The sequence below is a fragment of the Eleutherodactylus coqui genome, chromosome 13 (assembly GCF_035609145.1).
Source record: "Eleutherodactylus coqui strain aEleCoq1 chromosome 13, aEleCoq1.hap1, whole genome shotgun sequence".
Classification (NCBI taxonomy): domain Eukaryota; kingdom Metazoa; phylum Chordata; class Amphibia; order Anura; family Eleutherodactylidae; genus Eleutherodactylus; species Eleutherodactylus coqui.
In genome coordinates, this window is record NC_089849.1 from 20,428,678 (window position 1) to 20,500,766 (window position 72,089).

Below are 72,089 nucleotides of genomic sequence, written 5' to 3' on the forward strand. Positions count from 1 at the left end.
CAAAAAAATGCAATGGTTTGTGCTTCTTAATACATTTGCCTCTTGTAGCTAGGAACAAAACTTACTTAGATTGGAATACGAAACGCTGATCTAAGTCAATATGCCCCACTGACCTTACCCATATATGATGGACCACTCAACCAAGCCTGACTCCTCCAGCTGACATTACAAACACTACGCCCTGGACCAACAGTGCATATCTTGGCATTTGGTCAATGCCTGAAGAGGGTCAAGTACGGGTAACATTCCACTCGGGGTGCTGAAGTCTCTTCCCACTGAATTATTTCAGCCGTTCTGTATCTGAGCGCAGATTAAGATAATATTAAACAGGCCGGATGGACATGATCCTGTCCACCAAGAAAGTTGTCTGTGAACTATTCCACTACCTTATGCAAAATAATAGTCTGGAAAACCTCATTTGTTCCATCCATCTCTCATCACTGGGATAACCGATTGGATTATATGCACAGAAAATGGAATAAATGAATGCCACTGACTGTAGTAGTTTATAATTTTAAGGGTGTGGATACTTATGCAATCTTGTTATCATTGCTATTGTAGACAGAGAGCACCACTGGTTATTAAAGGGACTCACCATTGCCCAAAGACTTTGTTGTGATTTAAACTATTACTCCATTTCCCCATGGATTATTACACTGATTCTCTTCATATTCGCTGTAGCTCATTTGTCTGCTTTTCTGCATAGACTAGGACACAGTACGCAGAGTCATCTCATTATCATTAGACGGAAGCAAGATAAAGGTGGCTCTCTTGTACTACTGAAGGTCTAGATAAAACAGGATATTATCAGTATACATCCAAATATGATGGGCTACACTACAATACTTCCAGGAGACTGTAATAACTATGACATCTCACTGTCAATTGACTCCAGTTCATTGCAGCTTTTATAAAGTGTACATACCCTTCTGCCAGGGGCGTAACTAAAGGCTCAGGAGCCCTGATGCAAAAGGTGAGCAGGGGCCCCCCTCTATCTGTATCTGTACCCGTACCCATACCTAAACCATGCTACACAGAGGCATAACTTGAAGCTTCAGGGCCCCAATGCAAAACCTGTAACAGGGCCCCCAACTATAATGCTTTATTCATAGTATTGGGCTCCCTATATGGAGAAGAGAGGCCTTATGGCCCCCTAAGGCTCCTGGGCCCGGGTGCAACCGCATCCCCTGCACCCTCTATAGTTACGCCCCTGCCTCCTCCACTGTCTATACCAGCGATGCACAACCTGCAGAATAGAGGCCACATGTGGCTCAAATTGCCCTTCTGTGTAGTAAGTAGGTGGAGGATATATCCACCCCTCCACACTCCACCACAGGGACAGCAGCTATTCCAGCCACAGGGACTAAGCCCCGCCCCCTCTGGCCAAATCACACAGCTAGGGAGGAGAGAGTGCAGAGGCACTGTGAGCGCCAAAGAAAGGAGTCTCCGCCCCTGGATGTCTAGTCCCACGTAGGGTAATAGAAGGCCTAAGCCCTGCCCCCTTTCAGAACAGATGGGAACTTTCTGAAGGTGCAGCAGGCGCCATGTAAACACTGAGAACTGTACCACACCCTGGAAGTTGTGATGCAGCAACAACAGCAGCAGAGCAAAAGTGGCTCTTAAAGTGACGGAGGCCACGTGAAGTGTAGCAGCAGTTTCCCAATGCTTGGAAGCTGTCAGTATCTGAGAAAGTGACCAAGGATCATGCATGTTGATGAAAATGGAGGAGTTGCCAAGACTACTGGGGCTCAGGACCCCACGGTGCATAGGAGGAGAGGGAATCTCCCTGCCTGCCATTACAGATGCGCCATATGTTGCACCATTCCGTGCAAAAAAGAACACATTTAGAATTCATTAGGCTTAATAGCTATTTAAATCAGGGCGTGTTTGTCTACTGCACGCAAACTAACACGCCCTGCGTGTGCAAAAAATACAGAAAAATGCAACGGTATGAGTTTCAAACAGCCTCATACATAGCGCAAATACATTGCATTGAGGCGTGCGCTATAACTAACTAATACACTCATCTGATGGAGCCCTCAATCTGCGTACTTTACTGTTCTTTTTGCGCATGCAGGGCATGTTCTTTTGTGCACAGCTGATGAACACGTGCCGACTTAGAGCTCATTCACACAAGCATGCAAATTGCATTAATGGATGATTTCCTGCTGTCAAGTTGGGAACTTAATTAGCAGTGAAATTGCCCATTCACACTATTGGGAGCTGTGTGTCGCTGAAAACAAGTGCTGCTGCTCCGGGAGGGGAGAGAGAGATAAAGGAAAGCCCCACAGGGCTTTCCTTCCTTGCTGGGGACTCCCTTCGTAAAAGCGGGGCTGGAGGGATAGCCCTGCTGCGGGTAGAGAGAGGTTCCCCTGCAGGGGAAAAGAAAGAATTCCCGAGCAGCGAGATGCCAGGGTTCCCTTGCAGGGGAGAAGAAGGAAATCCCCACCACCACCAACACAAACACCTGCTGGGGATTCCCTTCTTCTCTCCTGCAGGGAAATTCCTTCTCTCTCCGATATGTGGAGAATTCCCTGGTAACGGGGAAAGAGAGGTCTGGGCTAGAGGGGTTATCCCAGGGATTACCCCATAGCAAGGAGAGAGGGCCTTGCTAGAGGTGGGGCTAGAGGGTTGCCCCACCCTCTCTCACCCCCCTCTCTCACCCCCCTCTCTCACCCCCCTCTCTCTCCTCACTACAGGAATTCCCTCGTTCTCCCCTGCGGGGGAATTTCTTCTCTCCCTGCTATGGCGAATTCCTCGTTATCCGCAGCGGAAGAATGTGCCGGTGTTCGGGGACAGCTGCACAGTAAGTTTAAAATGTCCTGCAGTAAACTCCTGTTAGTCCCCACTGGGAAGAGGGGAAACATCGGGCGATGAAGGGAACTCCCAGGGAGTCCCTTCATTCCCTCTGGGATTCACAGGAGTTTACAGCGGGACATTTAAAATATGCTTCTGGGTTCAGTGGCGAGACAGCAATCCTTCCCCCACTTATCTCCCTTCTTCTCCTATTTCCATTGTTTAGAAGTTTAAACTAAACAATCAGAATGTTCACCCAGTCAACCTCTTCCCTCTCTTGTTACCCAGCTCCCAAAAGAGCCTATGGACACTCCTGCGCAGCTCACACCAAAGATAGCTCCGGTCCTATCTTTTTGTGCAGCAGGGAATTTTAGTGGCGCATGGCCTATTATGTGGGCTGGATTCACACGAATGTATATCGGCTCGGTTTTCACGCCGAGCCGATATACGTCATCCTCATCTGCAAGGGGGGGGGGGGAGGATGGAAGAGCCAGGAGCAGGAACTGAGCTCCCGCCCCCTATCTGCCTCCTCTCCGCCCCTCTGCACTATTTGCAATGGGGAGAGGCGGGACGGGGGCGGGGCTAATTTGCAGAAAGATAGAGCATGTCCTATTCTTTTGCATGCAAGCAAAACACACAAACAAAGAATGTACATGGGAATGAACGCATTGACATCAATGTGTTCTATCCTCTACATACACGTGTGAATACACCAGTGTGAAGGAGGCCCGGGGGTCCGTTATCACCAAATCATATTACGTCAGAGTTCGCTTGTTAGCTTGTGCAGCCTGTTTTTACAAGCAGATACATCGTTTAGTCATTCACATTCTCTGTACCAGTCAGGGGCGTAACTATAGGGGATGCAGGGGATGCGGTCGCACCCGGGCCCAGGAGCCTTGGGGGGCCCATAAGGCCTCTCTTCTCCATATAGGGAGCCCAGTACTATGAGTAAAGCATTATAGTTGGGGGCCCTGTTACAGGTTTTGCATCGGAGCCCGGGAGCTTCAAGTTATGCCTCTGGTACCAGTGAATAAGAACGAATGAACAATCTGTATTTAAACCGAATGATTAGTGAACGAGCCAACAATGATGTTTATGCCGGTATGAGGCTCCATTTGCTCCACGAACGAGGCACTTTTGCGCACATGTCTATGCATTGTGCTGTCCTTTTTTGCGCACATAGGCCCTGTTCATATGTATGCACAGCAGCCGAACACACTCTGATTTAACCCCTTAAGGACACGGTCTATTTTGGGCATAAAGACGCAACGATTTTTGGTAGATTTTCATTGCATGTTCAGTCGCGCTCCCCTTATAGACTTCTATGCTGCCGTTTGGAGCGCAAAGGTGCACAAAATAGAGCGTGCCCTCGTTTTTTGCATGCAGTCGAAATGCGCTTGCAAAAAAGGAAATGAGGAGCGGGTTCTGTTCTCTGTGCTTTATGCTCCAAATTTTGCGTATGCAAATAATTGAGCATAGGATCCCTAAAATAAAAGGAAAGCAAAAGATTGATCTTCTATCCTTGCCTGCGTTTACACTGGACGATTATCGCTCATTTTAGCTCGTTTGAACAATATAATCATTCCGTGTAAAAGGGCCTTTATCTTAAGTATATTAAACAGCACCAGCGAAAAATACAACTTGTGCTGCAAAAAACAACCCCGGGCGGCTATGTGGCAGAGGTATTGTTCCATCTTCCTTATTTGCATAAATTACCCAGAGGAGCGTGCATGGCCTTATAAGTCTCCTCACTCACCTTCTAGGTGCTCGCCTCAAGGAGAGAATACCCCTCCGACATAAAATATGCGCGTAATACAGTCCGTCCGTGTGAATGAGGCTTAAAACCGGTCTGGATGTATCCTCCAGAGCGACAGATGCTCTTTGTAACCTCCTGAACCGAGGTCCCTCTCTTGAACTCTATAAACTCAGAATTTCCTAATATCATATGGAAAAAATGTGTTTTCATTACAGTTATTATATAATTAGACTATTTTATGATTATTAATATCATTTTTTATGTTTTTTACAGTTTTCCAGGCTCTTTCTTTTAAATAGACTTCCTGATAAATTGTAACCTATAATCCATCTGGATTACATTTCAATCTGATACATTTTTGCAGAGCGCCCCTCTCTAATAGAACTATAAACTTTTGTTGGATGGAATACAACCTACTTTTTGGAATGACATGGCAGATGTTTTCAATCACATGTATGGTATCTATTAGCTGGGATACTCGGGACTTCATGTTTTTTAGTAACTTGGAGTACCGTACCTAAAACATATTACATGGCAGATACAGAATAGTTCTTTCTCCACGGTAAACATCACCATCCCTCCCTGTACATTTATACAGCGAGGCGCTCACACGGGACGACTGCGCCGACAGCCATTGCACAGACTGCTGACCGACTATCACTCTGGCGCTTTACACAGGAGCAGTAGTCATTCCCGTGAATGGAGGTGAGCGGTTGGGCATCGTTCCGTCCACCCGTCTTAATTCACAGTAAAGAGGAGTCGCTCAAACATCGCTGCTAAAAGCCAAGAGCCTCCGACAGGTGAGCAATTTCTCGTTCAGTGCTCTGTTGGCGGTCGCATGTGCTTGGGACGATTATCGCCCAAATTAGCTGATTCCAGCAAGAATTCAGGCAATAATCGCTCCGTGTGCAGGTAGGTTTATTGACCACAACCTCCCAAACTTAATGTGTGCCTCCTATAGCTTCACTTACTACATACTGTGCTTGGACCTCTCATGGTCCCTTCTGAAGGCTGTGTTATAACATCGTATCCACAGAGCTGTGAGCTATGACTTCAAGAACCTTCCACTGCCAACTTACAAGGAGCCTGCAGACTGTTAGCAGACATTCAATTTCAATATACCATAACTTTTGACCATACCTCCAAACTTTCAAAGTATGAAGAGATGGACATTTCCAGCATTTCTTTACACTAAGCCACACCTATAGCTCCGCCCCTCTGTGGCCCCTCAAAGTAATAGTGCCAATCTGTGTCCTTTCGAAGTAATAATGGCCATCTGTGCTATAGTGCTACCCTGTACTGCCTCCAATTAATCGTCTGGGGTCCACCGGTCAAGACCCTGACTGATCAGCAGATCGGCGCCCACTGTCATAGATGCCAGGTAAGGAGCAGAAGCCACTGCTCTGACCTCTGTGTAGTGGCCAACGCTTGTAACTGCAGGTTGAGGTCTCATTAAAATCAATGGGAGCTGCACCTGTAGTTACAAGTACCGGCCACTATACAGGGGTCAGAGCAGCAGCATCCACTCCATACCTCTGTGTGTAGCAGCACTAATAGCAAGCAACTGATCAGATGATCGTTCAGGGTCCTGAGCAGCGGATTCCAGACGATCAACTATTAACGACCTATCTTGATGATAGGTCATCAATAGTATTTCCTTGGAAAATTCTTTTTAATAATGCCCCCTGCAACCCCTCACAGTAATAATGTCTTTCTGTACCCCCTTAAAGTAATAGCACCACTCTGTGTCCTCTTAAAATAATAGTGCTACTCTTTGCCCCCTAGAAGTAAAAATGCTCCTCTGTACCAGCCTGTACCCCCTTAAAGTAATAATGCCTCTCCATGCCCCCCTCAAATTAATAATGCCACTCTCTGCCCTCTCAAAGCAAAATTAGTACTTTGTGCCCCTTCAAAGTAATAATGCCTCTCTCTGCTCCCCCCCCCCTTCCCCACAAAGTAATAGTGTCACTCTGGACCCCCCTTAGAGTAATATTTCTCTCTGTGCCCCCATAAAGTGATAGTGCCATTCTGTACTCCCTCACAGTAATAGTGCCACTTTGTGCCACCTGAAAGCAATAACGCCTCTCTGTGCTATAGGATCACTCTGGGTCTACTCAAAGTAATAGAGATGAGCGAACTTTTGAGAAGTTCAGTTTGGTTTGGTCCAAATTTCAGAAAAACCAAACTTTCAGAAAAAGTTTGGTTTGGTCCAAACCAGAACTTTATCAATACCCCTAAAATAATGATTTCAGCCTAATGTGGTGGTGCCTCCTCTTCTCCTGTTGCTCAGTGGTTAGAACTGTAGCTTTGTAGTGCTGGGATCCTAGGTTCAAATCTGACCTCTGCATGGAGTTTGTATGTTCTTCCTATGTTTCATACTAATCACTTTTATTTATATAGCACATGCAAACAAGGCAACAGCTCTAACCACTGAGCCACCTTGCTTCTTCTTCCTCCAAATCCTCCTGTTCCATAAATATATGTACTATATAAATAAAGGTGATTATTATGAAGAAGAAACCCACTAAAACACATGGAGAACATGCAAACTCCATGCAGATGTTGTCCTTGGTCAGATTTAAACCTAGGATTCCAGCACTGTAAGGCAACAATGCTAACCACTGAGCCACCATTATTATTTCTCCTACTCCTCCGTTTGGGTTTGCCACAAACGAAACTTTTAGCAACGTTCGACCCAAAAACAGGGTTTGACTGGTTCGGGTCAACACTAGTAATAGTACCACTCTGTGTCCCCTGCAGTCCACAGCTTCCCCTTTCCCGAAATTCCAGCTGGATGAGGACAACTCTCTTACACTGCTGCTGACCATGGAGCTACAAGGTGTCGTGCAACGGTGTGAGTTAAAGTTTGTCCTCAGCCGTTGTGTACGTCCCTGATTGAATTCAACAACATCTAATCCTGAGGATGGCACACCCTGCATACCTCCTGGGATAGTGGGACAGCACCCGAAAATCAGGACTGGCCCAATAGAATCAGGACAGCTGGGAGGCATGCTTTGTCCTTGTGTACCAATGCAATAGTGTAGAAGCTAAGAATGCTCCAGTTGACATGGCAGTGTGGGGTTCAAACCCTGTCTTAGTGATATAGTGTATATACATATAACTATATCCTGCATTGAGCAGGGGGTTTGACTAGATGATCCTGGAGGTCACTTCCAACTCTACCATTCTATGAAATAAGGAGGGAGACCAGAGTGAAAAATATGGGGTAGCAGAAGAAGATGGACTTAAGAAAAGAGAGAAGTGCCTGTGCAATGTGTCCGCTTGTACAGAGTATAGCCAAGGGAACTGGTGGGGACGGTCGGATGCTCAATGCTGGAGGAACAGTAGCAAGAAATCCCTCCACCTTGACAAGGGTATTTAAACACACTCCAGGGCAAACAAAAACTACAGCTTTACCTTAGGTGACTGTGTGACCAAAGACTGTTCTCCACAGCTTCTAAAATGGCCTTTCTGTTTCAGCTGACAGTAGGAAGAGCAGCTCTGAAGCACAAACGTCTGTACAAACAAGTGGGATACTGCACACAAATCAATCAGAAAGCATTGTTATTTGATGTTTGGCAGTAATATACTTTGAAGTAGGTACTTTCAGGTCATTTCGTACCTCCAAACTGTCCACTTTTTCACTCCCTAAAACGGCTGCATCGATGATCAATGACTGTATCCCAGTCACGTTGTCTATTGGAGTTTGCTGTAGTCTAAGTTCACATCCTGTTTCTTTACAAACTCAGATTCCTGCTCTGATTATCCCCCATGCTTTACACTGAAGGTCAGTTTGTTCAGATTTCCTTCTACATGTAAAAACAGGCTGATTTCCATTAGACTACAATGATTAACATGAGGAGGGTCACAGAGATTCACTTTAATAGGAATATATCAATTTTGATACTCAAACACACAAAATTACAAAACTGAGCATCAAGAGATTGTCTGAAATCTGTGCAAAATCCAGTTAAATTAACAAACAGCAACTTTAATGCTTTCTCTATACACGTGGTGTGCGTATCATACACTGATTGTCAAGCATCAACAGATCGGGAATACAAGACGGCCGTAACGACAATGTAAAATAAAGCATTGAACGCCAGAACCACGAGATGCAGCGTAATGTCATGCAGCCAGTGGGGTCCCGGATACAGAATGTAACACAAAGCTCCAGAAAACAAAGCAGTAAAAGCTTTGAATTAAATACACTTAAAGGGGATTCCTAGCTTTACGCAAATAGAACTTATAATACACTGTGCTGAGATCCCGGCCGATCTCAAGAATGGAGGATCCATGCCCCACATCCTCCTCACTGTAGGGTTACTGCACCCCGCAAAGTGAGGAGGAGAATGAATGAAGCGCTAGTCACACAAGCACACCAGAGCTTCATTCACTTTCGATGGGACTGACGAGATACTGAGCAGCACCCATGCGGGTATTTTCTTCAATCATATTGAGATGAATGGAGTGACGTCACTGCAAAGGTACAAGCAACCCTCATAGTGAGAGAAGAGAGCAGAATATTGGAGTTCTGCTCTCAAAATCGGCAGGGGTCTTAGCAGCGAGACCCCCACCAATCAGCAAGTTAAGGCCCATTTACATGCGAAGATAATCTTTCAAAGGAATGAAAGTTTTAGCGAACATTTTGCATGAAGTATTAATGGACACTAATGTCCATTAACACATTATCATCTTCATTTGCATGAAAAAGGGCCTCCGGGAGCTGTTTGCAGAGCACAGCATGTGGGCTGGGCTCTGCACACAGCTGAATTGTTCTCGCATGGGCTACTGTCAGAATACAATGTAATCCTCTGACTCCCAGCATGCAGCCTGTTGACAGATACTTTAGCTCTCTGCAGCTGAACAATGGATTTTAAGTTCACCTTAAAATCATCATTCAGACGAAAAGTGCACGATAGTAGCGTTTACACGCAATAATTATCGCTCATTTGCGGTCATTTGAACAAATTCTGAGCGATAATCATTGAGTGTAAGTTATCCTCTATCCTGTGGATATTCTGTGGGTAGAGGATAACTTTTAATTCTGGTACAATCCCTTTAAAACAACAAAACAAACAGGTACTTACCCCATCTCAACCCCAGCGATCCAGCAATGCAGCCCTGCTGTTCTTCTGGTCTGCATTGACAGCGGAGGTCAGGTGACTGCTGCCTACCAATCAGAGGCTGCAGCATCACCGCCTGTTCTCCTGGCATCAGCATTCACATCTCGGGCACCATGATGCCAGGAGTTACAAACAGTGAGCTGTGGCCTCTGATTCGCAAGCAGCAGTCACCTGACTTTCGCTGTCAGAGACCAGGAGAATTGTGGAGCTGCAATGCTGGATCAACGGGGCTGCGAAGGGCAAAACCTGTTTGTTTTGTTGTTTTAAATGATTTGGCCCTAAATTTAAAAAGTGATTTTCTAACTGGACAACCCCTACAAGCATCACAGTAAGCAAGGATGAACCCACTCCCACCATGGGCACTGTATATATGAAAGCAAACTGAACACATGATCTATCTTGCAAAATATAGTGAATCCTGGTGAAGTGATCATTGGTGACTTAATTATGTTGGTCTTCACTGCATGCAGACAAGAACTGTAAAACATGACTCTACAATGTTTGGGATGGCTTCAGTCCAGGTTTAGTGATAAGGTTAGGCCCTTCTTCTTCAAAAAAAAGCAAAACTTCACATCTGTATTGTCTAGAACGAACCACCCGACCCATAAAACCTGGTCCACCATACAAGTCTATCATAGCAATCCAACATCATTATCATGTCCATAGGTAACCTGCAAGGAACTACTCAAGAATTTCTATGTACAGTCGGTCCTCGTCGTCACTGCTGGAGTCACTATATTCTACATGGGTTTGTTTCCTCATCACCTCCAGGTTAATCTTTTTCTGCATTTTAGGACTTTGATGTTCAAGGTCTAAAGGTTCTCTGTGGTCTTCTGATTGAAGTTTCCGGCTTAAGAATAAAGTCCCAGGTCCCAGAGTTGACCCGGAACTGCTTGTATTTGGTACCGTATAGGAATGAAGTGAATGTATGTTTTCTAAGGATGACCTTCGGGTCCCGTCCTTTGCTTCTACAAGGACTCTTGGTTGGGAGTCAGAAGATAAGAACCTGGATGTTGACCCAACAGCATCGTCTCCTGAACTATGCCCTATCTTCTTAGATCTGTGGAGTATCTTTCGGACATGTTTTTGGGCTGGACAACCTCTTTGATGTTGCTGTTGTTGGATTTCTTTGCCTGTCGGAAGAACATTCGAGCAGGACTTTTGCCAAATTAATGTTGCCAATTGGGGAGTTTCTAGATGGACCGTTTCTTCTACAGGCCGAGGACTTTGATTATCTTCCCCAATTACCAAATGCTCCGACACTACAGTTGTTGTTGATATTGCACCCTCATTCATTTGACTGTTACCTTCATCCTGGTAAAAGCAAGAAAGATTTTTAGAAGATGTTTTCGAGAATCATCTCAACAAATCAAGAAAAAATGCATTAAAGGGTTATTCCCAACTGAGACGTTTATGACATATCCACAGGATATGCCATAGAAGTGTGATAGGTACAAGTCCCACTTCTATCTTAACTTAGAGCTAGCCCCCATTGCCCCCTGGCCACCCTGTATGTGGTGACCAAGTGTGATCGTAAGAGCAGAAATAGCCAAGTGCCTTGCACTACTCCATTTCTATAACTCCTACAGAAGTCATTGGGTGTTATGCAAACAGTGTAGCACAGTGAGTTACACTGTTTCCATAACCCAGGAGCTATGGAAACAGCATAACTCCCATTGATTGTTATGGAAGTTACTGAAGGAAACAACATAGCTCATGTGAGCTCGGCTATTTCCATCATCTCGGTTACTTTGTAATCAGCGGCTTTTCCATCTCTGCCATGTTTGGCTAAGATAGGAACATCCCTTTATTCGGCGATAAAAGGGGCTATATCTCTACCTAATGTGACAGTTGCACCAACATTCAATCCCCGTATGGGGAGGTATCCTAAAGAAAATCTCATTGGATTGTCCATTTTTTATGGACTATACCTGTTGCAGAATGTAAGCACAGCAAAAGATTGTTGACACAAAGTGTAGCTTTTTAAAACTTGGTATCTTGCCGTTAGTACCACCAAAATCTGCTGCAATCAGCAGGGGAATCCACCAGCAAGGGTTCAATTTCCCTGCAGTGCTTCCACAGGACAAATTAGGTACTACACATTTTCCATTGGAATCAATGAGCTGTCAATATAACGCACAGACATGCTGGCTCCTCCAGACTCCCTTTGCAGCCACCCTCTGCTCTGGCTAATTGATGAAGATCCTGAACGATGGTTTTCTCTCTATTATTTCAGTATAGTGAATGGGTTTACTAAACAAGACATTTTCGAAGAGAAGCTTCTATTTTCTTAGAGCCATGAGAGTGATGGATGATGCATCATAAAAACTGTTTCCAATTTCCTGATAGTTCAATAGATTCCTGGAAGGTCTGAATGTGCTTTTTGGAACATTTTGAATGCACTTGATTATCTTTTGTAGTTAAAGACCTGTGGGTTGCGGAAGGTGCACAGCATGTGTGAGGAATAGGGGCCCAAGCCTTCCTGTTATTCAGTATTGTAGGATTATTCATAGTATGGACCTACATGTGGAAGGGCTTAAAAATTCTCATAAATCTTTAAAAGTTTGTTAGGTTTATAGAACCCAGTTTCAAATCCCATAGTATAGCATTCTGAGTTAATAGAGGGGATCCCTCATTTGAAACATACATGAGTAAGGCCATTTTCACACGGCCTAGAAAATTGCATGGGATTTGTGCGTTCCGAATATGAACCTATTGTTTTGAATGGCACCCTACACATGAGCAATTTTTTTTCCACTTAGCTCTCGATAGGTTAGAGTGACTCTGCCTGCTACTCTGATCCCTATAAGCTACATTTATGGGCTCAAAAGTAGCTGACCCTTTGAGTCCGGGGATGTAAGTTTTATACATCCCTGCCATTCCTCCAATGGTTAGCTCTAAAACCTGCTGCTGAAAGTATTGAGTGGGCTACATAGGTGTGTGCTAAGTAGTCCACTCACTCTAGGCACACAACTAAAACCCCATTTACACAATTATAATTTGCTCAAAATTTCCTCAAACGATGTCTTTTGAGCAATAATCGTTGTAAATGTAAATGCTACCATCGTTTGCTTTTCGTCCAAACGATGATTTTTAGTTGAGTTTAAAATCCATCGTTTGCCTGGACGGCTGATCGCAGGGACTGCACGCTGTGTCCTGCACTGGAGCAGTAGTGACATTGTATTCAGCTGCAGTCCCGCTGCAGAACAAAGGGGCTGTATGCAGATAACAGACCACCTGCTGTTCTCAGCATACAGCTCAGGGATGTCATTTCCATGCAAATGAAGGTAATAAGCTGCTAATGGGTATTAGTGCCCATTAGCAGCTTATGCAAAATGATGGGTCAAACTGTCATTCTCCCTATCTTTTGAACAAATTTTGAACGCTCATCATTGCATGTAAATGGGGCTTTGGTATTCGGCAGAAGCGTTCAGTAGTAGATCTGATAGCTGCCGTCGAGGGAACAGCAGGCAAATTAGGTACCATATAAAACTTACATCCCCACACTCAGGATATCCGCTACTTTGAGCCTATAAGCTTAGCTTATACGGCTTATATCAGCTGACAGATTCCATTTAAATGTTACATTGCAATCTCTTTACCATCTTGTGGATTTATCTTCTAACGAACGTTTTTTGCCATTTTCTTTTTAACTGGGATTCCTGGGAATAATAAAACATTCCCAAACAGGGTAGTGATGGGGTCTAGAACTCATGGGTGACCCTGAACTCCAATACTGCTTTACAGAGCCCTTCCTGATCCTCTAGAATACTACACAACACTGTGGGGCAGTAAACAATGCGAATCCATATATCTTCTATGACTCATAAACCAAGATATTCCGTGGCCCAATCTACGAATTTCTATCTTAAAGGGATTTTCTGGGCCAGAAAAAATTCTATGGGCAGGCAACAATTGAACATTAAGAAATAAAGCATACTTGTTGTGAGATGTCTGCTCGGTCTACTGCAGGAGTCCTGGTCCCCACCACTCTATATCGGAAGAGGTTGCAGAAGTCATGTGTCGTTTATTGCACACATGACCGCTCAGCCAACCACAGTCTTCATGGCTGCTGTGGCTTCTTCTAGGATCAGAACAGTGGGGATCGGGCCCTTGTGCTGGAGGCCGGACGTCTGACAGGTAAGTTGGTCTTATTTCTTAATATTCAATTATTGCCTGACAAGAAAATTGTTTTTCAGTCCTGAAAAAACCCTTTAACGAAGTATTTCATCTTGTTTGTTAAAAATATACAATATTAAATAGGTTGTCCGAGATTAAAGAATAATAAGGCTGCTTTTTTTCCAAAAACAGAACCCTATCTGTCCATGGGTTGTATTCCGACTCGACTAATGAGTAAATGGAGCTGAGCTGCAGTACCACCCATGCCCTGTGCACTGGTGTGTTTGTGGCTTTTGGAATGAATCAGCCTTGTTTTTCTAATTCTGCACAACCCCTCCAGTTTCCATAAAGGGGTTGTCTGGGCTAAACCTGTCCCCTGGATAGGTCACCAGTAGTTGATGAACAGGAGACCCCTGTCTGATCGTCCAGACTGTTACACTGGATGGTAGGCCAGACGTTGTCATCAGCGGACAGGGGAGGAAGTGCAGGAGCCAGCTTCACGATCATTGGGATTCACGCTTGTTTTCCTCTATTATGAGCGTTGAACAAATTCTTACCCCCTGGCCCAGGTCTCCTGGTTGAAATGCTGGTTGAGGAGTGCTGGTGCTGCTGCCTTCCTTATCACTAAGCTCAAAGTTAGTAGTTCTCAGTAATATATCCCCTGCAAGAGAGAAAGATGACAGATTAGTAAATAATAAGACAAAGGACTTTGGTTACAAAACCACCAGCAGATAATGTGAGTGGTAGAAAGAGGTAGAGGATGCTGACGTCATCGGTGCTGAGCTGGTGGAACCAGATGGACCATTTGCAATTTGTATGTGGTTGTACCTACAAGTGAAGATTAGCTAAGGTGGTGGCATTATAAAAGGGGTCTAGTTTGTTATGGTTTTGATGTTAAAGCCCGTCTTGTCTTTTGTTATGGTACGGAAAAGCGGGAGCGGAAAGTTTTTGGAATTCGGTGGTAGGTAGAGCAGCTACGCTGTGGGTGGAGGAAGAAAAGGGTCTCTCCTGTGTTTGTATTACAGGGCTGTATCCGGTGTCCTACGGATGGTTTGCCTTCGGTGTACATGATAAGAGTTATGGAGTAGTGGATCCAATGTCTATCGATACCTTCGTTCCCATCCAATGATGCGGACAGGACTTCATGCCCGGTCAGCAGGGTACAGAACTGATGTAGGTATCCCATGCTAGTGGACCTAAAGACTGTTTACTGCTGATGTTGGTTAACCAGGCCAAGACTTGCACCCCTTACATGGACTTATGTAATTTTATTGACATAGTGTAGTAGCCAGGTCTTGTGGTAAGGTGGTGGGCTAGGTGTAGCATTCACACCAGGAAGCCACAAGGATTACCATAGATTATGTAAATCTATTATGTGATTCCCACAAACCCCTCATGTAATAAACATAACCACCATATCGTCTCTCCCGTCCGCTTACGTTGATGTTTTTATGCATATTTGACTTTAACTACAATTTAATTTTAATATTCCATTCCTCAGATGATGGCATGTTTTTTCCATTCTCTTTACAGGCCTCCGAGCCTATTTCATCCTCCTGCCAATACTTTAATTGTGTTTTCATGTGAAGAAGCATCTTCTTCTAGTACTTTTTATTTTCACGTCCAGCCTTGGTGTTTACGTCTAGTTTAGGGTTTTCTCCCCATGTGGACCTCCGTGCAGACTGGAACGTCCCCCACAGAGATAAAAGCTTCTTACAAGTTATAAAACTCTTTGCACTCGTCCCGACATCTGTAATACAAAGACGTCTGTTGCCTGCAGCGTTATTTTGGGATAACCCCATTGCCAAGATGGTGTCCTTTTATTATTACTGCCTGTGATTCTTGAGACTTGGCTTCTAGTCGCGAAAACAGAAACCTACATATCTTACTACCCCAAGGTTCTGCTCACTCTAACCTATAGCACGGTTCATCCGGAACCTCCTCCTGTACATGAGTGTTTGTTACCAAGAGCACAGGGGTACATGGAGTGTTGGGCCCCTACTCTGGTGCTGATGTATACCACTAAACATTCCTCATTTGTGTTATGGAGGGCCCAATGCTTGCTTGCCTCTATTCCCTTATTAAAGGGGATGTCCAGTTGTAAACTGATAATGGCCTATCCTTAGAATAGTCCATCAATAGTAGGTCAACAGGTGTCCACTGCATGGGTCCCTCACTGATTGCTGGACCAATGCGCTCATGCATGAAGGGGATTTCTGCAGGAAGCATACAGCTCTGTTCCCACTGCAGTGGTCAGACTTTGTATTACACCCATTCACTTCAATAGGAACCTTGCCTGTAATACCAACTCTAGCCACTGTAGCGGAAATAGAGCTGTCTGCTTCCTGCAGACATCAGTCCAGTGATACTAGCCCAGAGAACAGGTGATTGGCAGGGATCCTGGGCAGCAGAACCCTGATGATCTACTACTGATGGCCTATCTTGCAAATAAGCCCATCAATAGTTTGTAACTAGGCAACCCCTTTAACACATGGGTAACGTGACCTGACAAATTTTATGCCCCCTTTATTTCTAACAATTTGAGTTCCTTTGGAGATCAGCATCCTTGCTTGGTGTCTTGGTCCATATTTGGAAATGACAAAAGGGCCAACCTGAGCTTGGGTCTTCCTTCTCTACAAGTCCTATTGCACAGGCTACATCTATAGTACATATCAAAGCTAACTCAAGTGAAAAGTGGTGCAGTTGCTCATAGCAACCTATCAGATTACAGTGATTAATTTTGAAAAACCCATTACAAAATTAAAAAAGCAATCCAATTGATTGCTATGGGCAATGGCTCCACTTTTCTCTGGCACTAATTTTAATAAATCCCCCCATAGCTTTGAATAGAAGGGAAGTAGAAATTGCCCTGAACACAACTGGATTTTTCAGCCCACATGGGCAGAACCCATAGGGCCTCACCTGAATGTCATTCACAATAATCCTTTAATTGCTGATGATACAAAACTTTGTAGGATACCTAAAGAGGTTGTACCAAGATCTAAAGTTATCCCCTATCCACAAGATAGGGGATAACTTAATGATCAGTAGGGATCCAATCGCTCATCCTGAGAAGGGGGATCCCATCAGTCTCCGCATGAATGGAGCGGAGGATGTGCTTGTGTGCCACCATTCCATTCATTTCAATGAGAACGCCAGAGATTGCTAAATCCTCGTACTCAGGTATTTCCAGCACTGAATGAACAGTGGTGCGTATGTGTGATTTCCATGCAGGGACCACTAAGTCCCTACTGATCATAAAATTATTCCCTTCCCTGTGAATAGGAGACTACTTTAGATCTTGGTAAGCCCCTTTAACTATTAAAGGGGTTGTCCCGCGGCAGCAAGTGGGTCTATACACTTCTGTATGGCCATATTAATGCACTTTGTAATGTACATTGTGCATTAATTATGAGCCATACAGAAGTTATCAAAAGTTTTATACTTACCTGCTCCGTTGCTGGCGTCCTCGTCTCCATGGTGCCGACTAATTTTCGCCCTCCGATGGCCAAATTAGCCGCGCTTGCGCAGTCCTGGTCTTCTGCTCTCTTCAATGGAGCCGCTCGTGCAGAATGCAGGCTCCGTGTAGCTCCGCCCCGTCACGTGCCGATTCCAGCCAATCAGGAGGCTGGAATCGGCAATGGACCGCACAGAAGAGCTGCGGTCCACGGAGGAAGAGGATTCCGGCGGCCATCTTCACAGGTAAGTATAGAAGTCACCGGAGCGCGGGGATTAAGGTAAGCGCTCCGGTAAGCTTTCTGTACGTCCCTGCATCGGGGTTGTCTCGCGCCGAACGGGGGGGGGGTTGAAAAAAAAAAAACCCGTTTCGGCGCGGGACAACCCCTTTAATATAAAAAACTGCTCATTTCCATTTATAAGAATAGGTTCCTCATTAGACAACAAGAAACAGATCTGAAAACATGCACCATGAAATGCTCAACTATCATTGAGAGTGATTCATGTTACTCTTTGTTTTTTACCAAAAGTGGCTCATAGCAAAGAAGATCCATCTACTTGGCTACCAAATGCCCCAGAACAGAGGCCCCTGTGTCCAACAGACTCACATCAGATGAACTTGTCCCCTCTGTCTCAGTGCACTTGGCTCTGGAGATCTGCCATCCATGCAGATGTTTCATGGTGTGGACCAGATCCCACCCTCTTGAACTGTCTAAGTAGCTTAGCATCACACTCTTGCATGTGTTTCTCCAGCAATCTCTTAATTAGTTCAGCTATTCGTCAGTACTACTGACCTTCACTCATAGCTGTAAGCATCTGCTCAATGACCTGCGTGTTGGTGTTGAGTTGGGTGCACTCAGTTACGGTAGACACAGACATGACAGATTTTCGTTATGCCTAGAGGTGACTGAAGACTAAGGCATAAGAGTATCTCTAGTCTTGGAACACATGGTGGAAGCTTTTTCTAGTCCAAAATCTTGCACAACTGTTGTTGACTGCAAGTTTTGGTGAACACCATGACTTATTGCATTCTGATGGAAGAAGATCATCGTACAAATATAACCTAGTGTTGGACCCAGATTACTTAGGTCCACCTGATGAAATCATGAACTCATCAACACTTATTTGCATTGTAATCTTCGTTTTTATCATTGCACATGTAATAAGATCTAATAGCTTATTTATGAATCATCCATAGACCCTAGTGGTACCTGAATGGTTGCAAAGTCACCTAGAAATGTCTTCTGCTAGACATTTGGGGCACATTATCATACCAGGAGCTTGGCCCAGTGGAGAATGCTCTGGTGGACCAATCCTACCCTTCTGTAGCCTGTTACATACACTGATTTTGACGTGTACTACGGTTCCTAAAACGACGCAAAATTTTTGCAACTGGCCCAAAAATATTCCCAGGTAGTAGAAAATATCCTACAGCACCATCAGTGTGAAATAAGTTGTACACAAGTGGCCAAATACGCCACTGCACCAGACTTCAGATGAGAGGCGTCAATACAAAATCAACCTGGGTTATTTACATTATAGACCATATGTAGAGTATCCCCAAAATTCATCCGATGTTAGGAGCATTTTGCAAACCATGATCCTTCCACTTTATAAAGAATGTGACATTGTATCGTTGAGATTCTGTTTTGGGGTTAGCTGTATTGCTATAATGTTGTCATGTCACTATAGCTGCATGATATAATGCACAATGCCTCCTGCTTACAATTACTTACACAGTATCATAGGAGACCGCATAGTGAAGGCTGTGTAAAGGCTTAGACTACATGCTGACTTGGAGTTATGTGCAAATTGCTGAAAAATCTGTCTCGTAATGCAACTTTACACTCCAAGTAATCTTGGGACTATTGCAAACCTTCCTAGACAGTTTTTGTAGCCTTTTCATTAGGCATTGTAAAGTAGTTTCATGAGATACACTTGCTGATTGTTTCCATTGATACACTTGCTGATTGTTTCCAGAGGTAACCAACAAAATGATGTACATTATATCTGCATATGAACTGCTAAATGGGAAACATGCTTTAGAGCCTGAGTGTAGCTGGGAGGGGGCAGGAGGGGCATGTGCCTCGGGTGCAAGAGGAGGGGGGGGGGCAGACCAGCTAACAGTAAAAGGAGGCAATCCTCTACTTGCTACAGGAGAGCAGAGGAGATTGGGATAGCTCATTAGCAGGGTCCTTGTCTACCACTGATCAGCTGTTCTCTGGGCTGGTACCCATGCATGATCTGATTTTTGCAGGAAGCAGACAGCCCTATTCCCATTGCACCGGTGATGCTTGATATTTCAGACCAAGCTCCCTTTTAAATAAATGGGAAATTTCACTGCAATACCAGCCCAGACCACTGCAGAGAGAATGGAGCTGTCAGATCACTGCAGAAATCAGATAATCACATGAGCATTCCAGCCAGCAAACAGCTGATTGACGGAGGTGCTGTTCGACGGTCCCCCAGCAACTTACTTTCGATGACCTATCCTGAGATAGGCCATCAATAGTTTACAGTTGGACAACGCCTTTAACTTACTCTTTAATATAAATCTTTTAGAAAAACTCCTCCTGTGCCAAAATAACTTACTTTGAAGTAAATGAGAGCCAGCAACAGAGTAGGGCTATTACGTAATAAGAAAGCAATATAAAATTTATGAAAAATTGGGTTTATAACTTATCATTATCACTACACGTCTGTATTTTTATTATTTTTTTTGTTAGGTTCTTCCCGGAATAGCTCTTTAAGTCATTTTTACATATATCATTCTGTCTCGGTTACATTTTCTGTTGTACTCTTTGATCCCCCAAGGCTTTTGACTAAGCTTTTACCTAATTTAGCCACAACTGCAGCACATATGTTTCCCCGGGAATGAGCAGATCCTATACTGGAAATGGATAGGAATCTTCAAAGAATGGCTATAGAACAATTCTAAGGGGTATAATACATGGGATGATACAAATCTTCATATATTCCACTTGCCATAGACTTCCTCATGGTTCAGACATATGAATACTATTTAGAAAGCAGTTTAAATGTGTGGCCTCATAGGTCAAAGTAGATAGCTGATCTGGAGGCCATTGTTAGACCTTCAGCAACTTATTGGAACCTCACAACTTCATGACGTGGGACCAATGGTGACAGAGGAAGCTCCTTCCGGAAGCCTTTTTAGATGCTGCACTTACACTGACCATGTCATCTAAAGGGTTAAACAACGGAACTTGCTGACTTCTGACAGCTGAGCTCCTGCTATAGGTGATGGGCTTTCATCAGAAGGTAGCCCATTTAAAAGGCGTATAGGCTGTCTCTAACGGGTTCAGAGCACGGCTGCAGTCTTTTAAAAGGCAGACATCAGCTACATATATCCTAACCCCGTACATGACAAGCTTAGCTTGGGAGGCCAATGATAAAGAAACTCATTACATAAACCCAATGACTCAATTAAGAAGAAGCAAATGTTTCCCCCTTAATGTGTTTATCTACTTAAACAGAGCATGATGTCTCGGCACATGTTCCTTCTTAAGTCAACCACTAACAGCTGCTGGCCATCTAAATGTGAACCCTCATAAGATACGAATGATCCAAGCAATGACACGGACTGTAAATAATCAGATACTATATTACAGGTGTCCACAGTCGTAGATTACGGCCAAAACCACATGTCAGGTTACATGGTCAGGCTACTGGGCTGGAAGCGGATATCCTATGGTAAGACTACAGGTAACATCTTTGTGCTAACTGAAGGCAGACGCTTCTCTAATGACTTCAAGATGAAAGGAGACGTGAAGGAAGTTTCCTGCGAACGCTGTAATTTTATATCTAACAAATTGTACAGAGAAAGCGGTAATGAATCGGTCGAGGGGAAAAGGACCAGAAGATATATATATATATATATATATATATATATATATACACACACTGATATAAATACTGGATAAAAAGTAAATGTTTCTCTCCTCACACAAGGTGTTAAATATTAAAAAAATAAAAAGAACAACCTGTAGTATGAAATCATTATTTATCCAGCACTGTAAATATCATTAAAAGAAGATTCCAAAATAGCTGTTTTCTATCTATCTTGCTTTGGCAAAACAGAAATAAAAAATAATAAAACAGTCATATACACTTCAAAAAGGTACCACTAAAAACTTGCAATAAGCAGGCCCTCATACAATTCTGTCGATGGAAAATTAAAAACGCTCTGGTCCTGGAATGTAGTCCTACACAAAAAGTCTTTAAAAAAAAAAGGATTTATATTAAGTAGTAAAATATATTAAAACCTCTATAATTTGGTGTTTTCATAATCGTGGAAGCTAGTGGGCCACGTCACGGCTCCTGGCTATACCGCACCGGGGAAGACAGCTTTTATGTGTACAGAGCTAGAGTGATTGGCTGACTGGAGACACATATGGAAGCTAGAGGGCCACGTCATGGCTCCTAGCTATAAAGCTAGCCCCTACACTAACCAGGAGGTCAGAGACATAACCAAACAAACACAAAACACAAACCCTTCTTGCAGCCACCACACATAGAACCTGCTCACACCACACAGAGAGAGAGAATGAGAACAGAGAAAGCTGAACACACCCACACCTGGGAAGACAGCTTTATGTGTACTGACACAGAGTGATTGGCTAACTGGAGACACACACATGTCGACCCAGCACAATCCCCACCACCCGAACTAGATGGACATTGTCTTCATTTAGCCTAACATACTATGTTGGTATAAGTAGGAAAGCTGCAGATAATCTGTAGTACCACAGATTCCAGGAGACAGAGGTGACAGGTGTCATATAGCTACAATGATGAAAAAATATATAAACACAAGAGAAATTATTTCCTGGCTCTTAAACTGAGGGGTTAAAAATGCACTTAAGGCGATGGAGTTCTGTGCAAAATATAACTGCATACATTCAAAATCTACAATAAAAAAGTGACATTTTTGGGAGGATTTTTTCCAAAATTAATGTAAATTTGTTCCAGAATATACCAGAAAAATTAGAAGCAGCATGGGATGTTAATCCTTAGCACTGAGCCCTTGTTTCCCTTTTGACCCCTGCTTGACTGAGAGCTTTCCTGCCAAATTTGTCTTTACTTCACCTCTTGCCCTGCTCTGGGTGATTTGGGGAGCCAGCTGGTAACAGCAGCTGAGTGGTTCAAACTCCTGACAAATGGAACCTTGTTGCTCGGGCAGATGGTCACTTCTGCCCGGCAGTATCTGTGTCATATTACCTCCACTTAAAATTGTGTTACTTATGTTATTTATTTTACCTATTTTACCTAACTTTGCTACCTATTTACAAATATATACACACATGTAATTCATATGTAACTTGTTACTTTCAAATTTTAAAAAGCTTAATGCTCAAAAAGAAATCGGTCTACATGTTTTATTGAAATATGATTTATAATCCCATGTAATTTAAGTCATGCATTTCGTACGGTGTTTCCATATTTTTGTCCAGCCCCTGTATATGACCCACACTTCAAGATGTGTTGAATAGACAGAGTCTCTACCAGTTTTATAGCTTTGTGCTTATTTACAGATGGCGCAGTCTGTGGGATCCACTGATGGTAAAGCATAAAATAAGTTCCATATCTTTTCCATTTGAGAAATTCCATTCTCATGGAATGGCAGATCATAAGAAGACAGCGAGGAGTCTGCCCTTGTGCCAGGGGAAGATGTCTTCAAGAGAGCAAACTTCAGGGCGAGCTAAATGTTGCCCAAAGGAATGAGTCCATTCTGGCACAGACATTGGCTAAGAATAGTTAATAGAAACCATCCCATCCACTACGAGACACTGATCCTCCCTCACGTAATCTGCTTCCTCCTGCTATCAATTTGCCGTTTCCACAACAGAATAACAAAATCGGAAATTCCACTTTTAATGCCATAAAGCTACAGAATTTGGGCTTCTCTTACGAGTATAGTGACTGTTTAAGTTGCTGTAATTTGGAGGGTCAGTGTGCTAAAAAGTTATGTTTATTAGAATATACAGTCTGGTCATTCATGCGGGGGCGGTCAATATACGCGATGGGACAACGTCCTTAAGTGGGATCATCTATCTGCTATTTCACCATCATCTCTAGTGCTCATTAAAGGAGTTGTGCAAGGTTATAAAGTTATTCCCTAGCCTTCAGACAGAGGATAACTTTATGATCATGGTTGTCCAACCACTGGAAACTCCATCGATCGCAAAGTCCCGAAGGTCTCCAGGTCTCCACATGAAGGAAGAGGTCATTCATTTCAGTGGAAGCACCAGAGATTGCTGAGAATTTACACTTGACAATTTCCACCATTCCCATTGATAAGAATGAATTGGTTGCGCTCCATTCATGCAGGGACCATTCGAGATTAATGGGGGTCACAGTGGTTAGACCCTCACTTATCATGATGTTATCCCCTATGCTGTGGTTGAAAATACCTTTATAACTTGGCAAAACCCCTTTAATACTGGAAGTAACCCCCTCAACTGATATGCATGCCTACATGGTAGTGGCACCCATGGCTGAAGAGCATCAATTGATTGGAGCAGCAGAGTCAAGGTCCTTTTAACCCCTTAAGGATGTGGCCTTTTTTTTCCATTTTCATTTTTCCCTCCCCACTTGCATAAGAATCATAACTCTTTTAACGATGTCGCTGTCTGAGGGTTGTTTTTTGCGGGACGAGTAGTATTTTTCAATGGTACCATTTAATGTACTATATAATCTACTAATAAACTTTTTTTAAATTCTAAGTGAAGTGAGATGGAAAAAAATGCAATTCGGCCATTTTTTTGGTGGGGTCTTGCTTCTACGTCCTTTAGTTTCTATTGGTATCATTCTGAGTTACATAAGACTTTTTCATCACTTTTTATTACATTTTTTTGAAGATGAGGCGACCAAAATAATGCAATTCTCCTTTGCTCCCCCGCCCTCTCCATTGAGATAACACTGCGGACGTTCACTACTGAACGGCCACTGTTTAAGCTGAGCGATGAGGTGATTGTCCTTCGTTTATGCTGCATAAACGGTGGCCGATGAGCTCATCGCTCAGTTCAAACTGAACGGCCGCTCTGTTATCTCAATGGAGAGGGGCGGGGAAGCGAGACGAGAGAAATCTCCTGCACTGCCCCGCCCCCTGCTGGCCGCTCCATGAGCGAGCCAGGACTACTACCTCCCTTGTGACAGCACGGGAGGGCAGACACATAGGGACGACTGTCTGGCATCGTTTGCCTGACAGTCATCCCGTGTAAATGGACCCTTAGACATGAATGATCCCCCAAATGTTCTTTCACCAACAGACTGATGAACAATAATAGTGTGTAAAGGCAGCACCCCAACAGCGGGATAATATAGTCAACAGACTTTTATTTTCATGAGCCCAGCAGCGACGTTTCGACCCAAGGGGTCTTTGTCAACAGACTGATGAACAAATGGAAACTTGTACAGCTGGCTCTACAAGGACAATTGTTCGTCCCCATCTTAGCAATTCTCAGCCTGTGCAAAAAGTAATATATAAAGATTGCCAATTTGCATGCTTTGTGGCCCAATTACATGAGGCGGAGAATCAGCCATGTAAAATGACACTAACTCAGTGATTAGCACTAGTGCCTTATAGCATTGAGGTTCTTGTTTCAAATGACCATGAGCCACATTGTATGGAGATAATATGTTCTCATACACTCATAACTCAGGACTCACATTGATAGGATAATTGGGCAGACACTTCTAAAATTGGACTGGTCTGAATGGATGACGAACCCCAACAATGTCCATATACCCCATTAAGACATATGGAAAGTGGTTTCTATCAGCATTGTTTCCTTGTCTATCATCAGCCCACTCTTGAGTTGCATATCCTACTGGCACCATTAGGCAATATCATAGAACAGACCTCAAAGTAAGTATTTGGGCAGTACCTGACTCAAGACTTGAAGGACAATTAATTTTCTTATACTGTTGGTCTTGGACAAGAGCTCCTGGAGCCCTGTGCTGGGATATTTTGCTATGGGGACGTCCACGGGTGCCATCTTTGCTCCTGCATTAGATAACCAACAAAAGAGATATTACATCATTTAATAGACTTGCCATTGCTCGAGGACATCTTCATAAATCACATATTGTCCTAATCTAATACATTACGAAGGCAAAGAAGGCCAAATCCTAATCACAAAAGAGAAACACTAATAAGAAATGAGTTCACATTATGCTTCACCTGCAGATCATTTTCTGTACCAGACATGAAATTAGCAACTGGAAACAAAAGCATGACAAAAATTGTTCACGAACTGTCTCCATTGCCAACAATACGACAGACATGAGACATAACCCTAGGCGAGGTCGTAGTGGCGCCCAGAGTTGTGCTCATGGTTGACATCAACAGACAAACAGAGACGGCAGGAGAGAAGAACAGAGACAAGGCACACCTTTTTACATGCCGGGACTTTCCCATCTTGCTAGATCTCTTGACCAACGGATGGTAATTGCCATTGTCAGTCTCTTCTTCCAAACAATCCTGTAAAGAGGAATAACGATATCTAAGAAAGGATGATAGAGAAGAGTTATGTCCATAAAACTGACAATAATTTGTTATTATGGGACGGTTCACCTTGAAACATCTCATTGGGACATGTCAGAAGAGGTCATTAGTGGGGATCAGTGCTCCTAGGATCGTCTGAGCAAACACAAATCCATGCCACTAGAATAAATTAGAGATTCAAAGAACAGACTTACAAATCCGAAGATCTTCGAGTCAGAAAGCAAAGGTGGAACAGACCACCACCAATGATATCTTCTGACATTTCAGAGGATGTTATATTATGGCACACTTCCGCTGTGGCTCACTTGCTCCTGCAGCCTTGGGCAGCCGCGGCTGATCTTGCTCTCCTGTATGTTAGGTCCTACCTTCAGCTCCTTCCTTCACTGCTTGCTTGATGACCTCTGCCTTTAGGGCCCATGTCACACTCCTGCCCAGTGTGCACTCCCCAAACTTGTCCTCCTCCAATCCTGCCACAGTATCTACTATATTAGGCATCCACACCCTAGGGTGGATGCCTAAGCAATTTGGTCTCCTACTACCATTTGTAATAAAGCCCCTAGTTGTGTTTGTTCTAGTTTTGACCCTTAAAGGGGTTGTCTCGCGAAATCAAGTTGGGGTATACACTTCTGTATGGCCATATTAATGCACTTTGTAATATACATCGTGCATTAAATATGAGCCATACAGAAGTTATTCACTTACCTGCTCCGTTGCTAGCGTCCTCGTCTCCATGGTTCCGTCTAAATTCACTGGCAGCTTGCTTTTTTAGACGCGCTTGCGCAGTCCGTTCTTCTCCTTTCAGCACGAGCCGCTTCAGTGTGCTCCCCGCTACAGCTCTTCTGCGCATGTGCAGACGAGCTGTCACTGCTCGGGAGCGCGCTGGAGCGGCCATTCTGTACCATCCTCTGTTAGAGGAAGGTGCAGAGCTGCCGAGCTGTCCGGAGAAGCCGCCCAGCTGTCCCGCCGTCCTGGTAAGTGATGGGCCGGGGGGGCTGCGCCGGGGGGGCTGCTGCTGCGCCGGGGGGGCTGTCGCTGCGATGGGGGGGCTGTCGCTGTGCCGGGGGGGGGCTGCCGCTGTGATGGGGGGGCTGTCGCTGTGCCGGGGGGGGCTGTCGCTGCGATGGGGGGGGCTGTCACTGCGATGGGGGGCTGTCGCTGCGATGGGGGGGCTGCCACTGTGCCGGGGGGGGGAGGCTGCGCCGGTTACCTGCTGCCTGGCGGTGGGTGACTGGTCGGCCGTGTTCACTCCAAGGGTCCGGTCGGCGGCTGCGGGGCGTCTGGTTGTCAGGGAGACACAGCTGGTAGCGTCTCGGGAGCGCGCACGTCGGGCTGCAGCAAGCGAAGGGAAAAGAGCTGGCGGCCATCTTGGGAAAATTTTTATAAGTTGCTGAAACGCTGGAACGGTAAGTACAAACCAGCTAGAAAAGTCATTTACAGGGGGGCTTAGTAATGTATGCTTAATTAGGGGGACTGGGCAAAAAAAAAAATCCACTCCTGCCTCGAGACATCTCCTTTAACTGACTTTGGCTATCCTGATTTCTGTGCTCGCTGACTTGGGCTATGTACTTTGAACTTTACTTTTGCCTGATGCCTGCCCTGAGCTTCAGCTTGGATCTTGTTATTTTACCTGTGTCTCCATCCCTGACTACGGCCTCTTTCTCTACTACGTTCCTGTTCAGACCTTCAGGTACCGCGCCTCTGCCCAGTCCAGCATCAGCAGCCACCAAACCAAGATTATTTGTGCATGTAATGGCTTGGGCGTCCCGCAGCAAAGACCATGCCCTGCTTTGAGGGTTCAAAGGGGAAAACCTGAGTACCCAGGTGGTGCCTCCACAAATAGCCGAAGGCCAAACCGGTGTGTGGCAAGGTAGATCCATATCCATCTGCCTGATATGCTTAATGGCGCAACCTCCCTTTAAATAATATACATAAATGTATCAGTGAATGGCATTCCTTGTCATTGCTGAAGAATGAAGAGGGACAAAATAATAGAGAAATCAATTATGATAAGAAGACCGTTATTTTCAAGATGGATGGATCGACCACAGAAGCTATGAAAATGCTACTGACAAGTCTAGAGAACCAGTGCTTGGTTTAGAAAGTTCATTTCCCTATTTGGGAAATCTTAGCTAATTGAGGAGATAAATAATTCTTGCATAAATTGTCAAAAAAAAATAAAAAAATTCTTATTGCTAACCCTGTAAAAGACCTTTATCCATTAGCCTGAATGGAGCATGGCTATAAAGTGCCAGAGGACCCAACAGATCCATGCATTATACAGCACGCTCGGTTAAGGCAGTTACTCGAGAAGAGCGATGCTCGCTCATCTCTACATGTAATACTTCATCTCCCCTGCGGTGGTGCTATAGGGAAGTTAAGCACTTGCTTCTAGGCTTTCAGACAGTTTACAGCTGTGATCAGTTTATAGTCATTGGTAAAAAATAGAGCCTATAGTGTGCTTGTCAATAAGGTTATGAAGTTATGGTAAGCTAATAAAGGGGTTCTCCACTTTAGACAGTCCCTACTTGTAAGAAGAGTCCCTTCAGAATATTCTGATCACAACATCTCCCCCTGCTGGGACGTAATGAGAAGTGAGCAAGTCGCCAATGATTTTCATGCTGGCTGAAATTAACGACAAATGAAAAACAAACAAAAACTGCATGATGGCTCGCGTTTAGATGTAACGATAATCGCGCACGTTCTTCGTTTGAGCGATTTTTGAGCACCAATCGTTACGTGTAAATAGACCTATAGTGTTAAGGTAAACAATAGAAAAATGATATACTTTGCAGAGGTAACACTCACTACCGGGATCTAGAGCCTTAGGGGGCCCAAGTCCTCTATCAGCTAAGAAGACATCAGTATTATAAAGGGCACATGGTAACTAGGGGGCGCTGTTACAGATTTTACATTGGAGCCCAAGAGCTTCTAGTTACACCTCTGATAACAAATATGCAAATTGTAAAATTAGTTGCCAAAAAGCTAATTACATTTATTTTTGCTCTTTGTGACTGCTTTCCATTCTGGCTACTAGATGAGGATCCTGAACAGGGAAGCCCCTCTATTAACTCAGAATTCACTAAGAAGGTATATGGGTTTTCTAAACCTGATAACCCCTTTAATGTAAATATCAATGTGTCCTTGAATTTGAGGATAGATCACTCATAGCGTGAACCTTGCGGTAAGACATATCTTAACATGTGAAATTTATAGGGTGTTAGACGTAAGTTGAGATGTGTGTATAATTGGATTTAAGGGATATCATCACACATTATGCTAATTGTACAACTACGCTGTAATTTGTTAATGGGTGTGTTGCACAAGAATATGTGAATATGTTGTATCCTACATGAAGACTTAGGAATGATGTACCCTGATGAAATATGTAATGATCAAAGACTTCAAAAAGTTTCTTGACGTCTTGTTAGAACTTGCTTGTGATCCAACTCCATATTTAATGACAATTACAAGTCTATATTGGGATTCGCCAAGTCTATTAATGTATATTTATATATATTACGTTGTATCGTCTTCTGCATATGTCATACATTATGATGGTTAATGACTAGAGATGAGCGAGCACGCTCGGATAAGTCAGTTACTCGAGCGAGCCTCGCTCTTCTCCAGTAACTGCATTCTTGTCCGAGCGTACTTGGGGGGCGAGGAGGGGATAGCGAGGAGTAGCGGGAGAGAGAGTGAGAGAGCTCTCTCACCCACCCGCTCCCCTCGCCACCCCCCGCTCACCTTCACCACCACCCCGAGCACGCTCGGACAAGAATGCAGTTACTCGAGAAGAGCGAGGCTCGCTCGAGTAACTGACTTATCCGAGCGTGCTCGCTCATCTCAATTAATGATGTTTTTAGCTATCATACCAAAAATGTTGGTTTTGCTATGTATTCCTATAGGAATGCCTCAGTAACGACATTAAAGGGGTTGTCTGCTTCATCAAAATCCATTTTCTATTAGATTTAATGGAGGGAGGTTCTCTGCCCAGGCTCCTTTTCGCTTGGCTTGAGATGGGAAAGTTTATTAACCCCTTAAGGAATGAGTGTGATAAATATACAGTGCTTGGTCCTGGGGTTTAATCCCTGCCCCTAGCAGATGTAAGGCGCGGCATTAAAGCCTCGCTCCTGCAATCAAGCAGGCCGGGTCCATAGCTGTTAGTCACCCAGAAGAGAAGGGTGAAGCGGTTTTAAGGCCTCTCTCACATGGGCTACAAAATTGTGCGGTCTTGTAGCGATGCATGTATGTGAAGCTCATGGTTTCCAATGGCTTCTTTCAGATGAGAGCTGTTTTATAGCCTGAAAGAACCCATTGGAAACCATGGACCTCACATACATGCGTTTTGTAAAAAACAAACAAAACATAATGTGAATGACCCCCAGAGGTCTTATGTGGTATTATGGGGGAAATAAATGGTAAAAAAAATTGTTACAAATATATGTAAAAAATACTAAATAAAATAAGAAAATGACCCACCACAACGCCAATAAAAACCGTCGCCGTTGTGCGCCCTGTAAGCCAAAACTACACATATTATATATCAAAACATCACAAACAAAATGAGAAACCCATCCCTTGCTTTATTTTACTATAAGTATACTAATGTAAAAAATACAACCATAAAGTTTAAAACAAAATTTTTCTTTTAGCTTTTTACCCCCAAGAAAACTAAAAAAATGGGAAAAAAATCTGTGAAAAAAAGATTTTAAAAAATAGCCCTATATGTCCGGAAAAAAAAAACGCAGAAAAAATAATTTTGGTAGCTGAAGGAAAAAAACAGGGCAGTAAAACCGCCACATGGGTAAAATCCCTAAAAAGTGTCAGGTCCTTTAAGATCAAAACAGCCTGGTCCTTAAGGGGTTAAAGGGCCACTCTGGTGATTTGTTTATTCACTCATTATGCAGCTATCCCCCAGTATATATGTAGTTGAGGTAGTGTTACTTTGGTTAGTGTGAAAGTATTGATTATGTATTCATTTTATAGTCAATTTTTCAGTCTATGTGATTTTATTATATGGATCTACCACTGAAACTGTGTTGAAGGGGACACAGAATCTCCTGTTACAATTACTGATGATGATCACACAGCTATAATAGAGGAGATGGGAGCTCATCCTCCCATTTGCACAATTATTCTCTGTAGCTTATTTAGGTAATGATAATTAAACTGCCTTCCCTTTTAGGCAAAACTGATATATCCTCAGCTAAGGCTGTGCTGATGTATCATGGGAATGATTGAAAGAGAAAGTGAAAAATCTCACTCTCAAGATGGTGCCTAATACGCATCAGACAGGCATGGAAGTAGCTAGAATACATAGAGAAGACCTCCATAGTGTAACAGGTAATTGGGTAAGGGGGCAGGCATAGAAAGCTGCATTTCCCCCGGAGTGGCCCTTTAAGACGGTCTCTCACTGTGAAGGAAATTCCTGTCCTGTACTACACAGACAACCCATTGATTTAAATGGACAATGTATAATGCTTAATTTCTCCTATGGTGGCGCTGTATGGAAATCAAACACTTCTTGCCAGGTTTCACCATAAATTACAGATGATTGCTGGAAGTCCCAGTTGGGGACATGTTGTGTTCACTTTATTGTCAAGCGACTCTTCTAACTAGTAGGGATTATCCAAAGTGGGTAATATCCTTAATAGTAAACCTTAAATGGATTGTCAAGGATTGTAAACATGTCTGCTGTCTTCTAGAAAAAGCGTCAACCTGTTCATGGGTCGTGTTTATAATTGCAGCTCACCTCCATTGACGTGATTGAGGCTGAGCTGCAATACCACATGCAACCTGTGGACAGGTGTGGCGCTGTTTCTAGAGTATGGTAGCCATGTTTTTCAAATCCTGGACAACCTCTTAACAATATGCCATCAATTTTCTAAGAAAAAATAAAGTTTAAGGAAAAAGAGAGAAACAGAATCATAGAAACCATTATATCGTTACTTAGAAGCTTGAAGACCCAAGCAGAAGATTATAGAAAAAAAGTACATAACAGCAATAGTAAATTAAAATAGGAGTTCTATATTATCATTATGCAGTTTCATTGGCTTTGATGTGCCTAGAGATGCAAATATGCCTAAAATACCTTTTTGCTTGCTGACGTAAGAAGTGATGACATCACAGGTGGCCCATTAATGGTTGTCCTGTGGTTCATGTCATTCTCAACACTTCTTTCATGTGGTTCAGATCTTCCTTCTTTAAAAGCATCACTTGACAAAGAAGCATAGACTGAATATGACTTTTCCTTTTGCTCGGCTGGAAGGGGTACGCATCTGTCCAGCCAGCACCATGTAGATTTTGGTTCCGTGTTCATTGTTGAATAGGTGATCTGCGTGACACTACAAATACCGGACGGTGAATAAGTGCATATTGTGGAGAACAATGAGTTTTCCTGGTGCTGAAATCCAGTTGCATTGAGTGGTTTCCAACAAGTTTGCCCAGCTTGAGTTCTATCTAGAAGCAATGGATCCTGAGACGCTTTGTGAAATTCATTGCTTAACATGGCATCACTGCTTACTGATGCTAAAGAAGACTTCAAATCCATTTGGTTAGATATTAAGTCTTTCGCCACTGTATGGTCCTCCGATGCATTATGTTTCTTTGCACATGTGTCATCTAACTGAACTTTTCGATACCGACTTCCTTGAGTGTCTAAGCTTTTGTTCTGTACTAGATATTGGGAAATCTTAGAAGAGCAACATATAGGAACACATTCTTCATTGAGACATATCCTCCCAAAGGGGGCAATTACAGAGTCGTGTTTCTGTGTCAGTTTTGGCTGATTTTCGAGTAAGGTTGGTTGACATAGTTTAGTTGGAAGTAGAAGACATTTTGAGTTGGCATCTTCTATAATGCTGAACAAATCGGTGTCTCTCGAGGAACTGCCGCCGATTGTTGGTTGGCTTGATTGTAAGACAGATTCTTCTATTGAAGTTCCAGTAAAATGAAATTTTATTAAGTATCTTGGAGAAAATAAAGTTTCTTTCGGTGTTGATGATGGTTGAGTAATTGAGATAAAAAGTTGACTGTTTTTTGACTGTTCTGGTATTTGTCCAGAATCTTCTTCATGGGAAAGGTGGACATTCTTATGAAAGATGGCAGGGGCTGAATGGCAAGATAAGGCTGTGCTAGCCCCATCATCACCTAATGTTCTTGAGTTTTTACAATCTGTTACGCAGTCAACATTCTTATTCTGATGCCCAACGGTATCTTCTGGAATGTCCAAAGAAATGCTATATAATAACTCCCCTTTCAACTTTGCCACCTTAAGTTTTTTCCTATCTGATGGAGATCTTTCATGGCTTTGGAAATTTTCAGTATATTGAGCTCCTAAATGGTCATGCATGCTTGAAATACTTGGTCCTTTTTGCTGATTTTCAGCTACCACAGTACTAGAGTTATTGCAGACACCAAAAGAAGGAGTTGGAACATTGGCTAAGACTTTTCGAGAACCATTCATGTCAACTTTGGACATGCTTAGATTACTTAGGAACTTAGGTTCTGGCAGGTTTCCTTGACTACTGCTATCATTATCTAGAGTTATCTGGTGACTTCCATTAGATATAGGAACATCTATTCCTTTGCTCATTGACGTCATTGTGTAAGTACAAGTAGATTGCAAACTTGAAGTTAGAGGTTTAACAATAGGTATAGAGGCAAGATTTTCAGGTGGCTTTCCTAGTTCAGAACCTTGCTGTAAGTAAATTTCATTACTGAATGAACCTTTTGACTCCTGAGCATCTTGTTTTGTTTTCTTAACCGGCTCATTTTTCTTTATTTTTTGATAAAACTTCTTAAAAGTTTCATCTCCATACATTTGCCACTTTTCATGTGAGAACATGTTTACTTTTCTTTGTCCCCCTTTTTTATTTGCCGTTTTCGGCTTTGAAGAACCTTGTTCTCCTGCAGCCTTTTTCTTTTCCTTCGTTTCTTCAGAAGTGGTAGAATCAGAACCATTGCCGATTTGCATCTCATCTACGGCAGTTTGTCTAACAAGTCCCCGAGGGTGGCTGCTGGAAAAGTCTACCGTACAGGCAGTGGCAGTGTTGGAGAGTAATAAATTACCGTAACTGGCATTTAATGGTTGTTTTCCTGAGCCATGTGATAAAATATTATGTACGGTCAGTCTATCTTTTAATCTACCACTTTCCACAAATGGCAAGGAGTTGCTTCGAGTCAGTATTATGTTCTCTAGAGTGGTAGAGATCTGAGTTGGCACGGAGTGAAATAATAGAGGTTTATTCTTCTCTGATGGAGTAAAATTAAATTTGGCGGAGCAAATGGGCACCTTGCTTCTGTTGGCATCTAGGGACTTGATGTCAAAGTGGAAGGAGTCTTTGAAAGTATATGGCATTGGCAAATCAATGCTGCCTTGCTTTGATAGAGCGGTTTTTCGAGGACGAACATTGTCCAAGTGTGTGTTATCCACCACTGCTTTATTCTGAGAGATCAGCATCGAGATACGTTCTTCCAAGTTCTTCTTGTGTGAGGATGCAGTCTTCTCTTCATTGTCCCCAGAACCAATATCAAGCATGTTCTCTGATTCAATACTGCACTCATTAAGGCTATGAAGAGGGCTTCCAGCAAAAATCTGAAGATCTGCACTGTCTGAATGAGATAAGTAGCCAGAATCTGTACTTTCACATTTTTTTAGTTTCCTTTCAGATGGAGAGGAGTCCCATTGCTTATCTGCACAGGTTTCATATTGCCTCTGTAGTTGACCATTTTTATTTACTGTAGACTTTGGATCTATCAGTGTTCTTTGTAGATTCGACATAGTTGGTGAAACAATGGTCTGAGATGAATAATCAGAATCTTCAAGTGCCTTCTTATGGATCTTTACAGACGACTGGATTGATATTTCTTTATTTCCTGATAAATTATCATTTTCCTGGACACCATTGCGAGTTTTTTTCTGGATGGAGTGATTTTTATCTATGCATGTGTCCCTACTTTCACTGCTAACGTCTTGGCATATGTTGGGTTCAACTTGTCCATGGAGCTTATCTTCATGGCAAGTACCACATTCCGAATCGAAGCTCTGCTTGGCGTTGTTGACATGTGTCTGTGTCCTTCTATGTTTGTAAAGGTTGCTTTGAGTTTTAAATGAGATGCCACAAATGTTGCATGGAAAGGGTCTCTCCCCGGTATGGGAGCGAATGTGCTTCTCAAGGACACTTGGCTTCAAGCAATCCCGACCACAATGGGCACATATGTGCTTTCCTATACTCTTGGATTTACCTGGGCTTGCACCGATGAGGCCGGCAGGAGAGGATGGACTCAGAATTGGTAGAGTGTTCACAATATTTAATGTGAGAGTCTGTGCTGGAGTTTTTTGAACGATGGTTTGAGGCTGAGGGGTAAATATCACTGATAGATTGGAATTTTCAATGGCAAAACTGGAACCACCTGATGCCAGTTGAAAGGGTGTCTGTTGACCTTCTTGTTGGGCAATTTGAACTACAGGCAGATTAATGCTATTTAAAACCACGGCTTGTGAAGATTTTCTGTCATTTACTGTAGAAGATTGGTGGTTATGAATGCGGGGCAGAGTATTAGATGTGCATGAAGGCCATGCCAAGCTGGAGGGCAAAACTGACACATTTGATGCATCCATTTCTAAAGACTTCTATGTTGTATCTGCAAATAAGACGGGGAAAAATGGTCACTTTTTAGAATGTAGCTTTTGAAATGTTATTACAGAATCAACCACAAGATGGAGATTTTCCTAAACATTTGGAAAACATAAAAATGTATAAAACGCTACAGTGCAAAGGTTCACCGTAACAGATACACATCCCGGGAAGAAACTGTTATGCATATATTTAGGATTGTGTTGCTTGATTATGCTAAAATAGTGATACCTCGGCTTTATGGAAGCCTTCAATGACCATTGTTTTGACATAAGCAGGGGTGTAACTGTAGATGGTGCAGCAGTTGCAGTCACACTCCGGCCCTGATGCCCAAGGGTGCTCAATAGCCTACATAAGTATCAACAACTATTATGACTCTTTCTCTCCTCGCCTACCCTCTCAACCAGTCGTGGATGTTGGTATTCTCAGGGTCTTCCCTGCAGCAGGTGTCTGCTCTGTGCTCCTAGCTGTCCCCTCTGCGCTTAGGCTACCTGTCAACGGGCGGGTTTTCATTGCGTTCCCCGCGGCGATAATCCGACCACGGGGAACGCAGTGAAAGCTCTCCATAGCATTGCTATGGAGAGCACTTCGCCCCTGTTCACGAGTGGAGAATCATTGCGATTCTCCGCTCACGGCCGGCAAATCGCAGCATGCTGCGATTTGCCGTGATTCTCCGTGGTCCTCCGCGGTCAGCCTATCTCTCAGATAGGCTGACAGCAGAGATCCGTCTGCCGGCTCCTGCTCCCGGGCGGCGGCTCCCGTGGCGGAGATCCGCCACAGGATACCGCAACGCCCGTGGACAGGCAACCTTAGGGTGTGCACAAGCACTTGGCCTGCCTCTTAAGGGACCAGCATGTGCAAATGGCTTTTCCGTTCCTGGCCTATCCAAACACTTTCCAGGCTATTTAAAGGGGTTGTACCAAAAATGCAAGTTATGCCCGTTTCCCCTCTTCCTGTGACTGCCGGGCTTGCTTCTTCCCCCGCAGTGACGCCATAATTAATGTAGTGCTGGCCGGGGCATGCGTGGTTAGCACTGCATTAACTTTAATCGGGCTTCTGGAAATACTTGCGCATTTGCACATGGGTATGTCCGCAGTCCCATTGGACGTTTTTTAGCAAGAGATAACTTGTAATCTTGGTACAACGCCTTTAAGGCATCTTACCCCATTGGAAGATGCTTGAGTAATAGGTTTCTAGTAGGCCTGTGAAGGAGTACCTGCATCCTGATTGATTTTTAATTTTGACCCTTACCTGTGTACCCAGCTTTCCTGAAATCTGCATGTCTTGACTTCAGCTTCTTTTCTGAATACGATTTGCCTGATTGCCACCTGCACTGACCTTCTGTCTGATATACCGTTTTGCACAAACTCCACCTGTCCTGACCTAGGCATGTTATACTAACTTTGCCCTAGCCTGTGACTTTGATACCATATTTTAATGTCTTTGACCCACCTGGGTCATCTGTCATTGCATTGAGATTACTCTTAGAGAAGCAACCCTGGGGTTCCCTGCCACGAAGACCAGATCCCTCAGAAGGGGTTTAATGATAAAACCCAGCTATTAGTCAGTAGTACAGTGAGTCCACACCCTCTGCATTACACCTTGTGCCATGAAACAGCAAGGCAGCCATGGTACAGCTTTTGAATAAAGGACAAGCTTCAAGTTATGCTTAAAGTCATAAGGAGATTGCTTATGCATGTGAAAAAAAGAGGACCCAAAAACACATTAAAAGGATTATTTGGTTTTGAAAACCCGTTTTAAATTCACCATAAGGAAATTCTGAGTTAATAGACAGCCAATTAATTTAAATTTCTACTTTGCAATGCATTACCTTACCTGCGGGAGCGCTGCTGGGAAATCGAACACTTGCTGCTGGGTTCCTTCATATATTATAGTTAAAAGCTGAGAGTTAAAACATTGGAGCAAGGCAGACAACCTCTATAGATACATTACATATCAGTATATGCATATTGTTACATCAGAGCCAGACGCCTACCACGGCTCGTCTGGATCAGACTAATACTTGTCTGAAAGGATATACTGTACACTCTAGTAAAAACGCGGAGAGCAAAACAACCAATACAAAACTAAATCTCACCCTAATGTACTAGTACAGGAAAAACTCTGCCTAAGGCCGGCTGCACGTGGGCAATCCGGATTCCACAAGCAGGAGCCCGCAGCAGAATCCGGTTCTCACCCAGCCTGCAACCCTTTGTACCTTGTCTTTTTTGTAATGTGGATGTCCGCGGGTGCTCGCCATTGGTCATACACAGTACAGATATTTTTTTTATATATTTATTTTTCCCGTGCTGTCGCTAGGTGATGATGCGGATGCCTAAGGCCTATCCACAATGTTAATTGCAGATGGGCCAGGGGTCGGACAGCTTCCATTGACTTCAATGGATGCCGTTCGTGTGGAGGCAGCAGCAAAATAGAACATGCTGCGATTTTTGCCCGACTCGTGGAAATCACTAGTGTGAAGAAAAAGTGATTTTAGATAGCATGTTTTGAGTGGTATTTGCTGCAGAACCTCCTTGCGGATGCCGACCGCAGATTCTGCAGCAAATATCAGTTTGTGTGCAGCTGCCCTAAGCAGGGCAATTGCCCTGATGAGGGTGACCTCAAGTCTGTGACCTTAGGGCCTCCTAAACTGTCCCTAGATGGATAGGGGGATGACAATGGACAGATGTTAACAGCGATAGTCACAACAGTATAGGAAGCACATTTAACACCACAATATATATAGTAACATATGGTCTTACGCCCACCAGGCGCACCACGCCTCAGCACGGACGCAAGACGGTGTCCTAACAAAACAGCAACAATTCTCATAGTATTTGCAAGGATAGATTACACCACTGCAGGCAAAGATTGAAGGAAACCAGTCCCTTACTAATCAGGGGAAGTAGGGTACCCCTGCCTAAGAGTGGGGTAGGCATCCAAAAACAAGGGCGGCCCCAAGGTCTTCACCTTGGACCTGGCTATCCCTGAATAGGTACTTGGAGAGATGCACAAAACACGTCACTGTTGACACCTACACACAGAACAGGACTGTTCACACTTATTGTCTGGCCAACAGCACAGACACGCAGAACACATTGCTGTTCACACTAATACACCAGGTAATGAATACCACATACAACATGACTGCTCATATACATGTCTGGCCATCTGCACAGACCCAATGAACACATCGCTGTTCACAGAAACACCAGGTAATGCATACAACACAGAACAGGAACCCCATTCAGAACTTTCATGCATACAGACAGTAATTAATAGCTAGTCCAAGTGTCCTCACACCAAGGGAAAAGAGAGTCAGGCACCAAACTGACATAAAGAGAATGGTGTCAGGCATCACCCACCTGAACACACAAAAGACATCAGAAGTCCAGAGGCCACACTTGTCAAAGGGAAGGGGAGAGGGGGTCCGCATAACATGCAGACAGGGAATACAGGTGTCCAGACAGTCCTCAGGAAAGGAGTGATAAACACTTGAGGTTAACATGCATAACACCCAGCTCTGAGTGGAAATTAGAATGAATAAAATGACCAGCATCCTCTAGCCAGAAGGGCTGGTATTTATGTGCAGCAGACCAGCGGGAATTGTCTGGCAGGAAAAATTCCACACCCAGCCAGCTCAATTATCCCACATCTATGAAAGTGTGCTCCTGGGACCTCATAGAACAACAGATCCTAGCAGCACAATCTGACATACGGGCCATTTACATGGTTTGCATCTTTGGATTGGTAACCCCAGCAAGTACTGAGGAAGAGGTTCCAACACCTCGAAACGCCTATGCAAGCTGGTTTTAATAATACACTGAGATCTTTTGGGCTAAACATCTAATCTCAAGTATTTATCACGTTAAAAGGTGACGCAAAATTCACCTTTTTTTCTCACTCGTTGTTCCAAACGTTTACCTATCGGCAGAGGCGTAACTTGAAGCTCCCGGGCCCCGATGCAAAACTTGTAACAGGGCCCCCAACTAAAATGCTTTACTTATAGTACTGGGTTCCCTATATGGAGAAGAGAGGCCTTATGGGCCCCCCAAGGCTCCTGGGCCCGGGTGCAACCGCATCCCCTGCATCCTCTATAGTTACGCCCCTGCCTATCAGGTAGAACATCAGTTAGGGTGGGCAGCACCTTTCATATACAAGCTTCTCCCTCTCACGGCAGCAATTCAGCTCCATACCTCCATTTTTTATCCTATTTCCTCTCCACTGGGGTTGCTCCCCCATTTTTCTTCCATTTCTCTATGCCAACACAGGAATAACTGTTGCCTTCTGAAAGGATGGGCTGGAATATATATAACAATGGCTGATTGGCTGGCTAGGGCCAACACCTCCCCACGGCCATTCAAAGCATCACATGGATGTGGACTGGTCAGTGCCTGGCGCTAAATGCCAAGATGCGTGCACCACTGCCAGTGATATTGACGTGGCCAGTGCGTCGTGACATATGCCATATCTTACAACATTTTCAGTGTAATGTAATTTCTAATAGTGTTGTCATAACCCATTCAGACTAAAGAATTAATAACTAACTATTCAATGTAGGTGAAATATTTTACTTATCACATACTCATCTTGTGCAACACTATCTGTGCTTTGACCTTCAATGTGTGCAATACCGGCTGATAAATTGTACTACTTGGCTCAGATACAGCACACATATAATCCCTAATGCATCCATTATAGCATTCCGCCTGTCCCATGGCTCAGATCCAGAGTCTTCCTCCTTCCAGCAGCACAGTAAGCAGCCAATAGATAACATCTACTCACAGCTATTAGCATGTATAGACCATACGGAGGTTATTACTAGAAACATATATTTTTTTCATCTTGGCCCTTCCTTGATAAATGAAACAAGAAAGACTTATTAAGATATGGAACATCCAAGGTTCTCTACTGATTCACTAGTTTGAACTTTCGTGAAAAGACTCCAACCTCAGTGTCACCCCTGGCAGAGTCTTGGCTGCATGATTTAAAGGAAAAGTCCCAAAACGTATACATGGGGGGAGATTTATTAAGAAAAATGCACCAAATTATCACTTAACGTGTGCCAAAAAAACTAGCCTTGCACCAGATTTATTATGACTTTTATACACTCTGTGCCTAATTAGACAAAGGGGCGGGACTTAGAGGAAAGAGGAGTGGCTTTAAACCTATGTTTGTTTAAAGGATTTGGAATTCTGTATCAGAAAAACAAAGCTCCCACACACTATAAAGATATATTATGAACCATTCTGCACAGAATGTTGTACCTAAAAGTGAAATGATGTTAAAAAGTGGAGATTCATGTTAACCCCTTCCCTCCCCATGACGTAAGGGTACATCATGGGAGCGGGGTACTTGCCGCAAAATGACGTACCCTTACGTCATAGGGATAGCGCGAGATTATGACAGATCTTGCGCTATCTCGCAGCAGGAGCTGGCTGTCAGTGATAGCCGGCCTCCCGCTGCAGCAACGGGGGTGCATCGGAGTCCCCCCCCCCCCCCCTCCGCTGTTAACCCCTTCCCTGCCGCAATCTATGTAGATTGCGGCATGGGAAGGGTTCACAGAGGGAGCATGCTCCCTCTATGAAGTTGCTGGGCTCTCGTGATATAATCGCAGAGAGCCTGGCTGGTTGCCATGGCAACCGGATGCCAGATACCAGCGTCCTGTGTTGCCAGAGCCTATGATCGCTGTATAGGCGATAAGCATTGGCAGGACAGAAGTCCTGCCATGCCTTATCACAGCGATCATCAGTGCTGTGCTTTAAGTCCCCCAAAGGGACATAGATGGTGTAGAAAAAAGATAATAAAAATAGACAAATAAGAAAAATGTAAATTAAAATGTAAAAAAACCCTTTTTTTATGCTTTTTCTCATATTAGCCAAAAAAAAGGAAAAAAAAAATTTAAATGGCACATATTTGGTATCGACGCATCTGTAACAATGTCTACAATAAGTTGAACATGCTTTTTATTCTGCACGGCAAAAAGCGTAAAACGCTACTTTTTAGCATTTTGCCTCCCAAAAAATGCAATAAAAGTTATCAAAAAAGCTGTATATTCCCCAAAATGGTACCAATAAAAACTACAGCTCGTCTCGCAAAAAAAAAGCCCTCACAGAGCTCCGTACATAGAAAAATAAAAAAGTTACAGGACTTTGAATGCAGCGATTTAGAAAAAAAAAGATTTCCATCAAAAACTACATTTTGCCACGCAAAAAACAAGCCCTTATACGGCCGCGTCAGCAGAAAAGTAAAAAAGTTATGGCTTTTGAAAAATGGAGATGAAAATCCACCAAAAATCGTTGCGTCCTTAAGCCCAAAATAGGCCATGTCCTTAAGGGGTTAAAGGGTTTGTCCATCTTTAGAGTACTGATGACCTATGTTAATGGTAGGCCATCAATAGTAGATAGGTGGGGGCCACTCCCAGTGATCAGTTCTTCACAGGGCCAGTTCACTACTGTATAGAGCCAGAAATACGTAGATCCGTTCCCACTAATGTGGCCCAGGTTGGTATTGCAGGCAAAGCTCCCATTAAATTCAATAGACTCAATAGAAGCTCTGTAAACAAGCACAGCAGAGAGGTGAACAGCTGATTGTTGGGGCTCCCATAGATCGCTGCCAATCTACTATTGATGGCCTATACTTATGACCGTTCATTAAAAGTGTGAAGTTAAACAGACCCTTTAAAGTGGTTTTCTAAGATATTGATTACCTATCCCCAGGATAGATCATCAACATCATATCGGTGGGGTCCACTGCTCTGGACCCCCGATGCTCAGCTGTATGAAGAGGCCAGCACCACTGCATACTATACATAGTACCACACATTTCATAGCGGCTGTGCCTGGTAAAACAACTAAATTCCATTCCCTTGAATGGTGAAGAAGCGAGTGGCCAAAAAAGCTAGGACTCTGGAGCGATCTGTTGGCAAAGGCAGACTCAAAATTGGAGTGGAGTCAGTGTTATCTATAGAAAGGGAATAGAAAGGATATATGCTTTATTTTAAACCAGTAGGTAACACGTTTCAAGGCTTGCAGACCTCTTCATCAGACCGATGGGTGAACATATAATTGCATGTTCAAACTTCCTGGTCCAATACGATAAAAGCAAGAGAGACAATGGACAGCCAGCGGAGGAATCCTTATCCTTATCTTTATCTTATTGGACACATGTTACCTGCTGGCTTAAAATAAAGCATATACTCTCTTCATTGATAACACTGACTCCTCTCACATCTGAATAGGCATTGGTCAATAGCTTGTTCCAGAACCCTAGCTTTTTTGATCACTCGCTTCCTCAATATTCACTGTTAACCGGACCATTGGTTGACCCACGTACCAGTCCAGCAGCATCTTCTTCATATGTTTCATGATTGAGCAAGAAATATGCAAACATTAAAGGGGTTGTCCTGCGGCAGCAAGTGGGTCTATACACTTCTGTATGGCCATATTGGGTCTATACACTTCTGTATGGCCATATTAATGCACTTTGTAATGTACATTGTGCATTAATTATGAGCCATACAGAAGTTATAAAAAGTTTTATACTTACCTGCTCCGTTGCTGGCGTCCTCGTCTCCATGGTGCCGACTAATTTTCGCCCTCCGATGGCCAAATTAGCCGCGCTTGCGCAGTCCGGGTCTTCTCCTGTCTTCTATGGAGCCGCTCGTGCAGAATGCAGGCTCCGTGTAGCTCCGCCCCGTCACGTGCCGATTCCAGCCAATCAGGAGGCTGGAATCGGCAATGGACCGCACAGAAGAGCTGCGGTCCACGGAGACAGAGGATCCCGGCGGCCATCTTCAGCGGTAAGTATTGAAGTCACCGGAGCGCGGGGATTAAGGTAAGCGCTCCGGTAAGCTTTCTTTACCTCCCTGCATCGGGGTTGTCTCGCGCCGACCGGGGGGGGGGGGGGGGGGGTTGAGAAAAAAAAAAACCCGTTTCGGCGCGGGACAACCCCTTTAATTACTGAATATTTCTTTAAGAGCTGTAAACTATACCTTGGCACACTTCTTCTGTGCTCTAACACTCATTAAGTCACTTATAGGGATGAGCGAGTATACTCGCTAAGGCACTACTCGCTCGAGTAATGTGCCTTAGACGAGTACCTCCCTGCTCGTCCCTAAAGATTCGGGGGCCGCCGCAGCTGACAGGTGAGTTGCGGCGGGGAGCGGGGGAGAGCGGGCGGGAGAGAGGGAGAGAGAGATCTCCCTTCCGTTCCTCCCTGCTCTCCCCCGCAGCTCTCCGCCCCGCGGCGGCACCCGAATCTTTCGGGACGAGCGGGCAGATACTCGGCTAAGGCACATTACTCGAGCGAGTAGTGCCTTAGCGAGTATACTCGCTCATCCCTAGTCACTTACCATATAGCTCCACCCATGCCGTAGGTTCCCCTTCTAGGGTGGTCTGCCCACAGTCTTTTTCATCTCCCTTTGCCTTCACTTGAATAAGACTGAGCTGCCTTAAGGCCATGTGCCCAATGACCGTGACGTCACAGGCATGAGGATAGGCCACAGCGCCAACTGGGGGACCTGAGCAGTAGACCCTACCGATCTGATATTGATGACCTATCGTGAGGATAGGTCAATGATATCATTGTCCCAGAAAACCCCCTTTTAAACTCGGCTCACGTTAGTGTCATAGTTTTAGTTTAGAACAAAGTTAAGATGGCTATACTCCAGCCACTTGCAGATACCGACAACCACTGATGGACCTTATTGTATTATAATAAAGTCTGTCATGTTTCTGTCAGCGTTGCGTAATTTCGGTGGCAAGAATAGAGCTGCAGACGCTTGAGCATATGGCTCCTTCTGAAGGCTTCCCTGCAGAGTGCCATTGGAGTGCTATGGAGGTCCTAGTATGCCTAAAGCTCCATGTACTCAAATTTGTAGTTCCCTACATAGCATTTGGTCGGAGGTCTCATACTATCAATGCACACCCGGAAGTATTACTCCTCACCACCTGAATTACTCCATACAATTGTTACTACTTGCTATGGTCCTGCATTGTACATACCACGCAGCAGTGCCTGGGGTTCTCACATGTATCTTCCGTCTGCTCATTGTAGTGGCACGTATCTGGCAGATGAGTCTGTTATGTTCAGGCAGGATGTGACACCCAGCTACGTATTGATTTCCTGAGATGTAAAACACCCTGCTTCATACACCTGCAACAGACAAGTTTTGGGGTGCGCTGGCGGAAGGGATTCCTATAACTTACCTCTGCACAGGTGCGATGACTATAGAGGGACGTCATGGCCGTACATTGATAAGATGAGAGGTGATGCTATCACTCACCAAAAACATCAAATTAAGCTGGGCCAGCTATAAAAAGAGGAAGCTGAACAATTTCAGTTTTTACGACCTTGTCACTTGGAAACAGAAACCGCTGACTGGTTTAACCGTAACGTTACCAAGCAGAAGCTGCAGTCACATAACTCCCTGTCACCGTGTATCACAGTGTCATATTAGATATATGAGAGACGATCACAATGTTCTCCCCAATTATATTACCTAGTATTGCACCCACAGGACAGAAGGGCTTGGTTTTGCTTTCCCCTCTCCACACCCTCTCCATGGCCCTTCTAAAAACTGCCCATCTCTTTTCTGCTAAAGCTGGCCATATTCATATGGTTGCCCGAAATAGCTGATTTGGGCCATTTCTGGCCATTATTGCTTTAAAATGTAAGGTGAATGATTGACGACACAATGGATGATGGCACACCATCTTTTTTTTGGCCCACAACGGCAGAAATTGAAAGTGTAGGGCATGGTCTGCCGAAACCTCCATGATCATTTTCCATAATGTTCACATTTGTGACACAAAAAAGTAACTCACTTACCCCTGATTCCCTGATGCTTATGTTTCTCCGTTAGATGGTCCCCGCTGGTCCTCATTTCTGGTGGAACGTCTTGATGCAGGGTCATTTGACCCCCTCAACAGACCCGCTGATGGGCTGCAACAGTCACATGACCCTCAGGACGCGCACCCAGAAGTGTAGATTAGCGGAGCACCGGCCGCTGGAGGTAAGGGAGCATTAATTCTTTTTTTATCACTAGACCATTTAGGACGTCAGCCTGGATAATCGTCTTTACTGTTGCTGGTGGGTTCTTTAGAAGGTCTCTATGGTGCACACCCTAGTCTCCAGCTTGAAAGGGTATTCCCATCCCAGAATTTTATGACATATCCAAGAATACAATATATCATAAAAGTCTGGGAGTAGCATGGTATGGTTTCTCCTTAAAAAGTCTGACATTGACTTACAGAAATGCTGCCTTCCAATAGGTGGCGCTACAAAGGCATCTGCATAAATTTCAGAGAAGAATGCATGGCCTTATAGCTCTCCTCACTTGGTGCTCTCCTTAAGGAGAAACCATGCCCTTCCTGACCCACATCATAGACCTCTCACTAGCAAAACCAGTAATCTACTCTACACTGATGAGGGGCAAGAACCCCCAAACAGTCTGTCTGTACATGGTTATCTCTCCCTTCTGGAGAAGATTTTGGCTTTGACTTATATTTCCAGTCATTATTATAAGGCTTGTTAAAAAATCTGACATTGACTTCCAATAATAGGTGCTGTAGAGGCATTGTTTCATCTCCATTTGCATAAATTACCCAGAGGAGCATGCACGGCCTTATAAGTCTCCTCACTCTACCTAATGAAAAACCATATCTTTCCTGACTCACACGGCCACCAGTGAAAGTGGGAGGAAAGAAATATCTGAGAACATTTTGCTACACTCCTTCCATATCTTCCATATAAGTCAATGGGAGTTACACAAACAGAGTAGCACATCGAGCTTCGGAGACTACAGGAAACAGCCTAGCTCAGTTGTTTTGGTCAGCTCTGCCATCCAGCCACCTCATATTCACCAGGTTCCAATCTCAGTCATGATTGGCCAAAATGGAAACACCCGTTTAAGCGTATCTATATACTACAAATGTTAACGTTTTGATAGAAGATCTCGCACTACCCCCATAAAAACACCAAAAACAAAGTCAATGTGCCGCCGCGCCAGTAACAGAGTATATAAGTTTTCCTGGAATGTTCCTTTAAAGGGGTTGTCTCGCGAAAGCAAGTGGGGTTATACACTTCTGTATGGCCATATTAATGCACTTTGTAATATACATCGTGCATTAAATATGAGCCATACAGAAGTTATTCACTTACCTACTCCGTTGCTGGCGTCCTCGTCTCCATGGCTCCGTCTAATTTCGCTGGCTTCTTGCTTTTTTAGACGCGCTTGCGCTGTGCGGTCTTCTGCCTGGTGAATGGGGCCGCTCGTGCCGGAGAGCTGCTCACCGCGTCGTCATCGTAGCTCCGCCCCATCACGTGTGCCGATTCCAGCCGAACAGGAGGCTGGAATCGGCAATGGGACGCAAGGAAGGAGAAGAAAATCCACGGTGCACCATGGGAGAAGACCCGCGGTCCACCGTGGGAGAAGGCCAGCGGCGCCATCTTTAAAAGAAGAATAGAAGAAGCTGCAGAACGCTGATGCAGGTAAGTGCGATGTGATTTTTAAAAACTAACCTATGCTTTCTTTTTAACAGGGCAGAATGCGGGGGTAAGTGAAAAAAAATTTTTTCCGCTTTCGCCGCGAGACAACCCCTTTAAGGATACATTCACACATAGCGGAAAATGGTGTGGATTTTGGTGCAGAGCCACAGTTGATTTGACCCTTTCAACAGAAAGCGTGAAGTCCACTATGGATCCACACCAAGATCCGCATGATGCAAAATGCAGATTTTAGTGCAGCTTTTGAAGCAGAAATGCTGCAGATCTTGGTGGGGAACCAGAAAATCTGCACAATTTTATGCTACATGTGAATGTACCCTATCGGAGTTTACCCAGATTTTAAATTGATGACCTATCCATAGAAAGAGCTGTCTATGTATGATTGACCTCCACCAGTCAGAAGTCCCTTCACTGCAGTACCAGATACAGCACCACCTGTATGAGTTTGGCTGTGCCGAGTACTACAGTTTTGTCCCATTCAGTTGCGAGCTGCCATACCAGGCACAGTCATACTCGTACGGATGTTACTGTGCTACGTAATTCAATAAAAGGGCCATAGAGCTTCAGCAAGTGCAGCCATTCCTTCAATTTGCTGATCTACGGGGGTTGTGGAAGTGGGACACCCACCAATCATACATTGATGGCCAGCAGTCCTTCCAAACAGCCCTAACAAACATTGTGTTAGATCCCCTCTCAACATTACTCCTAAACTGGTCCATCACTTGATAATAACACTTCTCCCCGTTCTTCTGCTATTAAAACACTTTTAGCCCTATTGGATCTCCTCTAAGAAAGTGCCCTCTTTACTATGATACTCTGCATAGAAGACCCTCTTCCAACCAGCCCATCTCCCGGTATAGCACCACCTCTTGGTATCAGTCTGACCTCTGTTCCATGCTGGCCTGCAGAGGGGTGGGGAAGTTGTCCACTCCGCCTGGTCGCCCTTCTCTCTCCCCATCGTATGTTGCCTCTTTTCAAGTGTTCATGTTATTTTTTTTTTCTCTTTCGTGTAGATCATAGCAAGCAATGAGTCAGAAACCCCAAACGTGAGCTTGTGACAAGCACCGAGGGGCGGGCGGCTCTTGTTATGACTCACGATAATGAAATAGCTGAAAATTGGAATGAAATGTATCTGTACAAAACAACGAAGACATGAGTCATGATAGATAAATAATGTGCAGGACGTTAACCAACACTATCCACTCCAACCAGCTGCATGTCCACCTCTCAGCCTGTACTACATCTTAGATTGCGACATATGCTATTGTGGAGCCAGAGATGGAGTTACATAGAGGTTATATGGAGTAATCAAAGAAGTTATAGCAGGTGTTGCCACATATAGGAACTTTTAGAATGTTAAAACAACAGTTTAAAACTTTTCAAACAACTATGGGGGAAATGTATCAAGGCAGTTATGTCCGTTTTTACTTATAAAAAGGTCACCAGTTTTTTGTTTTAGCACAAAAATTATCATTTATTTTTTCCAGCCGATCTTTACCCCTATGTCTTGTCTGGGAAACTATGGGTAATTGCTCTATCTGACCTCTGTGGAATATGTATATGCTATGGAAATCAGTAAAATAAATCAGAAAATGACCTATTGTTTAAATCAAGTTTTCTACATATTTTTAAGAATTTTTGCTGATTTTTTTTTTTTCCAAAAAATCCTGAAATCCTGCAGTTTTCACATTGACCTCTGAACCTCATCATAATATATCACTGTTCTATAGAGAAAACTCCTCAGCAGTCATCTCATTATCATCACAGCCTGGATTACACTGAGAGGTGACACCTATAAACACATTTTGTCTTTGTAAAAAAAAATCAAGCACCCAGAAGGAGTTGTCGCTTTGTTGCAAAACTCGGCATGCAGTTACATCTCAGACAGATATACAAATGCTGAGAGTTGTGGTGATTATATGAATGGTCTTGTCACCGGAGGCCCTAAAAGTGGTTCCTCCCTTGGCCTATAAGAGGCTCTCGGAGGCTCCTTGTGTGTAGTGACCTCTTCTTCTGCTTGTGTAGAGCTTGTTGACCACTAGACGCCTCTACGACGCAGAGGGGCGCATTACTTGGATGTGAGAAGCTGGATGGTCGTATCAACAAATTGCCTGCCAGCTAGGCCATTCTGACCAGACTGTTAGGAGGTGTTGGGACCAGTGGATGTGTGAGGGCACACAAGGCGACTGGGATCAGGACCCCCGACAGACCACCAGTAGAGAGGAGCGTCTGATAGTCAGACAAACACAAGGAGTTCCAACTGTTTCATTGGCCACCATCCAGAGACAGGGGCGCCATCGTTACACCCCTGTGTCTGTTGGAACCATTTCCAGGCGCTTGGCAAAAGAACATTTAGTCTCATAGCACCAATTACATATACTGCTTTGACACACACCCATCATCACCTCTATTTGGAGTTGTGAATAACGAAACTGGACTGCTATGGAGTGGAACTAGGTTGTTGTCAGTGACAAATCTAGGTTTGGTTTGGCCACCGACAACGGCCGTGTTCGTGTCTGAAGACCTAGGGGTGAGCACCTTAATCCTGCCTTTGCTGTAGAGCGGCACACTGATCCCTGCTGGTGTGATAGTCTGGGGAGCCCATCGCATACTAGAGCCTCTATTCCCACTCATATAACATCTTGCATCCAAGCTAGAAGCTGTACAACAGGGTACTAGAGCCTCCATGCCCCCCCGTATCACATCTTGTATGCAAGCTAGAGGCAGTACAACAGGGTACTAAAGCTTCCATGCCCACCTGTATCACATCTTGTATGCAAGCTAGAGGTGGTACAACAGGGTACAAGAGCCTCCATGCCCACCCGTATCACATTTTGTATGCAAGCTAGAGCCGGTACAACAGGGTACTAGAGCCTCCATGCCCACCCATATCACATCTTGTATCCAAGCTAGAGAAAGTACAACAGGGTACTAGAGCCTCCATGCCCACCCATATCACTTCCTGTATCCAGGCTAGAGGCGGTATAACAGGGTACTAGAGCCTCCATGCCCACCCGTATCACATTTTGTATGCAAGCTAGAGGCGGTACAACAGGGTACTAGAGCCTCCATGCCCCCCCCCCCCCTTCCCGTATCACATCTTGTATGCAAGCTAGAGGCGGTACAACAGGGTACTAGAGCCTCCATGCCCCCCCCCCCCTTCCCGTATCACATCTTGTATGCAAGCTAGAGGCAGTACAACAGGGTACTAGAGCCTCCATGCCCGCCCATATCACATCCTGTATCCAGGCTAGAGGCAGTACAACAGGGTACTAGAGCCTCCATTCAGGTGTTCAGTTTTCTGCAATAAATTATCATTTTGCTCTGATATTGTGATCACTTACTTATATGAATGTTACAATCACACATCTTCTGTCATCTCCTGCTAGGTGCTTGATTTTTTTTTAACAATGAGTGGAGATAAGACAGGAACTACCTTCACCATAGGTGATGATAACATCAGCACAGATAACAGAGCATGCCAACGACACTCCCCCATAGAAGTCAATGGGTCCCCTCATCTCCATTGTGTCAATGGTCCATGAGGATGCCTTAAAGCATATTTCTAAATGTTGTTAACTGCACCTCAGGCAAGATGGCTGCCCCCATAGTCACGTACAGACAACAGAATAAAATAAATCTACATAATAATAAAAATAGATTCAAAAAATGGTAAATGTTTCACTACCAGGGTTTAATTAGTAAAAAAAATATATAGGTGATACATTCCCTTTAACCCTTTAAGGACATGGCCTATTTTGGCCTTAAGGACGCAACGATTTTTGGCGGATTTTCATCTCCATTTTTCAAAAGCCATACTTTTTTTATTTTTCCATCGATGCGGCCGTATGAGGGCTTGTTTTTTGCGTGGCGAGCTGTAGTTTTTATCGGTGCCATTTTTGGGTACATAGGCTATATCGTAAAACTTTTATTATTTTATAATAGCAGGGAGAGAAAACGCATCAATTCTGCCATAGATTTATTTTTTTTACAGCGTTAATCATGCAGCATAAATGACACAATACATTTTTTTTGCAGGTCGGTACGGTTACAACGATACCAAAATTCTTTTTTTTTATTTTTTTAGGTTTTTACACTTTTTTGCAATAAAACCCCCTTTTTTGGAAATCCTTTTTTTTTTCTAAATCACTGCATTCAAAGTCCTGTAACTTTTTTATTTTTCTATGTACGGAGCTCTATGAGGGCTTATTTTTTGCGTGATGAGCTGTAGTTTTTATTGGTACCATTTTGGGGAATATATGGCTTTTTGATCACTTTTATTGCATTTTTTGGGAGGCAAAATGCTAAAAATTAGTATTTTGCCTCTGTTTTTTAGCTTTTTTTTAATGCTTTTTGCCATACAAAATAAAAAGCATGTGCAGTTTATTTTATGCATCGTTACGGACGTGTCAATACCAAATATGTGCCATTTTAATTTTTTTTTACCTTTTTTTATGCTAAGTTTTTTTTTTAACATTTTTCTTTTCTTTTTTTTTTACACAATGTGAGTCCCTCTGAGGGACTTACAGCACAGCACTTATGATTGCTGTGATAAGGCATGGCAGGGCTACTGCCCTGCCATGCCTCATCGCTTATACAGCGATCATAGGCATTGGCACTACAGGATGCCAGTGTCTGGCATCCTGTTACCATGGCAACAGGCCGGGCTCTCGCGATAACATCACGAGAGCCGGCTGGAGACACAGAGGGAGCGAGCTCCCTCTGTGAACTCTTTCCTTGCCGTGATCTACTTAGATCGCGGCAGGGAAGGGGTTAACAGCGGGGGGCGCATCTTCGATTGCCCCCCCCCGCTATTGCAGCGGGACGCCGGCTATCACTGACAGCCGGCTCCCACTGCGGGATAGCGTGAGATCAGTCATGATCTCGCGCTATCCCGATGACGTAAGGGTACGTCATTTTGCGCGAAGTACCAGCCTGCCATGATGTGCCCTTACGTCATGGAGCGGGAAGGGGTTAAGGCAGGTGTCAGACAAGTGTATTTCCTCTGCATTTATACATCCATAATATAGACGAGTATCCTGGTCAGACCGCCAGTAGCATGGCCCAAACTATTAGCATCATCGAGTCCCATGATGCGTAGAGTTTGGGTCAAGAGACCCGCGGTCAGGCTGAGACACTTATCTGGATTGCGAACGCATAAACGCGTCTGGGATACGCTGTTCTGGAGTATTAGATATACTGTAGGTAGAGGTTATGTAGACTAATAGGAGGAGTTTTATGGATATGTAATACGTAGTATATTCGTAAATCATAGAGAAGAGAGTACCGCACTCAAGACAACATCCATGAGTTGGAGTGGAGAATGAATCTACGCAGCAATTTCCAGTCAGTGGCTTTCACTCTGGATGACTTGATCTGACCATGAATTATGGCTGACCACTTAGATGTGTAAACTCAGTTCTCAACTGGAGTCTCTCCAGTGGTACTGCGAGGTAGAAAGAGTCCATTACATGGGAATAACAATTGAGAAGACTTTTGAGAAACCCATTACATGTGAAAAGAATACCGATAAGGCACAATCTTTATAACTGACCCATCAAAGGTCGAAAGACCTGGAGATGGGAACTGAACTTCTTATATCTTTCTCCTATGTAATAAAGTTCATTGTTACAGGCAGAGATGTCAGACTCAGGACTTATGTAAGCTACCTAAGGAGTCCTTGGGCTGTTGCCACTAGCTGAGCCAGTTTCCGGACCTCCTACAAGTCTTTGCTAGTGCCCCTGCCCGAATATGCGGACAAGGGCACAGTGGTCACCTTAAAGGAGTTAGGCCTGGCACTCCTGGTCTCAAAGCCGGAACGGTTTATTCCCTCCCTAACCGAATCTTCACTGCCTCCAGAAGTTATCCCAAGCCTGAAACCAGGGCCCTCTTACAACTGCATAAAAAGACTATTAAAAACATGCTTTTTATTAACTATTGCTAAAATCATAAACTTCACTGGCCATCGGACTATTGGGTCAGGAAGCAAAAATGTCTGCCATGTAATTCTACTTGTAACCTACTCTTTGCCAGGAGAGTTTTTAAAAATGGCTCCCATTCGAAAGGGGTTGAGACAACCCTATTAAGATACAATTAGGCTAATGCATGACTATGATGATCTCCTTATAAATGTAGTTTACATAGCTGATGGTCCCTGGGGGCTTATAATATATTAATTCCTAACATGATCCAATCTAAGCAGCTATGAAAGACCCAAAGCTCTTCTCTACCTCTACAAACTATGCCCAATGTCGCTAAACTTAACTGTACTTTCAAAGTCCCATGACAAGGGCAGATCTTCATTCTTAGGAAGGTTCTTATTCAATGACTACTAGCAAAGATCTTGAAAACGACGAGGAACTGATTGAGAAATAGGAACGAGGAGCTCATAGAAAATTGCCTAATTTCGTTTAGCTAGCAAAGACTAAACTTTATTGGCTGAGGGTGGAATACCCCTTTAAATCTGTATGACTGCCTCTAAGAAATTACCTTTTCTTTCCGCACTTGCAGACACATTACGCATGCACACTCTGAACAGTTTTTGCAAAACAAAAAACACCAACGCATGCAAGTCACAGACTACAGAACTAACAATTTACTTTGAGCAGGTGGACATCACGGCCGGCGTATAGATACGCTCAGAGGTTCGCACGCGGTGGGTTCATTTTGGAAAGGCTCATCCTTCTGTACACCCCCATCTTCTCAGTAATTTCTGCCTATGTGTTAAACACCTATATGGCATGGCGTGGGTAGAGCTTTAATGACCGTAATATGGGTTTCCTGCTTATAATGTCTGTGGCACTGCAGCTCTGTGTGGGCGTACAAAATGACACAACTGAGTTTTAACCTCTTCAAGACACGATCCAAAAATTACTTATCTGCCTTGAGATAAAGAGATTCAGGATCGGTACACATGGCTTGTTTTTTCATCGGATCTACGTACAGAGTAAACGGGGGCCACGGCTTTAATATATTCAAAATGGCACTCATAGTCTTCACAGGTGAGATGGGCCAATTCACTGCAATGTCTCCAATGGTTTTACTACCCAGGACAGAAAGGTCTGCAGCTTGTTATTCCCTCCATGCCATTTAAATAAATCTGGGTAATTCACCGCCCATTTGCCAACATTGCAGTTCTGTACAACCAAGCAATAGTATAAGAAGTGGAATAACCAGGGTTACTCCCTTAAGGACATCATGACAGCTGCATGGCCTGCCTGTAACGCAATGGGTGTGGACCCAAGTATCACTGGCTGATCTGGCTTTGAGGTATTGCTAAGAGTTGCTCTAGAATGTCCCCTGGTCTTCACCCATTAATCCCTTTTTGAGGCATCTATTCTTTGCCGAATGGATCCTCCAGGTCATTCCCCCAGGAGTAGTCTCTGTATAGTCACCACTGACCTAAGTGGGTCAAAAGCCATTGGAACGTGGTACCAAAGGTACCGGCAAGGATGTAGTCAGAATAACAGGTCCAGGTCAGGATAGGCAACGTTCAATCTACCTGGTTAACAGGCAGAAGGTGGTGCTCAGCGGGTGGTTGACTGGTACAGGCACACAGAGTTCAAGCAGTGGGTGTTACTGTGACAGACATTCTCCCCGGTCCCCCTGACCGCTTTACCCTGGATACAGGAGGACATCCTTCTAGAAGCCAGCTCGCACCATACAGTGGGACCCACTCTTAAGGTCCTCTCCCGAGTTTTTCCTAATCAGGGCATTTCACCCAGGCCCTCTCCACTATTTCCCATTTTGGGGAACCCAGATTTTCCATCTAGTCTAGAGGGAGGGGGGCTCCACCTTTCGATACGGAGCGGGAGATGCAGAGCATCCCACTTTATATCAGAGGGACAATGGTTATCTGCAGATACATTAGCAATTATCACAGAACCTACGCCACTGACATACTGGCAAATCTTTCACATCAGAGATTTCCTCTTGTCTCTACCTCCCGCCCTGGGATTCTCTACAGCAAAAACTCCTTCTGAGCAACTCTGCTGCGGGTTGGGCCCCTCACTTCATACCCTTTCACACATTTATAAGATACTAACTGTGGAAACTGAGACCCCACCACCATCATATGTTCTTGCCTGGGAAAGAGATTTGGCAGTATCGTTTACACCAGAACAGCTGAATAGAATCTATACCTTTACACATAAATCCTGCATGTCAAGCAAGACTCAGGAAATGGGTTTCAAGATTCTCTCGCGGTGGTACAGGGTACCCTCCCGACTTCATAAAATGATACCCGCAGTTTCCCCCCCCTCTGTTGGAGGTGTGGCACTTGTCAAGGGACCATTTTGCATATATTCTGGGAATGTTTGGAGCTAGCAGATTTCTGGTCCGAGGTATGGCGTATCTCCTCCAAATTCGCCTGCATTCTTTCTCCTACATCTCAGCGAGATTCCTCAGTACTCCTATAAGCGTTCTGTGGTGAGACATCTGGTTGATGCAACACGAACATGCGTCCCGAAACTTTGGCGACGACGTGATCTCCCACTATCTCGATGTGGTTTCACAAGGTCCATAAGATTATGGAGATGGAGGACCTTACAGCTTCGATCAAACACACACAGGACAAGTTCTCAAAGACATGGCATCATTGGATTGAGTACCAGAGTAACAGAGGAATATAAGAACCTAAGCGCTTTATGAGCTCACTGGGCCCGAACCCCGCTGTACACAGGTCCCTTTAATCTCAGCTAATAAAATAATAATCATACAATCATACAATAGTAGGGGGATGGGCGGGGATGGTGTGGTTTTGTGGGTCTTTTTTCCCCCTCCTTCTTTTCTATCTTTTTTCACTCCATACGTGTTTCCTTCCTGTCCTTCCCCTTTTTCCCATTCTCTACCCTCCTTACTTTTGTTTTTAGGGAACTAGTGGAAACTCCCAAATAAATGGGGCAGTTTGGTTACATAAGTAATTCAGTTTAAGTGTCCTAATCTGATCAAATTCCGCATTGATTAAGCAATTACCCTGCTACAGCTCATGCTAGTTGTCACATTTCATGAAAATTATGAAAATGTGATCTTTGTGCTGTGTCCTCACTGAGTGGAAACCTTCTTGTTTATTCTGAAAAGTTAAAAATAAAGCATTAAAAAAAAAAAGGCGGTGCCCAGGCGAAGCCGAGTCAATATAACAAGCCGAGGTCAGGACAGGCACAGTTTGGAAAGCTTGCTATTCAGGCAGAGCGTCAAAACCAAAAATCAAGCAAAATAGAGATACACCTTCACAAGTCCACTAGGAACTTATTTCTCTGGCACTTTGTAGAAGCGGTGGTGCCTAAAATGACCTAGGAATAGCTGGGATAGGCTGTGGATGGGAAAGCTGTGTGCATGTGCTGGCCCTTTTGGAGGTGGGCTGAGCACATACATGCATGGCCTATGGAGGACTAGTGCAACATCTGCTACGAAGCAGGAGGATGGTGACGGCTATGGCCGGTGGGAGGGGGAGATAAGTGAGGATGTAAGGGGCTACCCTGAATGGGTTAAATGATTGCCATAGTGATAGACTATGAAATTCGCCAAAGGAAAGTTTTTCATAGCTTGAGACTCTGGGTAAAAAAAGGGGAATTTTCGCTATGCCACGTGGGACAGTGCAGATGTACCTACAGCATGCAGAAGTGCTGATGGGAGCGCAGAGTGCAATAGCAGGGATCAGAGGTCAGCATGAGGGCTACGAAGAGGACTGCTGTCTGTTCCAGGAGCCAATTCTGTACTGGATAACTACCACTGGGTTACAGGAAGAAGAATTGGGTTGAGAACAGAGAGAGCATGAGGTTGTGCTGCACAACAATGGACAAAGGCCAGTGAGGACATCAAGGAGTTCATTCTCACAGATTCGTAAGTGAGGCTTGCCTCAGTAAAGATGGCTGGCTGTGCACACTGATAGGGACTGATGTAGCAGGTCTCCTAATGGACATAGTGTTAATATCATGGACACTGAGCTTATTGCAAATTATGAACACTCAAACCTGGTTGAAGGACTGTGTCATTTAAAGTGACTGTGTGTTACTTTATGAATTCGTGTTACTAGACTGCTGCGCTTTTGTTTCAATTTTGGAAACAGAATACTTATGGACTCTATTTTTTTTGCATTGTACTCAATTGGGAGGCAGATGGAATTTGAAGACAATCCATTTTTCATGATAGCGGTGACACTTTAATGAATGCAGCTAGCACTTTTGCCTTGTCATTGTGGGGTCCTAGGTTCAAATCTGATCAAGGGCAACTTTGAAAAACTCCATACAGATATCACCCTTGGTCAGATTTGACCCTACAATTCCAGTACTACAGGCAGCAGTACTAACAACTAAGGCAACACATCTTATAGCACTGGGGTTATAGATTCACATCTGACTATGGACAAACATGGAGTTTGTATGTTCTCATTAAGTTTATTCTTCTCTTTCTTCTTGAGCATGGTGATTCAGTCATTAGCGCTGCTGCCTTGCAGTGCTAGATTTATAGGTTCAAACCTGTCCAAGGGTGATATCTGTATTGGCTTTTTATGCTCTCTTTGTGTTTATTCTTCTTGCTCTTCTATTACTCTGGTAACAAAAGCACAAGCTGTGGTAGCTCAGTCATTAGCACTGCTGCCTTGCAGTGCTGGATGTTACATCCACTCGGTGCACAAAAGTGCCACTCCTCAGCACCAACGCAAGCATGCCCATTTAAAACTCGCAAACACACATATATAGTGTTTGGACTTACAAACGACACCTCTCCAGACAAGATGGAAAGACCCCTGTCCCTTACTAATCAGGGAAAGTGGGGAACCCCTGCCTAAAAGCGGGGTAATTGTCCTGATAAGGTCGGCCCCACTGTCTTCATCTTGGACCTAGCTATCCCTGATCAGGAACCTGGAGAGATGCACTAGACACACACAGGACACAGCACTGTTCACACACAGTAAACACAGAACAGGACTGCACATAAAGCACATGTCTGGCCACCTGCACAGACATAACACACGTCACTGTTCACACCAACATACAGAGTAACACATACCACACAGAACAGGACTGCACATAAAGCACATATCTGGCCACTTGCACAGACATACCAGGTTGTGCATACAACATATAACGGGAACCCCACCCAGAGCTCACATGCATACAGATGGAAAACCACAGCAAGTCCAAGTGTCCTCACTTCAGGGGATAGAGAGTCAGCCACCGTGCTGACATAGGGAACAGTGTCAGGCATCGCCGATCTGACACACACACAGGACATCAGATGTCTGGGGGCCGCACCTGTCCAGGAATAGCGAGCAACCTGCGGGCCACCTGGACCTATGTGGCCACTGTACCACACACTACACAACGCACACACCCCAGAACGCAAGGAGGGGATGGACAGCAGGTGTCCAGACCGTCTTCAGGGGAGGAGAGGGACGCTACAGACAAGCAAGCAAACACCAGCTCTGAGAGGGCTCAACACAGGGTTCAACAGTAAATCCCTAAAATGACCAGCAATCTTCCCCCAGAGTTTGCTGGTATTTACTGTATCTGCCACAAAGGGGATTGTGTGGTGGAGCATACCACACCCTGCCAGCTCAATTAACCCCTACCTGTGAAGGTGTGCACAAGGAAACCTGTAGAACCACAGGTCCCAGACGCGCAACCTTAACACTGGAGTTGTGGGTTCAAATCTGACTAAGTCTGATGTCTATATGGAGGTTTTCAAAGATGATGTTGCTCTTGATTAGATTTGAATCAACTGAATGTGAACGACTACTCGACGTGTGAACGCAAATTTTGCGAACCATTTATCTGCATGAGCGACTGAGCAAACTCCTCCATTGTTAGCTTACGCAAATGATTTATCTCTCTGTGTAAAAGGAGCCTAAACTACTTGCCTATTGGAGGGTCATTTCAGCAAAAGTACAGTAACAAAATTCCAGCACTTAGATGTGATTGAGATAGCGTGCAGGGAAAATTGGTATATCTAAAATTGATTCACGAGATTATGTTCTGTGCTTTTCTCCCACTCGTATATGCTTTTCTCTGTGTGCTCCTGCAATAACTGCTAATTTAATAAGGAGGGGGATCCATATGTATTAAACATTCATTTTCAGCTCGTCCAGAACTTACATCTAAATGGAACATGAACTATATTTAGTAAAAAGGCTGATTTTTACAGTACTTATGAAAGTGCTCTATTTTCCCACAGCCATCTGCTCTGAAGACTAAAGCCTGATTTTAAGGGACCTTTCACACGGGACGGAATTACGTTACATGACGCAGCTGCGGAATTCCACTCCAAAATCTCAAAGTCTAACTGCGGATTTGGATGTGGAATTGCAGGCAAGTTTTAAGCCATTTTCAAATCCCCTTTATAAAGGTAGCCTGCGGATTGTAGTGCGGAATTTACCGTGACTTGCGGTGGGTCATACAGCCTATTTAATCCCTTTTAGAGACAAACAATTAAAGGGGTTTTCCAAGGAGAATACTACTGATGACCTGTCCTCAGGATAGCGCTGGGCCTCTTCCGGACACCCCTCAGCATGGGGATGCCCAATAAACAGGAAAACAGGTGCGGAGGTTGTCATGAGTGACGCCACCGTTCCGGCATCCCCCGGCGGGAACATCGGCGGAGAAATAACTGAGCCATAAACAGTAGTATAGTACCTCAGGTCCCCGGGAACTGTTCGGGCCTGAAAATAACTTTACTTGAAAACTTTAGCAATACACAAGGCACAAATGACAGTTTTGGAAAGTGCAGGAATTAGTGCAAGAACTAAATAAAGATGCGTACCTCCACTCAGCAGAACCCAGACTTCAGTACACTGGAGTGTGAACAATGAAAGTAGAGTACCTCCACCTGGTGGTCCCAGACTTCAGGACGCGCGGGTGTGTAACAGTTAGGACAAAGTAACTCTGCACAGGGCCTTGGAATTAAATGCTCGCTTGTTGTTCACTCTCTCTCTTTTGTGAGCTCACTCCTTCATAGATCCATACGGTTGGGAAATCGCTCCTCCTCTTCCATGCTTAACTACATGAGGGCTGAAGGTGCCCCCATGTAGCTGGACCTCCCGACTACAACTCCTGAAAACATGGAACTCCTTTCCCACCCTCAATTACTCACATTTATAACCTCTCTCATTCCACGTGACAAGATAGAAATTGTTATTTTTGCACGCAGACAGCTCATACTTTGCAGATATTAAACCATCACACGCTGCAGCTGTGCAATACACATAACAGAATGACAAGACAGTTTTTCACAAAGTATCTACATAAGACATACAAGTATGACATTATGGAGGGGGCTAGGAAAGCATGAACAGGGTCACTACACTATTAGTGCCGCAAATACCCAGAGGTCGGAGTGGAAGCAGCGGAAGTCTCTGCGCTGACCTGTGTAGTGGTCGGCTCTTGTAACTGCAGGCTTGTCTGTCATTGAAATCAATGTGAGCTGTGCCTGCAGTTACAAGCGCCGGCCACTACGCAGAGGTTGGTGCGGAGGCTTCTGTTGCTTTCGCTCCGAGCTCTGTGTATTTGCGGTACTGACAGCATGCGTCTGCTCTGCTGATTGGTCAGGGTCCTGAGCAACGGACCCCAGCCGATCAACTATTGATGACCTATCCTGATAATACAGTATATGACCTGGACAGCTATTGTATGTGTAACATTGTAGCTAGTTAGCTAGCATGAAGTAGTATGGATAGTTGAGACAGAGCTCTGTAGGATGATGATGTAACGTAAATGTATATTCAGAGATGAACGAGCATGCTCGGTTGGGGAAATTACTCGAGCGAGCATCGGCATTTTCGAATAACTGCCTGCTAGTCCGAAAAGATTCGGGGGGCAGCGGAGGTGAGCGGTGGGTTGCGCGGGGGGGGGGGGGAGCAGGGGGGAGAGAGAGAGATATCCCCCTCGTTCCCCCTCCCCACCCCCACCCCGCTCTCCTCTGCCGCTCCCCGAATCTTTTCGGACGAGCAGGCAGTTACTCGAATATGTCGATGCTCGCTCGAGTAATTTCCCTAACAGGGCATGCTCGCTCATCTCCATGTATATTGTTTATGGATTACTGGGTATTTGCAATAGCTGTTGTCATGGCCCATGTGGACAATAGTGTGAAGACCTAAATCTAGACATGGCAATGAGGGAATGCTCTGTGTCCAGTAACCAGGCTCTGTCCGGGCAGAGCCTATGTGGAGCAGATCAGAGGATGTGCTATGGCCTGCGGGGTGGTGCCAAGTGAAGTATAAAAGGTGCGGCAGGAATATTGGAGGTTGTTTGTCATCATTGAGTGAAATGTGCAAGGAGTGCAGAACACTTACGCTTAGGCCTCTTTCACACGAGCGCTGCATCTTCACGCCGGCCGCATCGTGGCCAAAAAATGTTTGAAAAGGAAAAAGCCACGAGTCAGAATTAGCATTTTCTCCTTCCATTCACACGAGCAGCTGCGCCGTATTAGCGAAAATATATGCCGCAGCCTGGGAATACCTCGGTCGGCATAAATCCTTGGAATGACTTGTAAGAGCCAGCTGTAACCTTTTCCCAGCGTTGGACGCGGCTAAACTCCCTTCCCCTCCCTTTTTTCAGCTCTTATAGAAGCCTTTGGGAGCCGCTAGCATATCTCTGCTAAAATATGGGGTAAGACCTATCTTTTCCGGCCACGTATAAAATGGGCCAGCGTATTTGGTCGCCGATGTCCTATTTTTCCCTGCGCAACGTTTTTACATGGCTAACAAATTGCCCATCTAAATGAGTGCATTGGAAACCAATGCCAATACCAATGCCGATGCTTCAGATGATTCAGGTGATTCAGATTTTTGATCACAGCTAAATTAGCCTCATAAAAACGTTCATGTGAATAAGGCCTTAATGTGCATGTTCGGAGCAAGATTGGAATCCCGTGTGAGATGTTGGGAGCAGAATTTTGCAAGAATGCCTGAAGTCTCCTGCTCAGATGGGTTGCTTCATAGTTTACTGCAGGAGGCGAGGAAACTCCAGTCAGTTGCCTCTGCGTTGGTGAGAAAGTGAAGAGAAAATCCATCACAACAACTGGGAGTTTGAAAAAATTCTGTGTGTTGTGTTGAGAGCCCACGGTGCCATAAGAGACCTGATGATACTGGCCAACACATATTTTGGTGCAGAGCGTTTGACAGCTGTTATAAGGTATATTTTGTGCCCTGATTTCAAATATGCCATCCATTTTCCCCTATCAGCTCTAGTTTCTGTGATATAGGCACCGACTGAATTTTGTTGCCATATTCCATATTAGACATATGATTGATATAATTAAACAAATACCGTACAAATTAGTGTTTTTTTCTACAATATTGTTTGGCCCTAGTGTCCCAGAGGCACATAAAACACGGATATTTTGTGTACCCGCTTTGTTGGCCTAATGGGAAATTGATAGAGATGAGCGAGCATACTCGTTAAGGGAAAATACTCGAGCGAGTATCGTCCTTTTCGAGTACCTGTCTGCTCAGCAGAAAAGATTCGGGTGTCGGCGGGGGTGAGCAGTGGGTATGCTGAGTGCTTGGCTGGCTGATCACCAGCAGTGTGTAGCAGCTGCGGGAAAGGAGGAAAGGATGCCAGCCTAAGATCCCCCCAGTTGTCCTGAAGAGGAGAGGACAGCCGCTGCTATCATTCACCTCACAGCCGTCTCACATGGACCCCCACTGGCAAAGCGGACAGCAGCTTCCAGGACCTGTGGTGATGTCACCAGTGTGGTAGGAGTCAGCAATCAGATAGTACCCTAGTGTGTGTGTATTCTAGTACTCTAGCGTGTGTGTAGGAGTGGCCAAAGGGGCTACAAATAAATTTTCATGTAGCGCAGGAAATGTGTTATATTTGGAAAGATTACACCAAGAGGCTAGTTCATGTATGGAAATGTGTTTTGCAGCTGTATGCAGCACGATTTAAGAAGAAGAGAGGGGTCCAAACTGAACTTTTGCACCTGGGCCCCTGAGCCTTTAGGTACGCCCCTGAACACAATGATTGTATAGCTACAACACCCCACAACACCTCGGGCGACAAATGTACACAACCATTCCTCACTACTGGTCGGGACAAACTAAATGTACGAATAAGATTGGCTATGTGACACAGCATGACTGGCCATGCGCATGCGCCGAAACTATAGCTGATAGGCAGAAACTGTTTGCATATTTGCAAATAAAAGGTCAAATATACACTAAATCAGTTGTAACATTCCCGGCACCAAACAATTTTTTCAATTTTGTTGTCCAATTGAGGGACATCTCAATTCAAGCGTCCTTGTATGGAAATTCTCCCCGTGATCCCATAGAATTCAATGAATGGCCAAGCACTGCCTGTGATTTGCTGAGTGCTGTGAGCAATCACAGGCAGCACTCAGCTATCATTCAATGAATGACTGAGAGCTGCCTGTGATTGGCTAAGCGCATTTTAAATCCCCGCCTGCTGAAAGAGCTTCAGAGCATTGCAGGGAAAAGACAGGCTAGACGTGCCTGAGCTCCGACAGCTGAGGGGAGATGAGTATAATTTTTTTTTTTTTAAAACACATTCTAGGGATGATTTTTCAGGGAGGGGCTTATTTCTAAAGCCCTTCCCCAAAAATCCCTGCAGGGCTTGCCAGCAGCCCATTGCTTTCAATGGGACTGCAAAAGTGCCTGTCCCATTGAAAGCAATGGGTGAACATTGCAATCCTCTGTCACAGCTCTCACAGCTCAGCTATGACAGCTGTGAAGAGGATTCTTTACTCCCCGCAGTGTGTCCTCTTGGCACTGATCACTGTGACAGTGTTGTCACAGTGTTTAGTGACAAGGGGACTAGCCGTGGGGAATATTTACACAGCAGCGGCGGAGAGGTGAATATATATATATAATTTTTTTTTATTTTATTTTTTTTAACACAAACATGGATGATTTTCAGGGAAGTGCTCATATTGAAAGCCCTTCTCCGAAAATCACTGCAGCGCTGGCCAGCAGCCCATTGCTTGCAATGGGGCTGTCGGCAGCAGCCGCGGCCCCATTGAAGGCAAGGGGCACGGCCCTGTATTCAGGGGCGTAACTATAGAGGATGCAGGGGATGCGGTTGCACCCGGGCCCAGGAGCCTTAGGGGGCCCATAAGGCCTCTCTTCTTCATATAGGGAGCCCAGTACTATGAATAAAGCGTTATAGTTGGGGGCCCCGTTACAGGTTTTGCATTGGGGCCCAGAAGCTTCAAGTTACGCCTCTGCCTGCATTTACGTGTGTTTGTGCACGTACGTGGGTGCGCACTTTTGCTCGTGTGAATGCACCCTTATTAAAAGAAGAGTCTAAAAGCCCACTATACTTTGTAGTCTAGTTTGGACTGCAAACTCTCCAACCGCTAATGCTATAATGGTCTTACTTTCATAATGCACTGAATAATTTAACTATGATTATTTAGGATCTAGTTATATTGTAAAAAGTGGATATCGGGGTGTTCCCATAAATCAATCATGTCTTGTATCGCCATGAACCTATGTCTTCCCCAAATCCTTGAAGAAGATTGTTACTATTTTCATAACTTATTCCTCAGCAGGTGTAAATTCTGTTGGCCTCTCCAAGTAGGAACTATCTGTGAACTTTCATGTTTGACCTAAATGTCATATATGGGCACAAGACGATCAAACACAGTGTGAGAAAACTACCTAAAACTTTGTATTAGCGGAATTTGTAAAATCCCCAATGTAATAGAAATGAAACTCAAGAATAGCAAAACTGTGCAGTGAGGGATTTGTACGTATATATAGGTTTTTGGAATGTAATCCACAGATGCCGCAGTGCTGAATTTCATTGAGCTGCTTCTTTTATGCTCCGTGATGAATCACACTGTCAAGATTTGGTTTCAGTATGTTTAACTTTAAATCTATGGAAAACCACAGATAACCATCTCAAGCTCTTGAGTGACTAGGCCTCGTCATGTACACAGCCATATAATGGATAGGTGTAGCATATTATTATGATATCCTGCCTAAAGTCTGCTGTGGGTCCATACCGTACTATGGAATGTGTCATATGGAGGTATGCAGCATAGTATAGCTCCAGAGCTGCATTCACAATTCTATTGATTGTCATTGAGAACTGTCAACAAGTTTTTTGTTAGACCCCCCAACAGCTTAGCTGAGCTCACTCAATGCAGTATGTCTGATATACGTGACGATTGCTCCATTTACTGTCCTTTAAAATCTCAGAGCAATGCGAGTCTCATGAGTCTCATCGAAGTGAATGGAATGGTGCTCACACAGACACACCACGGCTCCACTCTCCCAGGAGATTCGGGTGCACCATTCTTGTGATCCCTGGGAGCTGCAGGGGTTGGAACCTCGGTGTTCAAATATTTATCACCTGTCCTGTGGATAATCCCCTTTAAGATCAGACCTCTTACCCCGCCAACCAGAAACCTATTGTAACGACCTGGAGCGGGTTCGGAGCCTCATGCTGTAACCCGAGCAGACAGATAGCGTAGTCAGGATGAGCCAAGGGTCAGTAACGGTAGATTACGGTTTGTAGTACTAAGGGAGCAGGCCGGTAACGTGATCAGAGGAAATCCAGCAGTCGGTAACAGGTAACAGCAATTCAGTAGAGAGGAGCAGTAGTAGTAGAGCTAGACTAAAGGCAGCAAGCACAATAATCACTCAAAGAGGAAGTGGACAGGCCAGGCTTTTATAGCATGTCCAATTAGGAACAAGACAGAGCTAAGACAGGCACTGGATTGCAGGAAAAGGGAACAATACTAAGGTCATGCAGGGGAGCTGTCCAAAGGGCTGATGGCTCAATAGGTAGAGCTGCTGCCTGGAGTACAGGAGCTCCTGGGTTCGAAGTTCTGATACCCCCACTGTGAACTGAGGAGTGGAAGCAAAATCCCTGAAACAGTCTGTCTGTACATGGCTATCTTTTCCTTCTGGGGAAGACTCTGATTTGGGCTTATATTCTTAGTCATGTTGTAAGGCCTGTTAAAAAGTTGGACATTGACTTATAGGGAAGTTACTTTCCAGTAGGCATTGTACCATCTCCATTTGCATACCAAATTTCCCAGAGCAGCATTGCATGGCCCCTATGTCTCTCTACACCTACTTGGTTCTCTCTACAAGGAAAAACAGTCCTGCTCCTCACCCTTAGTGAAAGAAAGCCTAGTTTATGGTTTATGGCTGTCTGTAGTCTACTAATAGACTTCAGGCTGTCACAAAACAACTAGTGTCTGCTAATGCTTTGGAAAAAAACTCAAAAACTCTCTTGTCCTGGGTGACATTTTCAGAATATGATCTGGGCTCTTTAAAACCACTTGCATGTACTGTAGCAGCATCATGTTGCATATGTCTGTATCGATAATGGCTTAACATAGACTGCAAGTCCCTCAGCACTGTTTCTAGGAATCAGCCCAGGCACATGACCCCCTTACGGCACCACCAGCACACATCAGGCCACAGCACAGAGTTACAGGGGACAGACTATGACAGACAGATACAGGACTCACCGGAGATCCGACACAAGGCGTGTGATGCAAAGTCCTTCCGTTCTCTGAGTTCTCTCTCTAAAAAGATACAGCTCCTGCATTATTATTTTTTATATTTTTTTTTTTTGCTTTCATGCAGTTATGCTTTCATCAGTTGTCACGGAAACACAGTTTTTTTTTCTTTTCCACTCGAATGTCTACATTTCGGTAACCATGGCTACAAGACAACCAAAGAATGTAAAAGTGACAATTATAGGGTCCTGTATGTTTACGGATGTTTAGCGCACGTGTAAGGCATTGGTGCAGGGCACTTGATACAATGCTGACATATACCCCCTTGTAGTCATTAGGCCATATAAGAAACAATGTACTGTGGCTGTCAGTTAGGCTACAATAGATGACATCATTGCTGAGATATGACATCACTTTCTAATTGGGAAGGGGGGTGTAACTGACATGACAACCCATCGGAGCCAAGAAAGGTCAAGGGTTGTGCTGCAGTGGTTGGAAGTGCAGCGCTTCAGCTCCTTCCTTCTCAGGAATGGTGGGGGTCCTGGCAGACTTCCCACCCACCAGAGAGTGATGGCATAACGTAGGGAAAAAAAAAACCTTTCCAAAGGACATAATACTAAAGGATCCCAAAACTACTATCAGGACAGAATTTATGGGAACCCTCTCGGCTACCCAACAGCAGAGGAGTTTGGGAAACCTGGGGCAAAATCTGCACAGTGCTGCCAAGTTCTGCCCATATTTATGTGGGTTTCATTGCAAACTTTAAAGAAAGCTACCTTAAAGTGACCCTCCAGTCCTGGAGAAACAAGGATGCTCGCACTCATCCCACCAGGAGCGTGTGCCCATTCGTGTTTCAATGTATGTGGGCTTAATGGTTACTGCTGTTGCCTTGCAATACTAGAGGTCTAGATTCAAATCTCATCAAGGACATCTGCAAAGACTTTGTAACACTCCATACAGATGTTTTCTTTGGACAGCTCTGAACTCCAGCACTGCAAAGCAGCAGTGCTAACAACTGAGCCACCACAGCCCTTCATCCTTCTCTCTTTTCCAGAGGAGGAGAAGAAGGGAAAGAAAAAGAAGAACAAACATGAAGAGAACATACAAACTCCACGCAGATATTGTCCATAGTCAGATGCGAACCTAGAATGCCAGTGCTCCAAGACAACAGTGCTAGCCAATGAGTCACCAATAGAGATGAGCGAGTATACTCGCTAAAGGCAATTGCTCGAGCGAGCATTGCCTTTAGCGAGTACTTGCCCGCTCGAGACTGAAGGTTCGGGTGCCGGCGGCGGGCAGGGAGCTGCGAGGGAGAGTGGGGAGGAACGGAGGGGCCCCCCCGCTCCCTCCTGCTGCCGAACCTTCAGTCTCGAGCGGGCAGGTACTCGCTAAAGGCAATGCTTGCTCGAGCAATTGCCTTTAGCGAGTATACTCGCTAATCTCTAGTCACCAAGCTTCTTTCTTTTTCCTCCTCCTCCTGCTCCTTCCTTTTCCAGAGGAGGAGGGGGGAAAGAAGAAGAAGAAGGTGAAGATCTTCTTGTTCTCCTTCTTCTCGTCCTCTTTCTACCTTCTCTACCCCCTTTTTCTCTTTCGCCTCCAGAAGAGGATGAGAAGCAAGGGGAAGAAAGAGAAAGAAGGAGGAGAAGGAAGAACAAGCATGATGGCTCAGTAATGTTGCCTATTGCTTCAAATCTCATCAATAACTTGAAAAACTCCATACAGATATTGTTCTTGGACAGATTTGAACCCAGAGGCCCAACAGTGCTAACCACTAGGCCACATTCATTCAAGAGGCACCACCACTACTGTTATTACCTGCATTAGGAAGGCCAAATTAGTGAACCTTATTTTTACTCCCATTGACTTTAATGGGAATCAGTATTGGGTCATCCCGATTATTTTTGGAAAATCAGGCAAATCACTCCCAACTAGCTTATTATAATTGCTCAACACTACTGTTCACATGGGCAGCATTAGTCAATCAAAGCAGCGTGTAGTCTCTTAGACTAATGTGCTCTAATACACAATGTGCATCACTTAGTCAGCCATTTTTGTTTGTCCAGGACCGGAGGGCTGTTTTAGCAGACATTGTAGGGAATTGTTCCAAGTCTGTATATAGGGATAGTCCCTGTAAACTATGTTGGGTCTACACAATAGAACTGTGTTCCCCAACTCCAGTCCTCAGGGACCGGCAACAGGTCATTTTTTCAGGATTTCCTCAGAATTGCACAGGTAATGTAATTATTGTCAGTGCCTCAGACATTGCCATAGGAGATCCTGAAAACATGACCTGTTGGGGGTCCCTGAGGACTGGAGTTGGGGACCCCTGCAATAGAAAATAGATGAAGCATGCTGCAGCATTTCTTTTTCTTGCAGGCCGTTGGGGTTGTCACGTGGGCACAATTGGCCCGTCTTAATAGAATAATGAAAAATGGGCTTAGGAGAGGGTTATAGGGCAACTCTGCCAACATGCCCTGTGGCCAAAGATCATAGTACATTGCAACCTAATGTAAGTGCATGCAGTCATGTTGCAACCTACAAGTTAAAGGGGTTGTCCCGCGCCGAAACGGGTTTTTTTTTTTCAACCCCCCCCCCGTTCGGCGCGAGACAACCCCGATGCAGGGACCTAAAGAAAAATCCGCACAGCGCTTACCTGAATCCCCGCGCTCCGGTGACTTCTTACTTACCGGCTGAAGATGGCCGCCGGCATCTTCTCCCTCCGTGGACCGCAGGGCTTCTGTGCGGTCCATTGCCGATTCCAGCCTCCTGATTGGCTGGAATCTGCACGTGACGGGGCGGAGCTACACGGAGCTACACGGAGCCCCATTGAGAACAGAAGAAGACCCGGACTGCGCAAGCGCGGCTAATTTGGCCATTAGACGGCGAAAATTAGTCGGCTCCATGGGAACGAGGACGCTAGCAACGGAACAGGTAAGTGAAAAACTTCTTATAACTTCTGTATGGCTCATAATTAATGCACAATGTATATTACAAAGTGCATTAATATGGCCATACAGAAGTGTATAGACCCACTTGCTGCCGCGGGACAACCCCTTTAATGCAACCCGACAATTACAAAGAATCCAAATGTAGTGAAGACCTAAAAAATCTGCAAGTTTTGGATTTCTTGCAATTGTCGGGTCACGGCAACCTGCGAGTTGCAACCCAACCACATTCGCTTACATTAGGTTGTGATGTAACGTCGGGATACTGCGATCTTTCGTTGCTTAGTCGTACCAAAGTCGTCGTGTAGCCCTAACCATACAGAGGGACCTCTATCGGAAACAGGTTCCTGTAAGGGAGTTTTCCAGATTTATCACTCACCCACAGGGGTACCTCATGTTCTCTTGACTGGAGACTCTCTTTTTGCTGCTCTCCCCTCTTGTTCTCTCTCAAGATTTACTAGAAAGAAAAAAACACATGACTTATTGAATAAAATAACGTAGCTGATTTCTTTCAGAAATAGCGCCACTATTGTCTATGGGCTGTCTGTGGTATTGCAGCTTAACCCAATTCAATACTAGACACACAGCCTATATACATGATTGTTGCTTCTCAGGCATCAGCCATGTTTTTCTACTCTCAAGTCCTTATCTTCCTCTGTTTCATACCGGGATGGCTGTCGCCATGACTTTTACACTACAACATCAGAAAGAAATGGGGATGCATATAAGATAAACCAATCCGCAGCCCGTGTTCTGCGTCTGTGGATATCTTGGATGTTGGAATGAAGAAGCTGTGAAGAATGGGAACACAATGTACATTATCTTGTTTGTATTAAACTATAACAGAGGCCACATTATGGGAGCCCCCGGCCCGCTCACAATTGGGGCTTCCTTGTATGTATAATTCTCCCCGTGACCCCGGAGTGCAGAATAAAATCCTGTGACAAGTTTTCCGTGGATCAGTTTCAGTGTGAATCCACATTAGATGAGAACATCCAGCGATCTGAGCAACTTCCAGTGAGGCCTGGTCATCGGTGCTAGACTAGCCGCATGTCACTACCAATCGTGTCGGGTTTTCCTGTGTAACGGTGTGGGGAGTATACCAAGAATGGCGTGATCAAGGAAGGATATCCAGCGAAAGGGAATCCTGTGGATGGAGACAACTCGAAAGGGGTCAGAGGAGGATGTCAGGAATCGTTCTGTCCAACAGGCACTGCAAGGTCAAGAGCAGCCAAATATAACACTGGTGCTATAACGAACATGTCCGAATACACAATTTGTCATCCCTTAGTACGGATGAGCTAAAACAGCAGACGACCAGTTCCAGCGCCATTGTGTCTAGGGGGAAACAGAAAGGCGAGACTCCAGTGGGTGAAAAAAAGAGCACAAAAATGGTATCACTGAGCAGTGGAACAAGATCTCCTGGTCAGATGAATCCAGATTTCTGTTGCCCCGTGCTGATGGGAGGTCAGAATTTGGCACAAACAGCATGAATCAATGATCCCTTCCTGTCAGCTGGTCAGAACATGTCAGCACCTTCCTGTCCGCAGGGGCCAATATTCCTACAGAACAATTTCATCACCTAGTGGGATCTACGCCATGATGAATTGCTGAAGGCCAAAAGAGTCCAACGCGCTACTAGATGGGGGCTGTCATAAAGTGGCCATGCATTGCAGTAGGTATTTGCAATCATGTATAAAGCTATTGAGCTCAGTCACGCTACGTTGTGTCACATGACAAGTTTGGCTCTGCTACATCTTTAGTGAACGGTTAAAGTGCACATTTACTTTGCTTTGATTAAAGTCGAATTCTTATCATTAAGTCATTGCCCCTTAGATAAGATGTGTCCCGGCCGGCGGCGGCTCTTATTGTGTTCTGCCATCTTCCTCTCCATACTTGATATTTTTGCTGTCATCCTGAGACACGTGAGCCGCCCGGGGGTGCAGCACACATCGTGTTATTTGCAATACTCCCGTGACAGGCGTCTCTATAGCAACGCATCATGTTTGTGCTGGTGATAACAGGGGAGGCTACTTCCATAGCAACCGTGTCAGCATTGGCGGCTTATTAAATTAGCAGAGCAAATATATAACAGCTCCTCCGGTGTAAATAAGAAAAAATGGAGAAGAAGAAGGATGCTCGTTTCCTTATAGTGATCCGAGGACAAAGTGCAAACCCCAACTGCAGGGCCTAACGTCTTCAGATCATAAACCTCTGTCCAGCAATGTCATGGTGTCACATGAGGATCGCCACCAGCAAGGCATCCAAATGCTCATTTCTCAAAAATGATACCAAAAAGTGAATTTAGGACCATTAAAGAGGTCGTCCAGCTCTAAACTATTAAAGGGGTATCTCGGACATTTTCAACTCATCAGCTATCCTCTGGATAGGTCCTAGGTAGTTGATTGACGCGGACCCACCGCTTGGTAGCGCCGGCTCCATTGAATTCGATGGGAGAAGATCGCTGTCCTCTGCCACAGCTGTCACAGTTGTGCCAGAGGTTCCCGATCTTCACTGTATGTTCTCAATGGGGTCGGCGCTGCTGCCACCGGCCCCGTTGGGCACAAGGTGAAACCCCTGGATGCGACAGGATCCAGGGGTTTCACAATCAGAAATCACCGATGCCGCAGTTACCTGCGATTTAAAAAACAGTGTGCTATCATTTTCGCCGCAGATGTTTTTTCGCATGTAACATTCGCACATGTGACCGCTGCCATTGAAAAGCATTGGTTCTATTTAGTGCAATCTTTTTTGCACGTGAAAAAAATGCCCGTTAAAACGCCCGTG

The 72,089-nt window shown here is 44.5% G+C and overlaps 1 protein-coding gene across 3 annotated transcripts; it reads right to left on the minus strand.

Moving 5' to 3' along the window:
• Positions 1 to 8,420: 8,420 nt before the first annotated feature.
• ZNF831 (zinc finger protein 831) lies at positions 8,421 to 53,625 on the minus strand. 3 transcript variants are annotated; one of them, XM_066586443.1, is made up of 6 exons: positions 53,526 to 53,625; positions 31,872 to 35,425; positions 25,668 to 25,756; positions 25,161 to 25,279; positions 14,355 to 14,458; positions 8,421 to 10,992 (listed from the first exon to the last, which is right to left on the minus strand). In XM_066586443.1, exons 2-6 carry the CDS (start codon positions 35,400 to 35,402, stop codon positions 10,360 to 10,362), a joined length of 4,476 nt encoding a protein of 1,491 aa, XP_066442540.1. In that variant the 5' UTR covers positions 35,403 to 35,425; positions 53,526 to 53,625; the 3' UTR covers positions 8,421 to 10,359. The 3 variants fall into 3 exon arrangements, with proteins under 3 accessions (XP_066442540.1, XP_066442538.1, XP_066442539.1); XM_066586441.1 differs by lacking the exon at positions 53,526 to 53,625 and adding an exon at positions 47,812 to 47,962; XM_066586442.1 differs by lacking the exon at positions 53,526 to 53,625 and adding an exon at positions 44,424 to 44,455.
• Positions 53,626 to 72,089: the final 18,464 nt, after the last annotated feature.

Excerpts from the sequence above, each read along its gene's own strand:
- ZNF831 (XM_066586443.1), bottom strand. The coding sequence starts at position 35,402 with ATGGATGCATCAAATGTGTCAGTTTTGCCCTCCAGCTTGGCATGGCCT. Across the intron at positions 25,757-31,871 it reads TTACGTCAGCAAGCAAAAAG|GATTGTTTGGAAGAAGAGAC; the intron begins GTATTTTAGGCA and ends TCCTCTTTACAG. Across the intron at positions 14,459-25,160 it reads TCCTTCAAGTCTTGAGTCAG|GGGATATATTACTGAGAACT; the intron begins GTACTGCCCAAA and ends TCTCTCTTGCAG.